This window comes from Strigops habroptila, chromosome Z (assembly GCF_004027225.2).
Source record: "Strigops habroptila isolate Jane chromosome Z, bStrHab1.2.pri, whole genome shotgun sequence".
NCBI classification, from domain to species: domain Eukaryota; kingdom Metazoa; phylum Chordata; class Aves; order Psittaciformes; family Psittacidae; genus Strigops; species Strigops habroptila.
In genome coordinates, this window is record NC_044302.2 from 48291567 (window position 1) to 48352200 (window position 60634).

General features: G+C 43.0%; 3 protein-coding genes across 9 annotated transcripts; 1 reads left to right on the forward strand and 2 right to left on the reverse strand.

The window, feature by feature from the left end:
- Positions 1 to 1235: 1235 nt before the first annotated feature.
- On the reverse strand, positions 1236 to 11000 carry ALDOB (aldolase, fructose-bisphosphate B). Its single transcript, XM_030470443.1, has 9 exons — positions 10839 to 11000; positions 4623 to 4744; positions 4135 to 4346; positions 3589 to 3643; positions 3274 to 3434; positions 2990 to 3073; positions 2322 to 2496; positions 1967 to 2166; positions 1236 to 1743 (listed from the first exon to the last, which is right to left on the reverse strand). Exons 2-9 carry the CDS (start codon positions 4732 to 4734, stop codon positions 1648 to 1650), a joined length of 1095 nt encoding a protein of 364 aa, XP_030326303.1. The 5' UTR covers positions 4735 to 4744; positions 10839 to 11000; the 3' UTR covers positions 1236 to 1647.
- Positions 11001 to 16979: 5979 nt separating this feature from the next.
- Positions 16980 to 31170, reverse strand: PGAP4 (post-GPI attachment to proteins GalNAc transferase 4). 2 transcript variants are annotated; one of them, XM_030470453.1, is made up of 2 exons: positions 30815 to 31170; positions 16980 to 21808 (listed from the first exon to the last, which is right to left on the reverse strand). In XM_030470453.1, exon 2 carries the CDS (start codon positions 21682 to 21684, stop codon positions 20497 to 20499), a length of 1188 nt encoding a protein of 395 aa, XP_030326313.1. In that variant the 5' UTR covers positions 21685 to 21808; positions 30815 to 31170; the 3' UTR covers positions 16980 to 20496. The 2 variants fall into 2 exon arrangements, with proteins under 2 accessions (XP_030326313.1, XP_030326311.1); XM_030470451.1 differs by lacking the exon at positions 30815 to 31170 and adding an exon at positions 30429 to 30634.
- RNF20 (ring finger protein 20) lies at positions 31059 to 59742 on the forward strand. 6 transcript variants are annotated; one of them, XM_030470446.1, is made up of 22 exons: positions 31059 to 31337; positions 40287 to 40368; positions 42743 to 42805; positions 43067 to 43236; positions 43371 to 43538; positions 43651 to 43798; positions 43967 to 44149; positions 46135 to 46253; positions 47135 to 47281; positions 47471 to 47548; positions 47847 to 47966; positions 49237 to 49416; positions 49614 to 49749; positions 50947 to 51068; positions 51394 to 51791; positions 52368 to 52485; positions 54103 to 54252; positions 55204 to 55416; positions 56319 to 56444; positions 57540 to 57680; positions 58020 to 58121; positions 58342 to 59742. In XM_030470446.1, the coding sequence occupies exons 4-22, from the start codon at positions 43108 to 43110 to the stop codon at positions 58516 to 58518; spliced, it is 2955 nt and encodes a 984-aa protein (XP_030326306.1). In that variant the 5' UTR covers positions 31059 to 31337; positions 40287 to 40368; positions 42743 to 42805; positions 43067 to 43107; the 3' UTR covers positions 58519 to 59742. The 6 variants fall into 6 exon arrangements, with proteins under 6 accessions (XP_030326306.1, XP_030326309.1, XP_030326305.1 ...); XM_030470449.1 differs by lacking the exons at positions 31059 to 31337; positions 40287 to 40368 and adding an exon at positions 40548 to 40574; XM_030470445.1 differs by lacking the exons at positions 31059 to 31337; positions 40287 to 40368 and adding an exon at positions 40562 to 40631.
- The last annotated feature ends 892 nt before the right edge of the window (positions 59743 to 60634 follow it).

Below are 60634 nucleotides of genomic sequence, written 5' to 3' on the forward strand. Positions count from 1 at the left end.
TTGCTTTGGTGCATGGTAGTCCATTCAGAAGATGTCCACTAGCTCTGTCACAAACACCTGTGTCAAAGAGGAGCACAAGGAGCCTGAGCACAGCCACCAGCTGCAGCAGGCACAACGGGTGTGACACATGTCCAGCAAGGGAGCAGGAGCTACCTAGCAAAGCTGCAGCGTTAGTTTTATAAAGTGGGAGAGGATTTCTTTGCCAATTTGAGGGAAGGCTTTTTCCCACTCTCGATTTTTAGAGAAGTCATGTACGTAGATCAGAAGATCTGTAGGATCCTCATCAGGAGCAGAGGTTTACTTGAACTCAAGTGCATGGAGACCTACAGGACCACACCTGAACCAGAAAGGAAAGGTGGTGTTCCTTACGTGGATATTGGCCTCTGTATTAGTCAGGACAGATGAAATGCATGCATTAATTGCACAATGAATGGATCCGTGTGAAGGAGTGAAAGACTGGTTACTAACACAACGAACACAGAGAGGTGGTTAAAGGGCAGTGGTTTTGCCTGTTTTCCCTTTCCTTGCTGGGAAGTGCAGTGTGTCCTTGTGGCTGGGAGAGCAGCCTGCAGAGCCAGGTGGCCCTGAAGGGAGAGGCGTGCTGTCTTCTGGGTTGCTTGGTGTTTCCCATGTAACCTCAGGTCTGCTATTTCTGCCATTCGTGCCTTCTTTTTTAACAACAACTGTCTCGTGCTTTAGCTAACAAAGCTTACTTCTCTAATACATAAACAACATACCAAAGGTCATACTGTGGGCCTTCAGCACCAGCCTCATTACTCAAACTATGCCACTGGGGTAGGCCAAGATGCCTTCCCACATGTTTTATGTTAATTATTGTGAAAAATGGCACCATGAAAGCCCTTTTATAAAACAGCCTTTGCAAAGCACTAACCCAGCCTGTGGAACCCTAACTCTGTGTATGGCAGCCTCACCACAGCAACCATAGTTCTCCAGAGCCATAAAAAGCTTCCGAAGGTAGTTATTTATCTATGGCATGAGTCCCATGCACTGCTCGCCATGCACATGTATTCTCATTGTCTGTCGGACTTCAGTCAGCAGGATTAACCTCCCCAACTGTATCACTATTGGATTATTTCCCCTTGATCTTCACAGGGTTTCCCAAGCTCACCAGCAGTAACACTTTGTGACTTTGTTGGTGAATAGGCTACTGAAAACCACAGGCGTTTGGAAAATACTGTAAAGTTTATACAGAATAAAGAATTGTGAAATGGAGATTGGTTTTCAATTACTGTTTTATTCCCATGATTGAAGAGACAATCAGGTTTTGTAATTCAGAATTTTGGCTGCAAATCATGGTAATGGATAAGGGTAGGTGTATTGCCAGGGAACTACTTAATGTGCCTACTAATTCTGGGGACTAAGTTTAAACTAGATGGAGAGCAGGTTTGTGATTCATTGGCAGCTGTTTTTTGTTGTATGGAAAGAATTTCCCTTCCTTGGCATGTGCAGATAAAACAGGAATATCCCCTTGGTAAATTGCAGGAGCAAAGGGTGAAGAGACAGGTAAGCCATTTTATCCCCATATTTTGTTTAGTGTAGAGAAATCAGATTTCTTTGGTTTTCTTTCATTTCCAAACATCTTGCACCTTGTGAAGAGGGACGGAACAAAGGAAGGTTCCTGCACTTTCAGTAAGTGTAGCTGGCAGTGAAAAGTGACTGCGTGGCAGCTGTGTCAGCCTTCCCAGACACGACATACTGTCCTCTGCAAGCCAAACTGTTAATCTGAAAAAGAAAGAAAAGAGCAGGAAACTGGTCAGCTTGGAGTAAGATGGACAGATGTGGAAAGACAGCAGGAGTAACCAAGCAAGGCAAAAATAACAGCATAACATCTCTGATGAACATGAAGCAGCAGGAGAGGCGGGAACAAGAGGAGCCTTAGGAAGGCGACAGCATGTCTCCATTCATGGTGAGCATCTCCTCTCTGTACTGGGGGGAAGCCTCGTACCTGTGCCCGCTTGCGGAAGGCCTCTTGTGCAGCTTTCTTGTTCTCACTTTTGCCCACCCATGCTGCCAGGGCAGAGGCTTGCAGGGCTCTGCCATAGGAAAAGGTCAGTTTCCAAGGCTTAGGCAGAGGGGACTGATTCATGGCATTCAGGTTGAGAGAAGCCTCCTCTTCACTCTGACCTCCAGACAGGAAGCAGATTCCTGCAAGCAAGAGGTTTCAGGGCTTATAAATGGAGTGCTCCAGCCACCGCAATCCCTGACCTTTATGTGCCAGAGAAACAAGTATGTCAGATGTAGGAAGAAGTACAGCAAAAGTGACAGTGTGAATGGATATGTAGGAGTGAATCAGGAATCACCGGGAACAGCAGCAGGAACGGTGCGGAGAAGAGTAGTGACAGTTGCTATGGCTACATCTTGAGGGGTGTACTTCTTGGGGCAGGAATGCCCAGCCGTCACCATGTTGGGTTTCAGCAGTGTCCCTTCCAGGTATACGTGATGATCATTCAAGGCCTTGTAGACAGCAGCCAGAACCTGGAAACAGAAGGATTGAATGCAGACCTCTGCTCAAATCTTCACCTCAACCTGCTGTGAAAGGCAGCTTATTCCTTGGGAATGTGAGAAGATCAAACTGAATTTTGCTTTCACATGAAATTTACCACAGGGGTTGCAGCCCTGGACACTGTCTCAAAAGCCCACTGCCTTTGAGATGACCAGGATGCCCCTCTTCATATTTACTGAATTTGTCCCTGCAAACTGAGGTACTGAAAGAGAGGTAGTGAGTTTGCTCCCAATCCATCTTTTTGAGACTGAGAATGCTTATATTGGCAGTTCAAGTGGAAATCCAAAAGCACATGGATTCTACTCTCACATTTGCTAGTAACTCATTATTTGGCTGTGAGCAACTCATTTTTGTGATGCAGATATGAAGTACCTTTTTGGTCAAACCCCTGAGATCTGTGAGCACAAACTGCATAGTATTAGCTACTTATTTGTGAAGGGGAGGAAAGAGGCAGGAATGTCTTACCTTTTCTGTGACATACTGGCAGCGCTGGAGATCATGATCTCCATCAGGCAAGACTTCTGGCTCCACAATGGGCACCAAGCCATGCTAAGAAAAGAAAGACAGGGGAGGGTATGGGTATGGAAGAAAAACTACTATTATTGTCTACCCTGAATGGTGGTGGTATTCCTTCTCGCTGCACTGCAAGAAGCTCCCTTATTCACCTTTCAAATTACCTATCATGTCATCACAGGGAACAGTAAGAAGGGGCAACAGCATCTCAGGAAAGGTTGCTGGAGGCTAGATACCTGCTGGCAGATGCTGGCATAGCGTGCCAATGCGTTGGCATTCTCTTGGATGGCAAGTTGCGAGGGTGTAGTGCTGGTGATCTTCAGCACTGCACGCCACTTGCCAAAGTCAACACCATCTTTCTTGTACTGGGCACAGCGCTCAGCCAGTCCATCCAGCCCTGTAGACAAACCAACAGTGCTTCACTGAGAGCAGTTTGTCAGGACATAGCTCTGAAAAGTACCAGGGTACAAGCCAAGGCTGCAACTCAGGCAAGCCACCCCATGGCTTTTGCTGCACCAGTCATGGCTTAGGCTCCTTAGTTCTCTCGTTACCTTGGATGGTAGTTTCTCCATTTGTTCCTGCCAGGGGTGCTGTTCCTTTATCCAGCTGTGGAGACCAGAAAAACAGGAAGGGTTACAGAGAGAGGGGAAACAGTGTCATACTTACCTTCTTAACCATGGTCAGTCTGTCTTTGCAGGCTGACTGTGAGAATGTGGGGCTGAACACACTAAGGGTGCAAAGGAGGGAAATGTTTGAGTAGAAGGGAAGAAAATGAGTCAATTGGGTAAGAGGAAGGGGAAATGTGTAGCTGGCTGCAGGGAATGTCTCAAGAACACTGCGAAATGTGGAAAGGGCTAGATTTAGCTTACTGCAGGGAGGGATTTAATTGCAGTGAATGGTGAGTAGATGGGAGTTAGTGGATAACATGTTCCCATATCAAATGCAAATGCAATGAAGGGAATAGTGGCATGATTTTAAAGCAAAGCACAAAAAAATTAAAAAGAAAAAAAAAAAGAGTTTGGCAGGAAAGAGCACAGCCCCATATCTAATTTTCACTGTAAACAGGGTTTGGATTATGCTGCCAGCCAGATATTCACCTTTATTCCCACCACAATGCCTTTTTCTTTGATAAGAGCAGGAAATGGCTTTCCACTGCTGTCTTTCTGATAGAGAGTCTCATGGAAGAGGATCACCCCCCCAATGCTCTGGTTGATGGAAGCATCTGAAGAGAAGAGGATCTCTCTAAAAGCTCGGCGATTCTCCTCTGTGTTCTCCACATTAATCCTCTGCAGCCTGTTCCCCATGGTACCTAGTGAGGTGGACAAAGGCCAGACAGAGAAGTGTTAGGCTTGGCTAGCCTCGTGGTCCCAGTATGTAGTAATGAACTGGGGCTCCAGTTCAGAGCTTCCCCCCTTCTCAACCCATAGTTTGTTAGCTGTTGCTGTAGATGCAGGCCTGCCTGAGTTGTTCCTGCTCAGTCAGCAGTTTTTATGTGCTCTTCATTTACTTCACTGATTTCAAAGATGAAGCAAAGTTAAGAGAAAAAGTCTTGGGTACTTCTAATTGATTGATATCTAGAACTCACCCACTGATTCATCTGCAGCCAAGATCCCCTTTCCTGAAGCCACAATCTGCTGAGCAATGTCTGAAAGAGCTTTCTTCTGCTCTGGAGACAGCGCTGGGAATTGGTGGGTCATGTTGACTCAGCTGTGGAAGAGAATTACAGTTACAAGCTCAATAGACTGTATACACAAACTGTGAACCAGAGACACCACTCAGATATTTCTGCTGGGCTCTCTGTGCTTGTCTGGTCCATGTTATCACAGGCACATGCCCAGAAATCCATTTGAGTTCTTCTTGGCTTGGTGTATCTGGCAAAACTAGAGAAGAAACGCAGGAGCTGCATCTTAACACATCCTTCCAGAACCAAAGTGAGAAAGACTCACTGCATTTTACATGGATTTACTCAGAGACTAAAGGAAGGTCAGTCTGTCATAAAAATATGCACTGAGCTAACAAGTGTGGTAACTGCCTACACTGCAGACATTTTGGTCCAAATCAGAAGAATGCCAATTATCACATTGCTTACCTTTACACATTTCCTAACAATACCTATCTCCCATTCCCTGGCCTGTGTTGGCAGTATTTGCTGCTCTGTCTAGCTGACTTTCCATGCCCACCCTCCTGCCTTGCTTTGTAATTCTCTTCTCCCCATGACTGCTTTCAGAACTATAGCGCATTGCTACTCTATGTAAGACCTGGGAGTTTAGATGGTGTTACCCACCACCTGAAATCCAGATTCTCCCTTGTTATGACAAAATGCTTGATCATATTAAAGTTTTGATTATATAGCATTAAATTACAGTTTCTCAGATTCATTTGAATAGTCCGAGTTATTTTCCTATTTGTATAAACCTGAGAGCCTGAGAGGTAAAGACTCTCTTTCCTCTGTTTATCATAAGCAATAGCTAAAGCAATACCCATGTTTTTATCAGCAGGTGGTAAATCCACAAGATGAATAATTAAAAACAACACAAAAGATCTCCAATAACAACTTTTAGCCCAGAAGGGCAGGCCTCTATGCAGTATCTACATTTTCTATTCCCAAAATCAGCCTCAGGCAGGAGTGAGAATGCCATTTCCCATTTCACTGTGTGCCAGGGACGGACAGCAAATATGTCTCACTATATAAGTGCATACACAGCAAAGTCCTCCATCCTCTTTCCCTGTACACATTGACAGGAAATCCTTGTCATGTTCTCCCAGCTGAAGGGCATAATGGGGAGAAGCGATCAGGGGTCTGGCTGCTACTCATGATAGGGTAACAGAGTTCTGTGCACCATGCAGAACGGTGCCAAAATTTTCTGGCAACAGTACCATCACAGTACTGTGACAGCTGTAAATCTGTCTCTGATTTACAGTTGAACATACTTTAGTATTGGTAATATTATTGTGCGGGATTCAAATGGCATTGTCTGCCAGTACAGGCCAGTCAGATGCAGTGTCCAAATGTCTGCTTTACCTTTTTGTGAGTTGTTTGAGGCTAGAATTCACGCTGCACCATTTATCAACATTGATTCAATCTAGGTTTAGAGAGACTTGATAAAGACTGTCAAACGAGGGAAGGTTCCCTCCTTTTCCAAGCACTGAAATGCCTTGCTGAACTCCTCTCTCTGTATGCCAGGCAGTGGGCAGAGCTCTGGGAAGCATCCTTCTACTCTAGTGACCACAACTCCATCACTCCCAGCTCTTATCCTGTTTGGCTCACCTAAAAGAATTTGAAGAGCCTGGTTTATGCTGAATAGCTAATTAAGTGCACTTGTAACCCTTTTTATCCCTCACCTGCTTTCTGTGTCTGATATGTCTCTTAGAAATAGGAAACTGGCTTTTTATTATGATTACTGCAATGATAGTTTGTGTTGTAAGCACTTCAGTCAAAACCATAGCACTTTTAAATAAGTTGCTACGCAAAATGATGAGGAATCACTCCAGTAGTTCACAGTCTTTGTGGAAAAGACTGGAAAATTGCAATCTGGCAAGAATATGATCTTGTCCAAGGTCAAAGCTAGTGAATTGCTGTATCAGTAATGGGATTTCAGAGTTGCAGTTTGGAGGTATGCTACAGCATGAGTAGGTGTATCCAGATAATATTTAATCCAGCTAGCTGAATTACAAGATCAGTCACTCTAGTTTTGTTATTAAGGGTATACTTTCTCACCAGCAATGCAATAAGCGGTGAGAGTAGTGTCTGTTGTATCTTACTTGTTTCCAGTGTTTGCATGGAGATAACAAAGAAACAGTTATCACTCTAAACCAGCCTGCAAAGCAAAATGCCAAAAAACAGAAATGTGAGTTTTCAATGGATAATGCTGCTGTGTGCTCTGAGAGACTGAAACAATACAGTGTAGTTCCACAATGGTCAATTGAAAGACAGCAGATTAGTTCAGTTTCTATGCAAGTGTTTCATCGAGTGTGAAGGAGTAAATGCAGATTTACCAAAAGGCTCCCCAAAACGATCAGTAAGGCCATGGTGTGTGGTTCCCAGCTATCCTACTGAGCTACAAGGACGAATCAAATGCACAGTGTTTCTAACTGAAATGGTGAAGAAATGAGTGCAAAAGAGCAGTGGTTAAGCTAATGATAGCTCCAAGGTCCAGAATGTTCAAGTACCCTTGATTTAGGACTTTATTTTTCTGCAATTCTTTCATGAGGAACATAATCTCTGAGGATTTTCCACACTGGATTCAGAAAGGGTGTCTCTGCTGTAAGATACTGCTCTGAGCATTTAAAGGGAAGAGGAGAATTCTTATACTTCAGTAACACTTCATACAGCTGCCTTGTAAAGAGTAAGCTCCCAGCTTACATCCACAGAAACATGAACATCCCCCCCTTAAAGAGCTGGATATGTCACCTTAGACATTGTGAGGAAAAATGGTTGTGCCCAGGCTGCCAGAGCTAAGCAGCAATTTTCATTCTTCCAAGAACAATGCCTATTTGCCTTATTATTCTGCTTTATCTGTTTTAATTTGACAAATTTTCCACGCAGACAAAAGCTCAAAGGAATTGTGTTTTCCATAACAATAGCTAGGAGTTGTCCCACCACTGAATTATTTCAATAGATTTTATTTTTATTTACCCATTTTGGGCTGTGGGCTAGTATCATAGTGTCACAAGTTCAAGTGATTTCACATTGATCTGACATTATATGAATACAGTGTGTTCTCTTTGTAGTAACTGCTTACATAACATTTTCTAAAAGTGGAAATAGAAACCCTGAAAGAACAAAACTTCACGGAATGCATAAAAGTGCAGCTTTATGGATACCTTGAGTGTTTGTCAGGCTCCTCAGGCAAAGAAAGATCTTTGCTCAGCCCCCAGCCTGTGACCAGCAGGAGGTGGGGGTGGCCACAGTTGTAAAAGTGAATATAGTACTGCTAAAGTCTCAAGTTTTCCTCAGCCTCCATAAATGAGGACTGCAGGGGAAATAGTTTCATGGGTATCAGCACGAGCACTGCATCCTGTTTAATATTAATAGTGAGAACCAAAGGGCAGAGGCAAGACGAACAGCAGAAGGAACAAACTGTTACATTCCGCTGTAGGCCATCTTAGAAACATTAATACTTCATTGGGTGTCTTTTCTTTCCTACCACCTCAAGCAGCTGGCATCTTCTAATCTTACAGAAAATCTCACCTGAGTCCTAGTTTGCAGACAAGAAAAGATTGGATTAGAACCTGAAAGTTTTTCTCTTCATTCTCTTCATTGACTTCTTTCACTGGTTCCAAAATTGCAGGACCAAACTGTCAAAATACAGTTTGTATCCCATGCATGCAGCTTTTCCTGTTGAATACTAGTAAACATAGCTGCTCAACATAATTTCTGATAGTTAACAATACAAACCATATGTGCATGTTATTGCACTGTGCACATGAGAGGTTCTGCTCCCAAAGAGCAGAGTTTGAAGAAGCAAGAATTGTATATACAAATAGATAAATACAGCTCATAGGGAAAATGAAAAATATTCAGAAATTGAGCCTATCACATGTAGGCAGTTTTGACCTGTCTGAATTCACTCCTCATTTACACTTGTATGCTGAGGAGAGGCAGACATATTATGAGTTATGCACCTTACATTCTCATTACAGTGGATAAATCTAGTTATTGGCCTCATTTCTCTATGGAACTCCATTAAAAAGCTATTTCTAAGAAAGTCTGGTTACTTGGGCACTGGGCAAGCTGATAGGCATGAATGGCTGGGCAAGCCTGGCCCCATCCTGCTGACGGAGCACATTCTTATCTAGGCTGCAGATGACACCACGCTGGCAGGCCTAGTTGATATGTTTGATTGCTGGCCAGCCATTCAGAGGAGCTTGGATGGGGGATGGGAAGAGGCCAACAGGAGCATTATGAGGTTCGGCCAGGACAAATGCCCAGCCACTGCCAGGGGCAGAGCCTTGGCAGCGATCCCACCAGGGCTGGTTGGACTGGGGAAACGCTCTTTGGAGAAGGCCCAGGGCACTTCCAGGCAGCAAGTTAAGAAGGGCCAGCAAGAAGGGCCAGCAGCATCCTGTGTGAATCCTCAGAGAGCCTGGGGAGGACAGGAATCACCCTCCTCTGCTCAGCACTCTTTAGATCACATTAGGGTACTGCATCCAGTATTGGGCCCCTGCAATACAGGAAAGACAATGAAAAACTGGAGTGAGTTCAGCAGATGCCACTGAGAAGGTCAGGGGCTGAAGCATTTGCTTTGCTGGATCTAGTTCAGCCTTGAGCAGAGATGGTTTTGGAGCCACCTCTTGGCAACCCCAGAACCTTCGGAGTGGTGATCGAAGTGGCAGAATCAGGCTGTTCACAGCAGCATATGACAGGAGAGTGAGAGACAACAGGCATAAGCTGAAACAGGGAGATTTGGCCTGAATATGAAATTCTTTTTTTCCACTACTGGGAAAGCCAAGCAGTGGAGCACGTTGGCAGAGAGACTGCGGTGTCTCCATCCGCAGAGGTTGTCAAGACCTACTTGAATAAAACCATGAGCAACCTGGTCTGACCTTGTGCCCAACCCTGCTTTGAGCAGGATGTAGGACTACAGACCTCCTGAAGTCCCTCTCAGCCTGAATTACCTGTGACTCTGTCTGAGTACTTGCTTTAGGGAGTTGAAGTAGGAGCAGTGCCTTCTGTATGTATGAAGGAGCTCTGAGGTAAGAACAGGATGTTTCTCGCTTCATCTTTGCAGTGTGAGTGAAAGATTTCATATAGCAAAATGTTTCATTTTTGCGTTCTAAAAAGTGTCAAGCATATGGGACAGAAAGAGATGTTCAGACTTCTGTTACCTAGAAAAAGCAGCAGATGTTTTTGATTGACATACTGATTTCACCACCTTGATTGATCTTTTGGGGTGTATATGTCAGTTGCCAGGTTGGTTTTTGCTCTCATATGATTGTGAGAATAAGGGGGTTTTTTCTGTCTTCATGCTCTGTCTAGGGACTGTGCTTCAACATCCTATCTCAAGTGGATGGCAGTATGCGAGACCTGCAGATACCTGTCCCTATTCCGACATTAGCCTTAGAGCTATTCTCAAGCCCTGACAAACGTACCCTCATTTCATCTCTGCTGCAAGCGTGAAAGGAGATTATGCACTCAGGAACCTGGCCTCTGCGGTCAGTGCAGAGGAAGCAGGATCACAGACTCAGTGAGGATTTGAATTTGTTGAGCAATTTCCTGAAGCTGGCTGTTCACAACTTGAAAGGTTGCAGCCTAATGCAAGAGCCATTTCTAGTTTCTGTGCTGCAGACTACCTTAGATCCCCCTGACAAAGCATATTATCCACACTACTGCACTAATACTTCAGAAAAAGCTGCACAATAAACACGCATAATTACACTTCTGTCAGCACTGGTGTTTGTCAGGACCAGCTGCATTCTCCAGTCCTTCTCTCTTCTCCATGCAAAATATAAATTTATGTACTCCAGAAGCATAAACAAACATACAAAACAAAGCAGTATAGAAAGCAATGCTGGTATGTTATTGCTCTAGTCCCCTTAGACTAAGGATGCACTTACTCCAGGAGTTCTGAGTGACTAAGCTAAGTTAGAAAGCCAGTGTTAGGAGCAAATGGGTCACACTGGAAGATCACTGCAGAATGGCTGTGTGCTTATTTCTTGCAAGCTGTTCCTGGAACAAAAAAATAAAAACAAAACGAAACAAAAAACTACTCCCCAAACCCACCTTAGGTAAACACATCATGTCTCAGCTGCTGATATACATACCACCTTTACAGTTTAGAAATGAAATTACTATACTTACTTGCTCAGGGACGGTGCCTCTGCTCCCACAAGCTTCTGGTGAGGTGATTGCAGGCAAAGACACCCGGTCCTTCTGATCACTAACTTTTATAAAATTCTTGAGGTTTTTTTTTATCTCTCCACTCCTTTATTCTCCCTCCTCCCCAGGCTGGCTGGGGAGGTGTCATTGCTCAAAGTTGGTCATTGGCTGTCACACCACAACCACACACAACCAACAGGACCCGGGCTTGCTCCTGTTGTCCCTCCCTTTTCTCCTCCCCTGTCTATATAAGCCTATTTGTGATGCAGTGAAACTGAGATGTTATTGCAAATTATTCCTCTTCTTTCTAAAACAGGCTCAAAAGAACTTCAGAAATTTTTTACAGGGATCTTGGAATAACTTTCTGTTTAGGTTTAGATCTTCTGGAGGCTTACTCTTAGGAAACTACACAGTGCAGCAAGAGCGAGCAGAAAGCAAAATGCACAAACAATGCAATAGATCCTCAATTGACATGAGTTACTATCATTTCAGTGGCTTCTAAATGTTACACTGATTTCTCTCACTTGCAAATTTAGCACAGAAACTTGTTTTCATTTTGCAGTTAGTATATGGAAAGGCAAAATGCATTGTTACCATTGTCAGGGTTAATGAAACTGCAAGTCTGACTTCCTTTAATGCAGTGTTTGAGTGAGAATGATGGTTATCAGAGTAAATATGCCCACACTGAGGTGCATAAGTGCAAGCCAAATTTTTCACCAAAATCCCTTTGAAACACTTACCTGTATTGCAATGACATACAAACTTATCAGTTGCTTAGGAAAAATATTCGGGGAAAAAAATGCTAATGCTCTATAAGCAGTGTATCAGCATTCCAGATGATGTGAAATCACACCACAGCTATTCACCAAATCCAGGTAGATGTACTTTTTTCTTTTTTTTTTTTTTTTTGCAGGTCAGTACTCCTGGTGGGAAGTACAGCACAGGGGCTGTTAGGCAAACATCATACCCTCTCCAACAACATGCTCTGCGACCTTGGACATTAGCATATCCTTACCACAAAGACCTAATGTTTGCCTGAAGAATGACGTAGTTTCTCGGTTTGTTTGGCTCATGTAGTGACACCTTTTAGCCTTTACATGGACACAGTGAGAGATCTGATTTCTCCTCTTACTGAGCAACACTGTCTTCATTAGGGCAGTTCCTCCTTGAGCCTGTCTCTTGTAGAGCTGCATGCCAAGTCAGTGCTTGTAGGAAATCTTTAACAGCTTACATGCTGCCAGCAGTAGCACTCCATGACAGTCAGCAGAGAAATCTCTGAAAAAGCTGAGCATACAGTCTAATTGAAGGCCTTGGGCTTGTGTAGTTTTTTTTTCTTTAATGTTCTCCTTCCTGATCCATACCTTCTTGCTGAAGAATGCTATCGCACATAACACAGACATAAACCTTTCCCCGCTTAACAAGTGTTTGATGTATCTTCCATTTCTCCCATCCTAGCAGAAAGATTAACTCCATGGTCTATTAAAGTTTCTCCACCACAGAGGTATCTAGAGTGGATTAAAAATGTTTTTAATGATATACATTATGTAAGACTTTCCTGAGACCAAGAAGATGTTGTACTGCTGGTCTTCAGGGCCACAGAGAAAATCGGAGTTTGAGTCCAACATTCCTGGTTTGTTTAGAAGCTGTCACAAGTAGAAAAGTACTTGGAAGTGCTTCTTTCCCAGTGTCATCTGTGATACTGTCTGTCAGACTATTAGAGAAAATTTGGGGGAAGTCTTCTTGAAAAAAATAGTGTCTGACATTTGGAAACCACTTTAGATAATCTCCCACAGCCCACCTTGCATCTCTTTCAGATGATTATATATGTATATCTAGGTGGGTAATGGCTAGTATGTACCTTTCTAGTCCTTCTGAGCCAATATGCAGCACTTCAGGCACAAAGATTGCAGGTCCTAGCAGACATTCTGAGGACTGAGGAGGAAAAAATGTGAACAGACATGACGGCTAACTTTTTTTACTTAATTTAGGAATGGGAGCCTTTTTTGGCAAGAATATGGAATGAGCGGCCATGCTAGATAATGTCACTGTAAGGTTTTTACTATTAACATGGAGACCTGTGACACTAACCATGCTGTGCAGAAATTACCAGTAGAGTGATATCAAACGACACTGGGAAAGAGTACATACTTCCATTATCACAGTTATGTAATCATAATTTGGGCATACTTATACCTCTAAAAATTAGGTTATAGTGATATTGTGTATCCTTAAAAGACAAAAGGAATAAGCTTGCATTGTGAAGGGAAGGCCATGTACTTGCATTTAACCAAGCAACTTACCTGCCCCATAAGAATATAAAATCATTGCCTGCACTAATTATTCTTTGGCAAAATTGGTGTATTATCCAAGTTGTAATCCTGTCTCATTGAGTTACTTTTGAACTCATAGTGCTGACAACCCTCTCTCAGCTTTCCAGTGACCCAACTAATTTTGGAATGACTTTTTTAGTTTGGATTTTTTTTTTTTTAAGCCTTTTTCAGTGTAATGTTGTGCAGCCATAGGGCTGTAGGGCTGCAGCTAGCAGGAGGCTGTCTTCTGGTGTGAGCACCCTTGATAGAGGTGGCTACATCTAGACATTACTTTCACAGAGGTTGAATTTGTGGCCATGGACAGCATGACTTTGATAATGCAGGTGTCACAATACAGGAGGACTGGGGCAACTTTGGTGGACATGGAGTGGGAGGAACACCGAAGCCCTGGCAGAAGATGTGTTCAGGGGAATAAGAACGCATGTCAGGAATCAGATTTGGGGGATTTAGGTAAAGAGGGGGCAAAGAGAGGCAAAGGTCATGCAGTCAAATGTTAAGGGGCATAGATAGCAACTTTGTGACAAAATGGCTCGGTGATGGCATGAAGCAGATGCCCTTCTGTAGCAACCACTGTTGTTTGTGTTGCCACCATTTTGTCTTCTGCAGATTGTAGGGCTGGCTATGCAGGCAGAGTTTCTTGAGGGAGTTCAGTTCCTGAGGAAGCACCAGCTTTTCTCTGCCTCCCTACGGCTCCTCATCCCCCTCTGCCTCTGACATGTGAAAGGGGACGTACTTCAAAGATCCCAGGCTGAGGTTTAAGGACAGGGAGAATGGAAAAGCAGGGCAGCTGAGCTAAGGAACAAGTACTCTCAGTTACAGATATTCTTAGAAAATGATTTTACAGACTATTGTAGTGATTGCTGATCCACTTTCTAGTGAAGAGAAAAATCTTTTAATAGAGAAAAGATTACTAACTGGGGTTTTTTGAGAGTTTTGGATGTGTGAGAATTGATTACTTAAATACATATCTAACTAAATACAGTGATTGAAGATTTTCTGCATGGATTATAGCTTTTTTATCTGTTAATGAGAAAGCCAATATAAACAGTCTCACCATATAAAAATCTTTATAGCCCACTCAGATGTATGTTTGAAACATTACTGCAAACAAGATGTGTAACTAGTAAGAGACCTTAAATGCTCATTGTTGTGCCTTTTATAGCACGGAAATAGAAAATGGTCAGCTGTCAAAGAGATGGATCCTACTAAAACACAAGTGTCTATCATCTCTCACAAATGTAGTATAGCATAAGTGAATTTTGTATTTGAATGGCTTGGAGATTTTGCTGATGTTGACTTTTCCATCTGAAATTACCATATGAAAGCTGATAGAAGTATACATTAAAAAAATTTAAAGACCACTAAAAACTGTCTTTACAGGTGGTTTGGGTTATTATTTCAGTCTTAATTTGTGGGTTTGCTTTCTTGAGTTTGACAGTGCAAGTACTCGATTTTCATAGTAGAAGTTAAATTAATTGCCATCCTTGTTATATCCAATTTTGCTGTCAATGGATCTGTCAGTTCTGCACTGAAGTTCTGAGTGAAGACCTGCTGGATGAAGTACATGAAAATCAATGGAAAGCCTGGTTTAAAGGCAATGGGTAAAAATCTCAGAATTTCTTGTGTTTCTTCAGGTTTATGATTGTGGTTTTTTCTGTGTGTTTCTAATAGTATCATTCAAATACTGATTTTGACTTTAATTACTCATATTAACTAGCATTTAAAAAGAAAATAATAAGTAAATGTGAAAAGAGACAAACTGTAGTATATCTGAGAAAGAAGGACGACAAAGAAATAAATGGACGAAGCAATTTCAGAGATTACATGGTCACCAAGATAAAAATGAAAAAAGTTAAAGCTTCCCTCTGTACTTAACAGATGAAGTACTTTTATCAACACTTTTGTATGTGGTCAGGCCTGTGAAAGGGCTTTAGATGGAATGAGAAAAAGAAGACTGGAAGTTGGAAGAATGTCTGAGTATGATATGCATCCACATGAAAAACACCTGGCTCTGTTGCCTCAAGAGACTGCTGCCTGCGTGATGGGGTTAAAGTCTAATCAGAGCAGATTTGAGCTGAGTGGAGTCTGCCTCCTCCTCACCCCTCCATACCGTGCTGGATGTTTCCTGTTTTCTCTACTCTGCAGCCTTGCTTAACTGTCTCAAAGTCCAGCTTGTTCATCCCTATCTAATCAGAAGTATTGTTTATTAAGTGGTTTGTTTTCCCCATTCACCTACAGCCCTCACCCCCAATGCAGAGGGTCTGGCCTTTAACCCCAGTGAAAGAAATCACCTGTATTTCTGGCTCCGCAGCAGTTTCTGCAGACATGTACACCAGGGAGGGTATGGAGGGTAACAGGTAGAACAGACTCAGGCCCACACAGTGTACTGAGGGGATTGTACAGGGAGGGTTTGCTGCCTCTTCATTCTTCACATCTTAAAGCTGGGCTGCACCAGACACCATGACTTGGGATGAAAACCAGGCAAACACATAACATTACTGTTATCAAACCCCAAATCTCTGTAATAATTTCAATAATGGGGGTAGCAAACAAAGACACAACTTTAAATAAGGCTGCTGGGGGGCAAACTTTCTTACAGCTATTACAAAATAGCTGTAAGAGGACATGAAGATAAATGCAGTAGTCATGACACTGCCTTCCTGCTGACATTTTGTTTTTTAAAAAGCAAGCAGGCAAACAAGTGGCTGCTGTAATGGAAGGCACTTAACTGTTTATTCTCTGTTTATCTAAGCAGCACGGTGTCCCCCAAAAAAGCATACTTAGGTGCTGCATGTTGACACTGCAAAATACAAACTGCAACTTACGTCTGAAGTGGACCACTCTGCTGAAACTCCCATTATAGATGCGGTTTTCTGCACATGCTGGAGGAACACTGAACACCATGGCAGAAAGCCAAAGAGAAAGTAGGCACCGAAGAACATACAGTTAGCCAGAGGCTTACTAACAGGGCAGGAAAATACAACACTCATTTTTATTTGTCAACATTTAAGAAATCACCAATGGTTACACAGCTGGGAATGTGGCATTCATAGCTTGCCATACAGAGCGAAGTCTTGGAAATGAACATTGATAGTCCTGACTCTTAGCCTGCAGGTCCATGAATAAACTGGCTGATGGGGCAGATTCTCCCAGAACATGAGCTGTCAGGACAGTTTGTGGAAATGAAGTTACTCTAGCAACAGAGACACTTGCACTGAAGAAGCACAGACCATGAAGTACCTAATTCTGTATGCATTTTTGGCAGATCTATGCTTTAGTAAAGATTATTCAGAACCACATGTTGGGCCCTGCCATCTGCTGTATTTGGATATGTCACTTATACAGCTGGTGTGGAAATACACAAAAAGAAAGTCTTAACTTGGGAGAGAAACTGCCAGTGCCTTTGGAACTACAACTGTCTCCCATGGAAAACTACCTTTCTTATTTTATGAAATGCATAGCCTTTCTATACAAAAGTATACTAAGGTTAAATTCCAGCACTTAAGAGCTTGATTATATCTTGGGTACCTGTTAAAATGCCTCAATACTTGACTGGAGAAGGCCCTGAGCAACTTGGTCTACAAAGACCTGCTTAGAGTGGGGAATTGGACCAGGGACTTTCAGAGGTCCTTTTCAACCTGAATTGTTGTAGAATCCAAATTATTACATCCGTGCAGATACACAGAGATTCATGAACACAGAAGTATCTTTCTTAGTCAAATATAGTAAGGAAAGATATGGATCTGCTGTCATGAAAACAAACAGTGGCATACAGAAGAAAGAGACAACAAAGTTTTAATGGAAAGGTTGTTTATTTGGTAGAGTTTGCTTGTAAATATCTTTAGAAAAAAAGTAGTTCACCCTGCATCCAGCCAAACTGCTGTTGAAATACCCAGTGTGGCGAGTCACAGCCCCTCACAACTGAGAGGAAGGCTTTGTCCTCTCTTCAACTTCAGTGCTTTCTCACTAAGACGTTGACCCTACTGTAGTTACAAAATTCACTTAGGCCTCCAGTCTAACAGAGATCTATCAATTTATGCTTCATCTTCTGCCAGAATCATGCTTATGTTGGACCTGGCTTGGAAACAAAGGTAGTTTAATTGAATAATTTCCCCTGAGTTGTCTTGGAAAACAATGCCTTGAGTCCTGCTGTCTGGCCTATCAGGAAAGAATCTTCTTGTGCAAGCAGTAGTTGCTGCATTGAAAAATAGTCTCTGAACTATTTGGAATGAACAAATACGAATAAAATCCATATTGTTTGTTTCTTTCAAAAATAATTGCTAAGTTTGTTTTAATGTGAGTAAAACCAAACTCTTGAGGCTGTATTTCAAGGAGTTAAGTTAATGCTGGGCCTTGAACTTATGTAACATGAAATATGCCAACTCAGCTCCAGTCCCATGGTAAAAAAGAGAGAGAAAAGGCATGTGTGTTTGAAACTGCCCAAACTGTGGAATAAAATCCATCACGAATTAGGAACCCACAGTAACCTCCCATTTTCTGTTCTGAGGGTGAAGTACAGTTCTCTGACTTGTCATTTCTAATAAAACATGGCACAGGAAAATAAAGAAAAATCAATCTGTGTGTGAAAATTGAGAAGCAGCAGCGGAAGGAACACTTGCCTGACACACCACTTGGGCATGGTTGGCACTGAGCAAGTAACTGAGTATTTCCTGAGTTACTCGGAAATAGTACCTAGCAGGCTCAGTAAAAGCAGCACCTCTGTTGTAAAGGTGAATTGGGCACTCCAGGAAATTATTCCAGAAGGATCTGAAGAATTTATTAACCTGCTCCTTCCACAACGGAGTTCATTCTCAACGGGTTTATCTGAAACTCTCTCACTAGCAGGTTCAAGTTGCATATTGCTTGGTCTCCTAGTCAACTTCTCTTGTCTCTTATGCCCTGAAAATTGTCTTCTAGCTTAGAAGGGATGCCTCAAATTCATGTTCTTAACTTTGCACTATGAAGCTCAGGGAAATTATTGACCTCCCCTGGACTTCTGGGATGACAAAGTACTACAGGGCAAACAAGCAAAATAACTTTGAGACAAACAGTTAAATCATTTCCCACATCAAAACATTTATTAACTGCATATAGTTAGTTGGTTTCTTTTCTAAAGTTTCCTTCTTTCTTTTCCTTCCTCTTTCCTTTCCATGTCCCATTTATTGTACCTTGTTGTAAGATTTTCTTTGCAAGGAGTATGAATGGACTCCCGTGAAAAGAACAGGGCACTTCCTGGATTTGTATAGTACAAAGACAGAAAAAGAGTGAAGAAAAAGCACACATCACTGGAACATTCACAACTGAAGGTGCATAAACAAGTTGTATTTCCTAACATGTGCAGGTGCTTAATGAAATAAATAATATACTCAAATCCTGCCATCTTCCCATAGTACAGGAAAGCCTGAGAATAGGTTTGCCCACCTGACACTGTGAGCACTCTGGTATCTTTGAGGTTTTCAGCAGCTGAGAATAAATGGTGGTTCTGCCTGTGCAATTTTTCCTGTGTCCTCTGACAGGAGAGGTACTTTGCCTTTGGAATGACATGGAATCCACAAGCAGTTTTTACTCACATTTGATTTCCAAAGGTGTTATAAAAGTGTCCCAGTTAATTACTAAGAGAGCAGAGGACTGCTCTGTGTTCTGAAGCCATTTCTCGGCTAACTGACATTACGCGTTTGTGTTGGGATACCCATCTCATGCTAACAGCTGGAGGTTTGCAAATTTCTTTGGTTTCATCTCTTATGAGTTTTTATGAGCCCTTCACATCTATAACCAGACTTGTTGACAGCTTAAGGCATAAATCACCCGAGAGACAGGGAAAGAAAATTCAAAGTAGAACTTTTCCTTCACCAAAAAAAAAAAGGTGAAACACCCCCCACTGACCAAAACTCGACAAGAATATTTACTTGGTTCATTCCAAAGCTAGGAATATAGTTTCAAAAATAGTTCAACCACACTCCACACATAAGTGAATTTGATTCAAAGCCTGCTAAAGTCAAGGTTGGCTTTTCACTAGACATAAACATTTTGGTGCCAGTTTTGATCCTGTTTGAGATCTCTTGCCATCTGCATGGCTTTATATTTAACTGTGCCCAGCACTGTGGTGCAAAGTACCCATCCCAAATGCTTAACAACCAGAGCACATTAAGTTAATGGGTCAGTATCAGAGTGGCCCCTTGCTTTGTTGTGCTATTATTGCTTGCTTTTATGAACAGCTAACTCTGTTTCCTTTGGGTATAATAAAAAGCTTGCCTGGCAGCAAGCAAAAGCTTGCTGCCAAGAGCAGTGAATGAACCACTTCGGCTGAGCTGCAAATTCGAGATCCAAAATGAAACAAGAATCCTGCACAATAGCCACACCTCATCTGTTCTTCCCTTTAGCTCTGTGCTGTTCAGAAGTCAAGGTAAATTCATGTTGCATGTCTAAGTACAGTCAGCAAGTAATAAGACCTCTTTGAACGATCTGGATACACTACAACTAGTGATGATACTAACCAACACAGTAGTCATCCTATGTTGTTTATAATGTCTGTAATGTATCAATGAAAATGTGCATTTGTGATCTGGCTGTGTAACATTAACGGCTGTATTCTGTTTTCTTATTCCTGCCTTCAGAGGTGACCTTTAATGAAGCAGCAGAAGTTTTGCTTTTAGGAACCTCTGTTCCAGTAAAAGAAGAGTGGGAAGGGTGGAGGTGGAGATAAGATCTGTAGGGGGATACAGTAACAAACAGAGGCTCTGTAAAATTTGACAAATATCGGTGAAATTTTCAAGAAGGTTCACATAAACCACTGCTGCTTTTGAAGGGTCTGCTCAAAACCAGTTTTGAAAGAGAAACAAACAGAAGGCAGAGATCAGACCTTAGTAAGGATTGGAAAATAAGGGCTTTTCCTCCTCTTTAGTTTAAATTTGAAACATTCAGTTTGTCCAACATTTCTGTTACCCTAAGGTGAGGACTTCTGTAACCAGTGTAAAGGAGAGAAGGCAGTATAGCTGTTTATATTGCTGTGAGAGCTTTTCCCTAATACTGATTAAAGAGAGTTGACAATCCACACCCCCAGCTGGAATCCTCCACTCCCCTCCTGCATGGTGCATGGTGCATAGTGTTTAGGTCCAAGTACATATTAAATAGGGTCTGTACATATGTAAGTTTATTTTTTAAGAAACTTTTTTCTTTTAAACAGACTTATTCTTCATTCACCTCGAGGCACAGGATGCCCAATGCTAGCAGCACAATATCTGAGTTTGCACACTGTCTCTCTGCTCAGTGGCAGGCTCTCTGGGCTGCGTGCCTGGAAAGGCATGAACAGGTCACAGCAGTTTAGGGTTATCATTTAGGCGAAGGCTGGAATACATTCCCACGTGTCGGACCAGGTTGGGCTCCACCACGTAGGCGTTCTCCCCTTTAGTATGCAGCAGCGAGTAGAGGGCAATATCCTTAGCAAAACCCTGGCGGCAGTGCAGCCCCTTCAGGTAGCCTAAGGCACGGCGGGCAGATGGAGCAGAGAAGAGCATGGCAGGCGTGCAGCATTCGGTGACTGGCACGATATTATAGAGCGTGGGGGCCAGCCGGCGCAGCTCCAGCATGTAATGCCGTCCCACCAGCTCTGACATAGCCATGCTATACAAAGCAAAGAACAAGATAATGGGCCAACTGAGGCTGGGGCGCCCGGTTGCACAGGAGTACACCCAGTTCAGCACGGGCCCCAGAAACATGCCCAGACCTACCCACTCGAGGATTCTCATGGGTTCAGGGTTAAAGTAGCGCTGAAGCCTCTCAGGATGGTAAAGCTTGAAATAGAGTGCATCTCTGAGGTATGGTTTGGAGAACCGGACCAGCAAAAGGTGCTGCAAGACAGCAAATATCTCCTCCTCTGGCACAGCATCATCTTCTACTACAAGGATGTATTCTGGGTTGTACGCCAACAGTGACTGCTCAAGGCAGAAGACATAGTCCTGCTTCTCCTTCTCAAACTGGTTCATTCTGGGGTCAGGGTTCTCGTCAGTTCTGTCATGACTGACCATAGGAAAGAAGCTGCTCAGCAGCCTGACATCCTGATGGCTACTGGGGTCTGACTCCACATTACAAAGGAGGATGCGGTGGTTTCGACAACGTGCACCACATTTCTGGAGGAGATGGTGGAAGCGGGAGGCCACTTGCAAGACATAGTGGAAGTCATTCCGCCTCTGCACAGTGATAATGGTGACAAGCAGCAAGGGCTGAAACACATCACTGCCAGAGGCCTCGGAGGCATTTGGTATCTGAAGCTTCTCAAAGTAATGGAGTGCAGCCTGGCCCTCCTGCCGGTTCTGCTCCAGGAACTCCTGACTCATGGGGTTCAGGTGCCACCGCCGCAAATAGAAGTAAGAGTGGAGGAGCCGGTGGCAAATCAAAGGTGCGAGCACACCAAATGTCACCACAGTCAGCATGAGGAGATGGATAAAAGCACTGGACCAACGGCACCACCTCCCATACAGCTGCCAGGCTTGGTGTAACATGGCTGCTGTAGGAGGGCACCCCTGCTCTACTCATGCCCTCATTCCTTCACTTCCCATGCATCTTCCCTGGATTGTGAAGTATCACTGGGGCAGTGGCTGTCAAACCTGCGCAAGCTGTCCAAGCCTAGAGAGGAAGAAAAAAGTTGGTTAATGAAATAGAAACTGTCTGAGTGGGAAAACATGATTTGACAAAATGGAGAGCTGAGGGCTAGGCACTATGTAAGCCAAAATAAAAGGCCCCTGAGGAGTCCCTTGTGGTGGGGGCATCACAGAATTGTCATGAGAGGTTGAAGAAAGATGAGACAAACTCAATTTCTAGCAAAGTGTCCCTAACACCTTTTCAGCATGCAGGAGCTCTGATCTGACCTAGCTAGACAGGACTTTGTTGTGTTTATGATGCTTCAAATGCGTAACGATCAGGTAATGTGTATGCAGGATGTGCGGAAATCCCTTTGTTTTAAAGTAGAGAATATAGGTACAACTACCTGGTCACTGTGATATAGTTAAGAGTTGGGTCATAGCCGTGAACCAAAGCCAGATCTCTTGTATCTTTAGTCTAGCACGTATCTGAAAGACAAACTTTTATCTCTGTGGAAGGACATGTGTTTCCCTTCTGTTGCCCACACAGTTCCAAACGCATGCTTTTTCACTTTACTCCTCGCAGTGTGAAGCAAGATAATAAAGATCCCAATTTACTTCACTAAGGGCATGTGTATGCTAAGTGTAATGTGTGTGTGTCTCTCGGATGTCTCCTCCTCTCTAGACCCTGTGAAATACATAGTCACAGCAAGATTAGCAAGTTGCAATTGAGCCATTGACTCATATTTGATATTTAAAAGTTTTTATTTTAAAATTATATGCCTTTAATTTAAAATCAAAACATTTATATACATATAGTGTACACAGATACTATAAGCAAACATCCACCTTCACAGAAATTAATTTTGCCATATTTGCTTTTATGTTCTTCTCTGGGCTGTCATGAACACCTAGCAGCCTGCCTGTCAGAAGCTTACATGAAATCAGGGCAATTAGGCTGTTAGATGAATTCTCTTGTGCCAGTGATTTCCCTTTTTAATCTGCTGTTTGACTCTCCCTTTTACTTCCCATTCGCCCTCCTTACGAACTGAGTAACTCATGCCCCCCAGCTGACTGACTGTGTACCCCTCAGTGCAGAGTAGTTCCCATTTTTAACCTTCTGCCTTCACCAAGTTCTGATCATCAAATGGTGCTCCCAGGCCTTTTTTCTTCTCTGCACTGTCATCTGAAGCAGCCTAAGCAAAGAGGTGTGGATGGAAAGAAATCAGGGCCGTGAGTTTGCTTCTCTGTTTCAGAAGAACAGACCATGTAGAAGAAATTACTCAGATGACACTAAGAAGGGTCTAGCTCTGGGACTACTTCAAAACTGCCTTCATTACTGTAGTCACAGATTTGCTGTATTTACCATTAAGAGAAATGCTTCCTATTGCCATATGGGAATCTGACAATCTGATATGAAAGGCCTTTTACTAAGATTAATGGAAAATACAGAAGAGTTGTTCCAAATATTTGCTAGAGACCAGGCACTTCACGCAGTGAGATCTCAAACCATCCTTGGATAGACTGTGGGATCAGTGTTCTGCTATCTTACGATTCATGAAAACACAAGACTTCAAAGATTTAGTGTAATTAAACAGATATAACAAATTTACACACCAATGCATGAGAATCTGCAGTGTCTCCCCATATAGCTATTTTTAAATTTTCTTATTACACAATCCTGTTTCACAGATACTGCAATGCATTGCCTCAGTGGACTTTGTAACAGCCTTAAAGATGGTGGCAGCATTTCAGCTGTCCGATTCAGGAGATAAAGACCTGAAATCCATCAGATGAAAAGACCTGGCATTTAAATGCATTTATTCATCCAAAATCCAGGGCTTTCCTTTTTCTCATTTTCCACTAATGAGTCACAAACCTTAAGGGAATACATAAAACGCAGAATCATACTCTACAACTCACACTCGCATAAAAAAACCCTCACACTTTTGAGCCTTTTTTTGATGCGAGAAGCATTGCTGGCACTGTCACTGAGCCAACCTCCAAACTTGGAAGTGAGGACCATAGTGGGAATAGGAGATGAAGAAAAGCTAGAAGGCAGTTTAGTTCTCAGGGAGGAAAGAAACTTACTTTTCACCTGCTTCATAGGCTGAAGATCCGAGCCTGCAGTCAGCTCTGTAGCTCTTGGGATATACATGAAGCATTAATAATTCCCACCCAAGCAAGAGGCCTCCTCCCTCATACCCTCTTCTACTGACATGGGAGAAGTGAGTGATGTCTCCCCTGCAGCAGCAGCCGCGGGGGCTGCAGCCTCAGGAGGTGAATCAAAGGGAAGCCTGCCTGCGGTCCTCCCGTTCCGCAGTCCGCGCTGCTCCAGCGCCAAGCTCTCCAGCACCAGCACAAGGGCGGGTGGCCGCGCCGTGGCCTGCAGCCTGCCGGCCCGTGCTGCCCCGGCCCTGCCTGCTGAGATTGTTGTGCTGGGACTCCACCTGCTGCTGTCCCGGCCCCGGCCACACCGGGTGGCGCAGGTAGGCGCCACCAGCACAGGAGGCGTCTATCTCCTTGCCTCTTACAAGGAAGCAGCCACCTCTGGAAAAGCACACAGGGCTGGAAGCCAGCCATGCAGCTCACAGGGGCATACTCACAAGCATTTGTGACTTACCCTGCCTTCACCTCATCAGTAACACAACTCAGGATCTTGGAGCTCTTACTCTGCCTTTGCAAGTCCCAGCACCTCAAGGAAAACAACAATTTCACTTCTCTCAAATCTTCCTCTGCTGCCTGCACTGTTAGCTTGCACTCATGTTGACTGCCAGTCCATTTTAAAACAAACTTTTTCAGTTTATTTGCAGAGGAAAAGGCTGTTTTCACTGGGTACTGGAATAACCACAGAGGCTAAAAATAGTCCAGAGCATTTTAAAGTGAGTTAAATACTGCAGTTCATACCAAAACCAAGCTGAAGGATCTAGAAAAGAGGGGAGACATTGACATCCCCACTTTCTGGCTGTAACACTGGGAAGCCAAGAGTTCCAAATCCATGATAGAAATTTCTTGCTTCTACAGAGGCAAAGTTCGATCTTATCTCAGGATTTGAATCCTGAGTTTCTGGTCAGACTCTTTTCTACCCATTAGGATAGTTCCGACTTTACAGAAGCTATTCTGTTTTCAGAAGCTGTTGGTACTGTCACTTTAACTTTTCCCCCTTTTTTGGGGGGGGGGGGAAATCTTGTTTGTTCTTCAAGTATTTAAGTGGAATTTCTGACAGCAAAATGGAGTTTGAGGAGAAAAGCAAGCATCAGAATTGGATTTTATAGTGCTTTAAAAAACCCTGTCTGAAACCTGAATAGTAACTACTTTGCAACCATGTAAATACTTTCAGTGGAGGCCACTTTTATATATGTTCTGTGTAAAACTGGGCCATTGCTTAAACACCTTTAGAAGCTGTGGCAATACAAAGCTATATATTCACCTTGGTTTCTTTCTTAGCTCATGATGAAGACTCCTTCCAGAAACACCTAGATCACCTGCTTCCAAATCTACACTCCTGTCATCATTAATCCCCTAATGAAGATGGGTGAATTACCTGTCCACACACTTAGGCAGAGTAGAAAAATGAGTAATGACCTCTTTGGACAGGATACTGTCTGCTGTGCTAGTGCTTTAAAAGAGAAAGCTGGTTTTGTCTTTTTTTTGTCTGTTCCCAACTCCTTTCCACAGAGGTATTCCTGCAGGCACGCATGCATTCCTGGAACAAAGCTTCCTAGGTGTTTCAAAGCTGCAAAATTTTAGGAGGCTCCTGGATAGGTAATGTAGGAGAGGGCATCTGTCTTCTACTACCTGCTCTTTGAGACAAGGCTGTAACTGCTCCTTTATGATTAAAATAGTAAATGGTTCCTTTTTGCCTAACTACACTTCTTTTCAGTGTCAATAGGAAAAGCCATTCCTTTCCTAAAATAAAAACAGCTGGATGAAGTCATGTGGTCAGAAGCCACAGAGTCAGCTCTGTAGGAAACAAAGGTAGGCTCTTGCAAAATGTCATGGAAAGGCCAGCTACTACAGTCCCCACCTCAGCCACTACAGTAGTAGTAACGGTGTTCATACAAGCTGTAGTTTTGACTTGTGTGTTAATCCTGTAGTGGCACCCCAAGCTGAAACCTTGTGCAAAAACCACTTCTCCACCCTAACCTATTATCTTGTGGACATGCTGCAACCATAGAACCAAGCTCCTCTGCTAATTAACCCTCTCTAGAAGAAACAACAGCTTTGTCCTTGCTGTGATATTGTTAGTGCACCAGCAAGCAGTCCTGCTTGAGTCTGAGGAAACTGGTGCAAGCTTCACAAAGTCATAAAGAGCCATATAGATCTTCTTCTGTTTTATATATGAAAAATATATATAGTCATGCTGACAGCTGACTGTTGTGCACAGGTATCCTCAGCTTCTGAAAACTGAGGTCCCTAACATAAGCTGATCCCTGTTACTGGACCAGATGGACAGCTTTTCTCATCTGCAACTCCTCTTGTTTTCTGACAGCTTTTAGCAGGTCAGGTGCCAGATAATAGCAATGTGTTCAGGCTTGCCGTGAAAACAGCAGTGTCCAGTAAAAGCCAAGGATTCACAGATCTGACCATTACACTTGAAATGAAACAAAATACAAACCATCCTGGCAAAAGCTGTGCTTCTAAAAACATTCAGCAGACTCTTAATAGTAAGAGCTCAGCAGTTATGTTAGTAAAATAAGTGCATTTTACTAGCAGGTACCAAATTTAGCTCTTACCTCTTCTACTTTAAGCACTGCTTAAAGCAGTTGTCATTATGTTGCTTCTAGAGAATAAATGTCAAATAAACCAGCTGTTTCATTTCGCTTCCACCTGAAGTGCTTCCTGCTATGGCACAGACCAGGGCTGCTGGTGATGCACTTGATCTCCCATTTCTCTTAGAACTTTACCTTTTCTTTCTTACGGTCTATGTATTAAAGGCATGACACTGCTACAGTCTAACAGGTTAATAATAGCATGAAGCGTAAGAGAAGTGGCTAGGGAAATGGAGAGGATTTGAACTTAGCCCTTTACAGGACTTACATGATATAAGAGGTAGAAACCAATGGCACAGCCATCCTTTTTTATCTGCCATTCCTCAGAACCTGTCCACGAACATAAAAACTTTTTCTGTCCAAGGAGATGGAATTAAGCACTATTAGAAAACTGAAAATACACAGATATACAGAGAGTAACGCCATACAGTTAGGAAACCCCAGAAACTGCAAAATTGCATCCTGAATGTAAATTTACTGATAGGCTGGCCTGCTTTTCTCATTTAACTGGAGTTAACTTTTACAGGCTGTTCATAAATCCCTAGAAATCCAGGGAGCAAGGTTCGAAATCTGAACTAAGAGGCAAGGTACATGAATGTAGCAGCTGGAAGGTACTGTGTCCATTTCCCTTAAACTAAGAAGTTAAAAGCCACCAGTGAAACAGGCTGTTAACTGAATATATTAATTACAGTTATTTCCCCAACTTCTGTCTCACTTCTCCTGTGTATTAATTTTCCTCTGCCACGTAAATCCAAAGGGAGCCCATTCTCAACACCTGCTGACTTTCACCAGGCTGCTCCCTCCTATGCAACATCATGGGAAAACAGTGCTCTTCCGTGTTGCTATCAAGCGGTAAGGTCAGTATTCAGATCAAATGGGAGTGGAAAGCAGCCTGGAGAAGAGTTCTGCAAGGTAGCAGCTTAACACAATGACTTAAGGCAAGGAGTTTTGTGAGGAGATGTCTTTTAGAAGTTGATACCAAAGGTTTATGGTTTACGTGACTTTAAAATTATTCAATCTGTATTTGTCTGAATTTACATTTTCTTTTGTGCCACAGATTAAAAAAAAAAAAAAAAAAAAAAAAAAACCCAAAAAAACCCCAAGAATATGTTTTTAGAGAATTTGATAATGATCTGTATAAAAAGTGCTGCATGTTTTCACAGAGGTGAAGCCCTTCAAAATCTTAAATATGGCTTTTGGTTTGAGTCCACTTGTGCTTTAGTATAAAATGTACATCCCCATTTATTAAAAAAAAAAAAGAAAAATTACATTAGACAAAGCTGCTGCTAATAATGGCACCAACTATTTTGCTGTCTGCTCTTGGAATCTCAGAGCTAAATGTGCATTGACTCATTAGAGGTGCTACAGATAATTTTTATTCTAACTCCTTGTGTCACAGTCTTTTGTTAAAATAAGACCAGGGCTCCTGCATGCAAGACACTGTACACAAATACAGCAAGAGGCAATTTCTACCTCAATCTATCTTCAGCTTAAGAAAATATCAAACAAGAGAAACTGTTTTTCTGAGATATGTAACATATCAGTCTGGTTTTATTGTCATGTACAACTGGCATTTTATAGTTTAACCATACTGGTAATCCACGCAGGTAAATAGAATAACTTTGGAAAAACCAGCTACTGAATGTGGTATGCTGAAGTAACAGCAACTGTTTGCAAATTGAAGCAATCTGAACAGATAAGGAAGAAGAATTCTTGCTCTTGTAGAAGTCTGTCCAGAAGGAGTTATTCCAGAGCAGCAGGAATGAGGTATCCCAGTGCAGCTATTGCAGAATAGCTGCTTCTGCCTTAGCTCTTCTATTTGTTTTCTATATGCAATTGTGCCCTTGAGGTTTGCTAGGAAACCAAGCGTTTCACAATCACTGGAAGAGCAATGTGCAAATTAGCTCCTCGAGTATCTGTGATTTGGGTGGGTGTGCTGGGTGCACCCACTCTGACTGGGTGAGCAGCCCTTTGGTTCAGGTATCACAGACAAACCAGCCCTGCCATGTGAACAGTGAGAACTGTGCTAGGCTGTATCTTCTCAGGAACTAAGGAGTCTAGGCTGCGTCTTATCAGGAGCTAACAGTGTCAGCCCAAGCAGGGACTAGGCAAAACTACAACTGCTACAGCTACACACACTCCAAAGGGGGTTGGCTATGAGTTAACCACGTCAACATATGGATATATCTATAGCCCCCCTGAGCCAGTTCCCCTTGAGCAGGGACACTGCTCAAGGCCACTCTTCAAGATTGAGAGACACCTTACCCAGTACCTGGTATCTATAATGATGTAGCACATTTTACATTAGGTCTAAAAGTGTACTTTATGCTAGCACATTTATATGTCCAGGTATAGTGTAAGTATTAGAAGTGTAGTAAGTGGCAGAGTGTTTAACCGCCATCTAATCATTGTTTAAATCATTGTTAAAATCACCAATTAGATCATCATCCAATTACCATTTCATTACAGCTTAATTATGAATGAATTATTGTTAAATCATTGTTAAATCACTGTTTACTTATCATTCAGTTATTGCTTAATCATCATTTGAATGTAATTTAATTATCAATCATGGATTAATTACAATTTGATAATCATTTAATTGTTAATAAAACCTTTTAGTTAACCCACAGTGATGACTTCTCTTAAAGACAGTAGAGCTGGAGGTGTGGGTATATGAAGAGGGGGAGGGGGAAAGAAAAGGCAACAGATGTAGTGATGGCTGCTAACACAGAAAATGTTGCAGCTTTACTCTTGTTTAAGACTGTAAAGAATAAAGCAGGGTGATAAGGAAATAGGATATTATTTTTGCAAGCAAAGGTCCTTCATGAGAAGGCTGCGATTTTCCAGTTGGCATAGGTCTATACAACAATCAAAATGCAACACTGTACAAAGCAACAACCAGAATATTGTGATTCTAACCTCTGTTTGAAAAAAAAAATTGTTTAGTCATATTGATAAACAGCACTCCTCTGTCAAAAGCCTCTGACTATTACTGTTAAACAACACTACAAATTTTTTTTTCTTTGTATTCACCACGTGTGTCTGAGGAATATAGAGTCTTCCTCCCCTCCCACAACAATGTACGAAACAGACTATTTATCCTGCACAGAAAGGCATGGTAAGTACGATGCCCTGGTTCTGGGGGATACTGGCAATCTGTTTGAGCCCCAAGGGAAGGAAATGGGATAAATAAAGCAGCTGAAAAATATACAGTCTGTTATACAATATTATACCAGACAGTTCGTATAACAGACAAAAATATATTTTCTGTTATACAATTACCTTTGCCCTTGTTGGACAGACAAGAAAGCAACAGACTTCACATGTACAGGAGGATATTTCTTCTGGTCTCTGTGCTTGCAAAGTGCTTGCTGAACCTAGTAAGCCTTTATGGCAGCCCACTGGTTTTACCTAAAATGATTTTCTCAGTGACCGTGTAAGGGCAATCCCGCCTACAAACCTGTAACACACACTGGTATAGTTTCATGTTTTGCTGAACCACCAGCACAGCTGCAAACTTCATCCACAGTCTATGATTTTAAATGTTATTGACTTCAGCGCTTAGGTTTCTCAGGTGCTCCTCTTCCCTCTGGGAGAGCTGCCGGGTACCACAAGGTGACCCTTAAAGCACTACGATTAATAGCAGTTACCTTAGTGATGATGGTCAAAGAGGAGAGGGCGTTAGATAAGAAAAGCTGACCCCACCTCCACCCTCTGCCCTCCTAGCAAATGAGCAGTCAGGGATGGTATTTGCATGTGCCCAGCCCTCTACCCCCTTGCCCGGCCTCTTGACCAGAGCAATTCTCGCCATGCTTTTTACATGGGTGGCACCAAGCACAGGGTAGAGAATGGCCGGATTTTGTTGCCGTTTCCTTGAAAAGTTTCATTCACCTTCCTTAATAACGGAAAGGCCATTTCCTTAGACCCAGACAGGCTCTGGCCACTCTCTCTTCTGCTTGTCATCACACACTGCCACATCCTCAGAGCAAGCACAAAACATTCCCTCCTTCCGTGGCGGCTTCCCGCTTCCCACTTCCCCCCTCGCCCGGGTGCCTCAGCTACAGCAGCCAAGCCCATCCGTTTCCATGAAAACATGCCCCTGTTCCCTGATAACGAGCCCGTAACTACTCACCTCCCCTCGCCCCGCTCCCCCAAGGCTGGGGGCAGCGGCGGGACGGACGCGCCCCCGGCTCCCCCACTCCGCGGCCGCCCCCAGCCCTGCGGAAGAGGCGAGAGCCAGACCCCCGGGACAGCCCCAGGCACACCGAGAGATTTACCCTTTTCTGGCCGGTGCCTGGCCCCGCGCCCCGGAGGCTTCCCGTCGCCCGCGGGAGAGCCGGGCCCCCGCCGGTCCGGCGCCCTGCTCCCGCCGACGGCACCGCGGGCTGTCCGCCGCGCCGCGCACCTCTGCCCTCTGTATCGCCACTCTGCTGGCTGCTCACTTCTCTCCCGCAAATTTTCCTCCTCCTTCTCGGGCGGTGAGGGTGGGATTACAGGCATCGAAACCTAAACATGTGACTACGCCAGCACAGGAATGCTCGGAAGGAGGGGAAGGGGCGCTGACAACAGTGAGAAACCGAAACCTGAGAGAGGCAAGGTCTGTGAAAGCAGGCTGAGAAGCAAAAGGCGAACCGCTTGAGCTCCAGCGGACTCCCGGGGCAGAGACGGCAGCGCAGGCAGAGTCCCTAATTCCTGTTCTGTGGCCCCCGAATCCCGCACCAGGAGCCCGGGCAGTGCTGCGGGCAACTTCCCAAGCCCCTCCCGAGCCAGGATTTCAAATGCACTCCACGCATCTGCCAGGTGCGTTTATCGGCGCCCGCGGCCCCGCCTTTGCGGCATTGCCCCGCCTGCCTCCCACCCGCCCCGGTCGGTAGCGGGTTTATTGTCCGGGCTCTAACCTTGCGCCCACCGTCCAAATCACGCTGCCTTTGCGTAGCGGGAAGAACGATCGGGCCTCCCTCCCCCGACCTCCCTCAAGTGGAAAGTCGGTGCTTCAGGGTTACCAGCGGGTTGTTTGATGTGCACGTCAACCATGATGTGTAGAAATGCTAAGCTTTCACTGTATTAATCTGTTATGAATTCATTACATATGCATTCACTGAAATGGGGAGGCTCAACAGCTATGCAAAAATTAGTATCAGGCTGTTCAGGATCCAAAAATCTGACCCAAGAACACTTCTGACCTGTTCATTTCCTCTCCTCCTTTTCTCTGTGTTCCATCTCCCTGTTCTTCCACACATCTATCTTTCAATCCTGTGACTGTAACACTTAATGATAAAAATTGGTTCTAACCACGGTTACATGAAATATGCCTCAGAGAAAGTTTTCAGAACTCCTTAGTTTTGTGCCTGCAGCTCCAGAAAAAGTGAATACATGTATTTAGGCTAAGTTATTTACAGGCTCTAATATCTCTTACTTCTAGGAAAAATCTGGGGGAAAAAAGCTAAACAGAAACCCCCCCTTTACGCTGTTTCAGTAAAATGCTATGTTCTGCTAAGCACAGCTAGAATTTTGCCCAGTCCTGTGATCAGAAGCCTCTAGCATGATGCACGTTTTTAATGTTAACAGATGGATTTATATTATTCCCTCTAATAAGCATTATGAACTGAGGAACTCAGTTATGCATGCCTGCAATCCTTACTTCTTACAACTGGCAAGAGCTATCCCTCAGCTAAGGCTTCTTATTATAGAAACAATGTGGATGAAGGGGGAAAAAGCCTGAGGAACAGTAATGCTCCTATAATAACACAATCAAGCATTGCATTTGTGTTCCTATAGTGACTTGCTCTCCTAAGACAAGGTGAGAAATCCTGGAAGATCCACAGGTTTACCTAGATGCATGTTACCCTCTGAAAATAATAAGGCAGTAGAAGAAAGCATAGTTACTCAGGTGGTTTGCTTTCCAAAATCCTTCTTTGCTGCTCACATCTGCCTCTTTTTCCACTAGTTTTTAATGACAGTGATTCATACTGTACCTTACACTTCAATGCTTTCAAGCCTGCAAATACTGATGCACTGGAAACAATAGATCTTGGACCATAACAGAGGCAAAAGGATATATGAGAATACTGGCGCAGGGAAAGAGATTGTACATTCCTGGGAGGTCCATTACCATGTTCTTTCCAACATTCTGCATTAGAGTTGCAGAAATAGTGAGAAGGAATATTTTATTTTTTTCCACTTCTGTGTCAGTATGTGTGTGGGAGAGTGACTACTGAGTGGCATCAGCAGAAGCACCTGTCACATTGCATATTGCACCCTGTACTACATTTCAGGTGGGCTTTCAGCCAGCAGAACAATTTGGCGGTGATAAATTAAAAGGAATGGGTCAGAAGGCCTTTTCTTTGGGAGTAAATATTCAGGTAATTGAAATATGTGAGGAGCCTTTCTGTATAATCTTCTCTGCTGCTGCTTCTTTCACTTGCCTGCTTTTCAAGGGAGTCTTGACTTTCATCATGAAAAACATGCCCCTTTAAACCAGCTTCTGTTAGACCCAAAAGATTGAGGAAGAAAAGTCACAAGTGATTTTGTGTGGCAGAGTTTAAACATAAGGCACAGTTTAAACATAAGGGAGACTGATCCAGCTGAAAAAACCCACACTTTTTCTTAGGATGGATTATTTCTTAGCTGGATCACCTCATACCTTGAGTTCTCCACACCAAATTACTATGTCAGCACAGCAGGGAGGGGTTTGGAAGGCAGACACAAGCATTTGGGGATAGGACTGCTCATTCAGTAATGTAACTGCAACCTGAAATGCTCAGGAGATAATTACTTCTGAAATTAGTCAGTCTCTACAATAACAGGTAAGTACTTTACAATTAGAAAAAAAATCCTGCCATAAGAACTGCATCCGAGTTCAGCCCAGCTGTACAGATCCAAATACTTTCTGTTGCTAAAGCAGCCTCTTTGCTGTCCACTGTACCAGCTCTCATAGCACTGAGCATCTGTGGAAGGGAATTGAGCCAATGCATCCTTGTCAAAATATCCTTAGCTCCTGCCATTGTCCTTCCCCCTCACAATTCCTCAGCTTCCTCTCCCCAGTTGGTCCTACTGCTTCGTGGTTTTACCAGAACGCAACGTTGTGAGAGTGTGCACACATGCTGATTTTGAGCTACATGTGGTGATTATACAGCCAACAAATCAAACAGGCTCTTGTTCAGTGTATGTTGAAGGTATTCTCTCAGTGGGATGGAGATGTGGGTCTCTGTTTTACAGGAGACTTCCATGAAGTATATACCAGCAAACGTATTAGAGACTTACTCCCTTCAGACAGTTGCAATGAAATCTGACAGGTGTGTTCAAAACTTGAGGGACAGAGAGGAAGCTGTGAAAAGCCAGGGGAAAAAGAAAAGAAGAGACTAAAGAAGTAAGGAAAAACAAAATTTGCAAGCCCAGTGTCCTTAGGAAAACAAATCCAAAGTGATACCATACTATCAGGAGGAATAAATAGTGTGTTTAGCACAATACCTGTTGTACTAGTATGTGTATAACCTGGTCAGCTGTAAAGGCTGTGCCTCTTCCACAAACACCCTGGAACATTCTCCACTGCAGTAACATATTCCTTTAAGTTCAGCTACCAGATGATAACAATTATCTGGTTATTCCTGTATCATCAGATACAGAAGATGCTGTACAATAAGCATCTTCTAATAGGTATCTGCTGTTCACTTCAAATTGTACCTTTTTAAATTTTTTTCTTGCCTTGTTACGTATTTATAGGAGAAAATCTGCAGAGTAAATAAATATGTCCTGCTTACACTCTGCTTTTCAAGAAGTAGGAGGCATTTCTGATGGGTGTTTTGAATATGAATGCAGTATTGATGGTAAACAAACTACATACAGCACTTTCTTTTTTTTTCTTTTAGACTCAGTATTGATCACTGGGGACAAAAACTGTTGAAAGTCCTTCGTTGTTTACTGGAAATACAGTGAACTCATATGTCAGGACTATTGTGTTCAACTTCAGACAACAGTAGTGAGATGAAATACAGCTCCAAAGGGGATGAATTCATGCTGGCTTAGCTGTCTAGGCTATGTTAATGTTCTCTGAAAAGGCTGAAATATTTTGATCTTCTTTTCATCCTGGTCTGTGCATTTGCTTATCTATTCATGACTAAGCACTCTTTATGTATTTCCCAGGCCTTTCCTCTATACAACCTCCTATATACAACTCCGTTCCAGACTTTTCAGGCTTACACCAATAACTAATTCACCTTGAAGATACATTATCAAATACTGTTCCTGTAATCTCTTCTACCTGAGCTGCACACTTGAAGATGACAGAAAAACACTTACTGTAGTCCAGTTCATTTTAGAGAGTATTGCACACAGACACACATGCAAAGCTTTTCTATCATAGAATGGTTAGGACTGGAAGGGACCTTAAAGCTCATCTAGTACCATCCACCCTGCCATTGGCAGCAACACCTTCCACTACACCACACTGCTCTAAGTCCCATCCAGCCTGGCCTTGAACACTGTCAGGGATGGGACATCCACAGCTTCTCTGGGCAACCTGTTGCAGGGTCTCACCAACCTCAAAGTAAAGAATTTGTTTCTAATGTCCAAATCTAAATCTCCCCTCTGTCAGCTTAAAGCCATCCTCCCCTTGTCTTGTCACTACCTGCCCTTGTAAGAAGTCCATCTCCAGATTTCCTGTAGGCCCCCCTTTAGGTATTTGAAAGATGCTCTAAGGTCTTCCCAGAGCCTTCTCTTCTGCAGGCTGAACAAGCCCAACTCTCTTAGCCTGTCTCCATACAAAAGGTGCTCCAGCCCTCTGATCATCTTTGTGGCCTCCTCTAGACTGGCTTGAGCAGATCCACATCCTTCTGGTGTTGGGATCCCCAGAGCTGGATGCAGTACTTCAGGTGAGGTATCATGAGAGCAGAGTAGAGGTGGAGAAAAAACTCCCTTAGCCTGCTCGTCATGCTCCTTTTGATGCAGCCCAGTATACAGTTGGCTGTCTGGGCTGCAAGCACACACTGCCGGCTTACATTGAGCTTCTTGTCAACCAACACCACCAAGTCCTTCTCCTCAGGGCTGCTCTCAATCCAGTCTCTGCCCAGCTTGTATTTGTGCTTGGGATTGCCCCGACCCAGGTGCAGGACCTTGCACTTGGCCTTGTTGAACTTCATGGTGATGTGTTAATTGATGGCAGAATTTCAAAACATCTGCAAGTATGATCACAGAGAAATGGATGTATCTTAATCAGTTTAGTTGTATATGCTGTGGTGATGCAACTTTCTACCTGTTCTGCTCCAACATTCTGATTTTTGTAGACTATAAACCAGGTATTTCAAAGGTAGTGACAAGTATTTTAATTTAGAAATAGTGTCAAGTGGCTCCCCAAATGATCTGTTGAAATATATTGACTGTCAGTTACTTGTTCTGTGTTGCAACATAGAAGAACAGTCTGTAACGTTGTGCTTTCTGCAGATGCTAAGAAAGAGGATGGGGTAAAGAGGCAAAACACAAGATTTCCAAACTGAGGGTGTGACAGGAATTCTCCCTCAAGGACTGCTGCAATGCTTTTTTTTTTTTTTTCCCCTTGCAGAATGGAATAAAGTTTTGTATGGTCACTGGGCACATTTCACTAACAAATTAAGAGCCTGTGTGAGAAGCACGGAGCATTAGTAATTTCTGTGCTCTCTTTTGCTGCAAATTTTAATATGCACTTCTGGAACTAAAGGTCTGCTACTGGCATGAGAGAAACGGCTTGTCTAACTGGAAGGTTTGGGTACCACTCATACAAGGTTTTAACTACACGAAGACTCTCAGGAAAATTGTATCAAATGATAACTATTTTAAAACCGCTTCAAATCTCTAAGGAAGAGCACTATTTGAAATTTAAGAGATTTTAATTTGGTTTATCTGAATGGTCTTTGGAAGTGAAAGGGACAAAATAAATGTTAACCTTTATTCATTCTACATAATAGTGTCTGTACAGGATGAAACATAGTGATTAAAATAGTTGACTTTTAGCTCCTATTTTTAATTAATTATGGTTATTTTTTTAAAATATTTAAGTTTAGACAAGTTGTGGGATGCCAGCTGAGGGCACTGACCTTATTTGAGGAAGGACATAAAAATCCCTGACTAATCCATGATCTAAGATAGATAACCTGCTATTATTACTAGTGCAAGTGATACTGGAAGGCTGCTATGAGGTCTCCATGCAGCTTTCTCTTCTCCAGGCTGAACAGCCTCAACTTCCTCAGCCTGTCTTCATACAGGAGGTGCTCCAGCCCCCTTGTCATCCTAGTGGCCCTCCTCTGGACTTGCTCCAACAGCTCCATGTCCTTCTTATGTTGAGGACACCAGAACTGTACGCAGTACTCCAAGTGAGGTCTCACAAGAGCAGAGCAGAGGAGCAGGATCACCTCCTTCGACCTGCTGGTCACGCTTCTTTTCATGCAGCCCAGGATACGGTTGGCTTTCTGGGCTGCAAGCGCACACTGAAGCCGGCTCATGTTCAGTTTCTCATCAACCAACACCTCCAAGTCCTTCTCCGTAGGGCTGCTCTGAATCTCAACTCCACCCAATGTGTAGCAGTGCCTGGGATTGCCCTGACCCAGGTGTAGGACCTTGCACTTGGCTTGGTTGAATTTCATGAGGTTGGCATCAGCCCACCTCTCATATAATTTGTATCTCCTTTCCCAGATGTGTATTGAAAGTATTCTAGTATGCTGTAAGATTAACTTAGGTGAGCAATAATTAACTAATTTTAGTTTTTAACTAATTTTAGTTTTTTTCTAATTTTAGCTTTAATTTTAGGTTTTTTTAGTTTTAAATTTCCTTTTGCAGTAAAGCAAGAACCCACTTAGTCCAAGGGCACTGGCTACAGTTCTATATGTGTTCATTTTCTTTAATCAGCCTCTCTCCCAAGAAAATTATGCCATCTTAAATAATACAACGATTACTGGATAGATCAGGGATGCTGTAGAATGATGTATTTCTGTGTGATCTGATGTACGCACTGCATTGCATACATCACTGCGTATTATTAGTCTCAGAACACCAATGTTATTAAACATAGTTCTACTGGTGCCCCTAATAAGTGTGTACCTAGCACAGCACACTGCAGTATCGCCTTTTCATTTCATTTCATGCTCACAGCAGCAACATCAGCTGCATCTTTGAGAAAAAAACAGAAATTATTCTATTCTTACAGCACATCCTTAGCCACAATGAGTGGCTTTAAAGGTTCTTAAAGAACCTTTAAGAACCAAACCTTTAAGAACCAAATTTTGAGCAAGGATTGAAGCTTTGTGCTTCAAAAGTCAGATTCAAAAATTATTTTTCTGATTGCTTCAGTACTTCAGTAACTGAAAGAGTGCCTTGAAACAATCAGCAAATAAGAAAGGGATATCTTTTAATACACTAGTGTTTCTGGTTTTGCTTCAAAGCACCAATGATCAAAATAGCCGAATAAGATGTAATCAACTTGGAGCCTGTATCCAGCATGTGAGGAAATTAAAGCGGTTAGGAAGTTCAGTCTAAGCCCTTCATCCTATTTACTTATTTATTGTAGTTGTTTTTCCGAGGAAAGAGCTACATTCACTTTGAAGCCAAAGACTCACATAAACATATGAAAGGATCTGGCCCTTTTATTTGGAAGTATGTTCCACTAAAATGCATATTCCTTTTTTTTTTTTTTCTGTTCAAGACTTTTTCTACCTTTCCTGTCTACTACATGATCTGATCTCCTAGGCTCTGAGCTTTTGTGCAAGCTACCACAGGACACACTAAGGGTTGTGTTTCATACCTGCCCTTCTATGGTAGCTGGCACCAGGTTATCATGGAGTAACTGCTGTGGTTCCACTTTACAACCTAGCAAATCAGAGGCTGACTTGTGTGCCAAAACAAAAATATACTTTTTCCACAGAATTTGTTATGGCAAGGGCTTTCCTCCATTTAATTTCGGGTCTTGTTAGCTATTTTAGTTAGTCTGCTGTGGGTGTTGTGGGTAGTATTTTGCTTTGCCCATTCGCAGTGCTTGCCTGAAGGTGGCGTTTTTCTGGTTTATTATCTTAGGCTAGCTGCCTCTTGTGAGGCGCAAGTCTGCAGATCCATTTGTCCGATCTCTTTCCTTGTGTATGTAACTTGCAGTCCCCTTCTCCATCTGCAGTATCAGGAGCTGAGTGGTCAAAGCTCTTCCGCTGCTGTCTTTGGGATAAATCTGTGTTCTGATATTTCATCAGTGGACTCCAGCGCACATAACCTTTCTGGCAAAAGAGGATTTCTCTCTGTCTTGGAGGCCAGAGCCTTCTGTTAGCTATGATCTCAGAGCAAGTTTCACTAACAGGTTTTAACACACCATCTCCTGTATGTCTCTCTTGAAAGCAGCTATGTGGAAAGCTACATAGGTATTTGGAAGCACATCTATTTCTTTTTCAGCACTACAATCTAGCTGACTGCAAGAACCTTCCCTTTTAAAACAAGTATAAAGCAAAAGGCAGGGAAAACACAAGGACTGAAAGCTATGCTGACTTGAAGACCTGGTTTCTAGTACACCCAATTCAACAAAAAGGGTCCTTTTGGTTTCAAACATTTTGGTCAAGGACTTTCTGAACTAAGAATCAATGACTTATCAATTGTTTCTTTATTAGTTAAGGGGTCTTCAGCTTCAAGGAAATGCTGTGGGCAGAATATACATTAGCTTTCTTTTTAATTTTTATTATTTTTTTATTAACTAGGAGAGGTTTGAAGGCAACTTTAAAAAAAGTCTCCTGAAGTCCTCACCTTTCCAGTTCTGTTACGTGATGTTTATTTTATGCCACAGTGCTGTGTAGATAGAGACTTCAACCAAGCTGGTCAACTTCCCCATCCCAGCTGCTCTCACACTTGCTCACAGAGCTGCAGCAGCTCACTGTCTTGCCACGCTTGTTCTGGCAGCTGCAGGGGAAAAAAGTATGATAATAAAAGAATCATAGGGGAAGCTTTGTTTTCACTTCAGGAACTCAGATGTCCATTCGGCCTGAGTCTTCTAGTGTATTACTAGGCTAGTCTATTACTCTGGGGCATAGTGGCTCATTACGTTGGGATTGCAGTGTGAGGACTGTACCTTTTTTTGGCATTTCCCAGGGGAGACAGCTGCTGTGGAGCTGCGGGAAGGACACCAGTACCTGCACAAAAAAGCTTGCAGCTACAAGAAATACTTTATATACTTTATACACTTTATACATTTTCATATGTAAATTTTCATGTATTTATATACTCTATATCTTCAAGTCAGCATCGCTTTCAGTCCTTTTTTTCCCTGCCTTTGCTTTATGCTTGTTTTTTCTCCCCTGTACATGTGTTTTCTGAGGTGTTGATCCCATGCAAACTAGCTTTACATCATCACAGCAAAACTGTAACTGAAATGGGGACAGTCAACCTTTTATTTAATTTTGTGTCTCTGTCTTTTGTTTCTATGCACCTTGGCATTTCCTCCACAGGGAATGAAAAATCCATTTCCTGCAAAGAACCCTCCTACTCTTGTACATTCTCTTCCATACCTGTCTTAACCACCATGCTTTAAAAAAAAATTCAAACTAGTCTTTGAACTGCTCTTTTATACATTGCATATCACATAGTGTTTGGGCCTGCCCTAAAATGAGGTATACATACTTTTAATTGTTAAATAAAGCAGGACCCCTGTCAGCCTGATGATGTTTGTAGGTGTTTTCAATTTTTTTGCTACAAAGAGGGCCAGAGATGAAGACACTAAACCTAAACAAGTAAAACTTTGCCTTAAACTTGCAGTATGTGAAATACTACTCCGGGGCCCGGAGAAGCGTGTGACTAACCAGCAGAGCTGCAGCCCAGACCGCCATCTTCAGTTCGGGTAAGGGCGCTGGCGTCAGGCGGCTCCGCGGCACCATGGCAACGGCGGCCATGTCGAGCGCGGGCAACCGGCAGGCCGGCAGCATCCATGGCGAGTGAGGGCGAAATGGCCGCCGGAAGAGGCGGCCGCCGGCGGAGGGGCGGTGCTGCGTGACGCCCGCTCAGCCACACACGCGATTGGACGGCCGGCTGCATCAGGGACTTCCGGTGGGCCGGCGGGAGGCGGTGGCCGCGGCCGCAGCTGTTTTGGGGGCGCTTATAGGGGTCCGTGGGGCGGCTGGGGCTGGGCGGTGTCTGCGGAGGGGCGGGCAGGCCGGCCGGCCGGTGAGGATGCGGGGACGAGGTGGGGGTGGGGGGAGGGCTCGGCGGCGGATGCGCTGTACACCCGCGGAGGAAGGAATGGGCCTAAGGGACAGTACGTGCGGGGCTGTCGTGGGGCGCAGCGGTCGGTGTAGGGCTGCCCAGAGGCAGCGGCGGGTGCGGGTTGTCGGCGCTGGGGAGCAGTGCCGGAGCGCCCCGAAGGGCTGGGGGGATGTGCAGCGGTGGGTGCGGACCGTGGGGGAGGGCCCCGGGTGTGCCTGGGGTCAGTGGCAGGAACATGTAGGGCAGAAACAGTGTTGGGGCACGTCCCTGGGGGTTAGTGGGCATAAGCAGAGTGAAATCCTCAACGTGCTTGGGGAGCCCGTGGGCCTTGAGAAGTTTGCTCTCTGCAGGTGATTGATGGTCGTCAGAGTGGATGACTTTTTGCCAGTGGTAGGTGTGGGAAGTGCCAGGTGGAGATGTATTTTGATTTCCATGTAAGAGGGTCTTAACCCCAAGAGGGAGATTAAGATGAAGCTGAGACTCTGCTATGGGAGGACAGTCAATCTTTGATGAGCGAGTGTATCAGTTTGGGAAGAGCGTGAATAGCCTGGGACTGAGGGTAAGGTTGGGTTCCTAGAGGAAAGAGAGGGTCTCTGGTCATGAAAACTTGGTCAGGTCCTGGTGTACAGTATGTGAGGATGTGAGTAGTGGAGAGAAGGGGAAATCTAGCGGTGAAGAATGTTGGTGTCAGGAGGCAATGGAAGAAATACTTTGTCCATGGACAAAATAATCTGAAAGACAATAGTCACTAGTGGCTCCTTGGACTGATAGGCAGCAGATGTTTATAGTAACAGCTGTTCCCTCCACTCCTTCCAATGGCCTAGTCATTCTAGGCCAAAACAGTGCCCACTGAATTTTGTTGCTAAAAGGTGAAAAATGGTTAAGTGGAAGTTTTCTTTATTTATTTTTTGATTTTGAGATGTGTTAAATACTTACATTAAAACACAGGTTACAGGAACGCTATATGTGGTGCTTCAGTAACTTGTTTAGAAATAATCTTTATATTATTATGCATATGCGAAGCGCAATGCAAAGCTAAAATGTTTGTTAAGCTATAAGATATGGCAAAGCAGCATAGCACCTTAATCCTAAAAATACAGCAGCTTTATTACTTTCAGTAGAATTGCTCAAGTAAAGCTGATACATAAGAATTGGCAAGTTCAGTTTGTAATCCTTAGTTTAACTGTAAATGCTGTTATAGATTTAAGTGGAGCAATACAGATCTTATTTGTATGGTCTGCATTTCACTTACTTCTGGGTACCATGTAGTTTAGAGGGAGAGAGAGATCTGTGGATTGAGTTGGCACAGCATCGGTGAATATGGGAGAAGAATGCTGCTTACATCTAATGGAGATCTGCTTGGTTTTGTATTCTATCGCTAGCTGATATACTTGTTTTAAAAACTCTATAAGGAGGTATTTGTTACTTTGCTAAGAAATATTTTAGGGAACCACAAGAAATACTGTTCAAACATAAGAAAAACCTGTTTTAATGCTGAGGATCGTCAAGTACTGGGATGGGTTGCCCAGAGACATTGCTGAGTTTCTTTCTTTGGAGATAACTCAAGAGCTGACCAGACAAGGCCCTTGGCAGCCTGCACTGGTTGGCCCTGCTTTATTCAGGAGCACTGAGGAAGTGGTCTCCAGATATCCCTTCCAGCCTGAGCTGTTCTGTGATTCTGTAACTAGTAGTCCAGAGCTTTTCAGATTGCAGTAGCTTGGGGATAGATACTCTTCAAACATGGCTGTGTCTCTCTTCATACAAAGGAAAACTCTTCAAATGGATCTTTACAAACATTGGCTTGGAATTGGTATTCAGTTCCATAGGATTTGTAAGTTTTCTATGTAAGCTCTTCCAGGGCTCATCTTCAAGGTGTTGCTACCCTCGGCTTTAACTGACTTTGAATGTTGATATAATAAGAACAATTTTTTGGTATGAAGTGAACTTGTGCCGTATAGACAGAGGCTCAGTTGCTTGTTAAAGTTTAACCCAGACAATTTTTGTTAATACAGAGAGAGATCAAAAAACAGAGACTGAACCCGCATGAAGATTTTTTTCCCAAAGAACGTGATAAGGTACAGTGTTTCCATTTTGACATTATAGATAGTGGATTTTTTTTTTTTCCCATCAACTTGCTGTTTGCAGTGCTAATCCTAGTGGTGTCTTGTAAGACTTAATGTTTGACCAGTATTTTCCAAAACCTTTTAAGTTCTGTGGCCTGCACTATGTTGGCAGCTTGTTACCGTTATGGATGACTCTGTTAAAAACCCTAAACTAGATGGATTGTGTGGGTGTGTGTTTGCTGGATATTTTTAATAGTGTTCTTTAATATTCAGAGGAACTTGGAGAAAGCAGGAGTCTATATGCTTTGGCCACCATGTCTGGAGTTGGTAGTAAACGGGCAGCTGGAGAGCCTGGTCCTTCTGCGCCTCCAGAGAAGAAGGCGGGAGTTGAGGATTCGGGGACCACTGTGGAGACCATAAAGCTTGGTGGTGTTTCTTCAACGGTATGTCTTTCTCACACACCCCAACTCAACCTCTTGCATTTTTTCAGCTGGAAACAAAAATAGCTCTCTGCCTTCTGAATGAGTCCAGAGATGTGGCTTGTGTGCAGTGTGCTCTGACATGTGCCTCTGTACAGGAGGAGATGGACATCCGGACCCTACAGACCAAGAACCGGAAACTAGCAGAGATGCTGGACCAGAGGCAGGCCATTGAAGATGAGCTGCGGGAGCACATTGAGAAGCTGGAGCGTCGGCAGGCCACTGATGATGCCTCTCTGCTGATTATCAATCGATACTGGAATCAGGTTAGTAACATGCTTTGTTATTTTATATACACTGTTCTCTTGCCTCTTCTTCTGTTCCACTGCACTCCTTTCATTCCCATCCATTGTTTGTCTTGTCTGTCCCATCATTCAGTTTGATGAAAATATCCGCATCATCCTTAAACGCTTCGACCTGGACCAAGGTCTTGGAGACCTTTTGTCTGAACGAAAAGCACTGGTGGTACCAGAACCTGAACCAGACTCGGACAGTAATCAGGAGCGCAAAGATGAGAGGGAACGAGGTGAGGCACCTGGCTGGGGATAGTGAAAAAGATGGATTTCAGTGGTGGACAGTGTTTATGTCCCTTTCTCAAGGGTGACAGAGGCTCTCTGATTGTGAAGACTAGAAGCATAGTGATGTGCTGCCTGCCAGAGCACATTTACTTTTTTGCATCTTGTTCTGTTCCCAGGTGAAGGACTAGAGCCGGCATTTTCCTTCCTAGCTACTCTAGCCAGCAGCACCAGTGAGGAGATTGAATCTCAGCTTCAGGAGCGTGTAGAGTCCTCCCGCCGTGCTGTTGCCCAGATTGTGACTATGTATGACAAACTGCAGGAGAAAGTGGATTCGCTATCCCAAAAGGTGAACAGTGGAGGTATGTCCAAGGTGGCAGATCCCCCTTCAAGAATCCTCAGCTACCCCCAGCTTAGACATGATTCTGCATTTTATGCATTAAGGCCTTGTCTCCTCAGCTGGGGTAGAGTTAATTTTCTTCCTAGTAGCTGGTGTTTCGGCTTTCATCTGAGGACAGTGCTTTTAACACCCCAGTGTTTTAATTGTTGCTCAGTAGTTCTTACCCTGATCAAGGACTTTTCAGTCTCTCATGCTCTGCCAGTGAGGAGGGGCACAGGAAGCCAGGAGGGAGCAGAGACAGGACACCTGACCTAAACTAGCCAAAGGGGTATTCCATACCATAGCATGTCATGCCCAGTGTATAAACTGAGGGGAGTCACCCAGAAGGGAAGGTCGCTGCTCGGGTCAGGCTGGGTATCGGTGAGTGGTGAGCGATTGTATTGTGCACCACTTGGGTTTATTTTTTTTCCTTTCCTGTTTTAGTTTTATATTCTCTCCCCTTGTTATTTCCCTTATCATCGTTAATTATAATTAGCAGTATTTTACTTTATTTCAATAATTAAAGTTTTCTTATCTGCACCCATGGGTTTTACTGTTTTTCCAGTTCTCCTCCCCATCCCATTGGTTGTCGGGAGCAGTAAACGAGCAGCAGTGTGGTACTTATTTACCAGCTGGTGTTAAACCATGACAGACATAGTCCTTCTCCTGCTTATTTATGTTCCAAAATAAATTGGCATAGCTTTCCAAACTCTCCATAACCAAAACCTCTAACAAAGACTAGTACTACGTGCTAGAAATGTATTATACCTGCCTGTAAATGTGAATGGTGAGAACTCTGTTGGGCTAAGGAAGGGCTTGTTCTTGCCAGTAGTGTGTTCATGCACCTGAGAAGTTACAGATTACAGTTGAACCTTACCAGCTAGCCGTCCTGAGCCACTGCATAAAAGAAGTAATGAAATCAGTATTGCAAACTGATGTTGGACTCCCTTTCCCTTGCAGTTTAGTAAAAGATGTAGGGTTAACCAACTCCTCAGTTACAACTGAGTTTTGAGCAAAATAGTAGCCATCTGATGTCTTGGTATGCCCAGTATAGTTGTCAGTTTTGAACACAAAGCAGAGCTCTGCAGAAGAAAGCCAAATGACTAGCTTCTGAAAATTAATGTAGCAGATTTGATTTACACTTAGATGACTCTCTGAAAAACTTAAGGTTAGAATTTTAATCTGTTGAATGAAAATTTAGGTGGGATATCAGGTTATCCTCCTTGGTTTGTCTTCCATCCAGAGTGTTCTATATGCTTTGGTCAAGGAGCTCTGGAAAGTCTAGCATTGGTGTAGTGAAGCATTACTGTCCTTAGCTGGCAGTCTTGAACTCTGTAGTAGCATTGGTGTTAGTGCAGTATGCACCTGTACTCGGTTACTGTAATTCCTTACTGTGAGGGTGGTGAGACACTGGCACAGGTTGCCCAGAGAAGCTGTGGCTGACCCATCCCTGGTAGTGTTCAAGGCCAGATTAGACAGGGCTTTGAGCAACCTCGTCCGGTGGAAGGTGTCCCTGCCTGTGGCAGAGGGTAGGAACTACATGATCTTTAAAGTCTCTTTCAATTCAAACCATTCTGTGAATTGCCACCCGGTATGTTAGCTCAGGCCACCTGTTGTAGCAGGTTTACACGTGAATGTGATCTGCATTAGGGTATCACTGGGTTACAAGGGCATGTTCTGTGTGGCTGATACTGACAGAATTAGAATGGCCTCTGATATTAGGGGATGGTAACTGACAAACAGAAATCTGTAGTATGTTGAACTGCAGAGCCTTTTGCTTAGTGAATGTAAGTCAAAGCTCTGGAGATCAGGTAAGATCCACCTGCTGGAGAGATGCAGTAAGCAGAAGTTAACCTCAGAAATTTCCTTTTCTGTTTGTTTGGCTTTTTCTTCTTTCTTTGCTGCTTAAGAATTAAAAACAATTTTCCTTGGTTTCTGTTAATTTCCTTTTCTTTATGCATCTGTCAGATATTACATTGATGGAAGAAGCAGTCCTGGAGCTTAATACCTACCTATCACATGAAAATGGACGGCTGCAGGAGCTAGCTGATGTTCTTCAGGAGAAGCACCGAATAATGTCTCAGGAGGTATAAAAAGGAGAGAGAAAGAAATTTGCTTTGGGGTCCTGCTTAGAATAATCTGTGGTTACTATAGTTTGGAAAGCAGGTATTGCCTTGGAGAGGGACAGGAGCAACACAGTTTGAAAGTTACCTTCTGAACAAAGCTTATGGAAAGGGTGGGTGTTGTGGAGAACTGTACATAGATTTTTCTGTGCAATTTAGATTGATTTGCTTGTTACATCACTGAATGAAAGAGTATAATCAGACTGGTGAGTTGAATGAATTTGATTTCAAAAGAAAACAGCAGAGGAAGTGGTAAGGTGATGCTAAGGTGGTTGTGTAACATATGAGACATTTGACGTGACATCCCTGTCATTTCAAATTCCTTGATTTCTCTACATCATGTGAAGGCATAATGACATTAATTACAAGATGATCCCAGTCATTAAGGGCTTCACGTTATTGGCAGTATTTGTTTCGGAGGTTGCATTTCCTTTAAAAATTGTGTTAATGCTGGCCTTCCTTAGTGTTAGAGCACCATGTACTTCAGTAGTGTGTAGAGTAGATGAACATATGGATTGAAAAGATTTAAAATAAAAAAAAAAAAAAAAGCCTTTGAATAAGCTTTGAGGTGGTTCCCTCTCTAGTCTGTCACATATTAGCAGCTTGTTGCTCTTTCTCCATTTTCAGTTTTATTTTCAGTTCTATTTTCATTACTATATTGCAATTCAGCTGGTGTAAAATTCAGGACAGTTCATCGAGTAGTCTGCTGCCAGAGCAAAAGGTGGGTGGGAAGCATATGAATCCAGGGTTTTCGGGAACAAAAATAATACTGAGCAGTCTCAGAAAATGCGTCTAATAGAATGATTCTATTCAGTTTGCTGGCTGAAACACTCTTTTGATTGCAGTTCTCCAAGCTGCAAGAGAGAGTGGAGACAGCAGAATCTCGGGTGTCTGTTCTGGAGACTATGATTGATGACCTTCAGTGGGATATTGACAAGATACGCAAGAGGGAGCAGAGGCTCAACCGGCACTTAGCAGATGTTCTGGAACGAGTAAGCACCATCCTCTTTGTCAGGAAACCAAAGAAATGGGGGTCGTTTTGAGATGTGTGACATCACCTTGTGGTACTTCGCTGTGAGAACTGAGAACCTCTAGTGTACTGTCTTTAGTCTTGAACATGCTATATCAGCAATCTTGGCATTTAATTGGACAATGATAAAATCTGTTATTTTTTTTTGCAGGTAAATTCCAAAGGCTACAAGGTGTATGGAGCTGGGAGCAGCCTCTATGGGGGCACAATCACCATTAATGCCCGCAAGGTAACGTCATGGGCTTGGTTGTGAGGAAGGGGAAGAATTAAAGTCAAGGAGAGTTTGCGTGTAGGGCCATAAATTGGAAGAAAATTTAGATACCTCCTTTGTCATAAGTCTAGGTGACTCTGGGCAAGCCATTTTGCCTGCGCACAAATTTCCTGCTTACAAACAGACCTGATGGATGTAGACTGTCTCACTCAGTAGTGTTACCTGACTCAGTCTGTAATTACTGTACACAGAGTTACCTAATTAGTACCCTCAATAGATATAACAGTAGTATTTACAAGCAGTTTATCCCCAACAGTTTGAGGAGATGAATGCAGAGCTGGAAGAAAATAAAGAACTTGCTGGGAATCGCCTCAATGAATTAGAGGAACTACGCCAGGATCTTGAGGAAGTAACAACACAGAATGAAAAACTCAAGGTGAGACATCAATACCTATTCTGAGGATAAAGGTGTTCTATGTGGTTAGTTGCTGTCTGTCTTGTGAACGGTGTCTTTGGAAGACCTCATTAATAGTATTCTACTCTGTGCTTGCTTTTTAGCTAGATTGTATTTTGTATGAGCTCATAGGTTTGTGAAACACTTGCAGTTCAGTGCATTGGTGACACCATGCGGTCATCGTTGGAAATGGGTTTCTTATTTCCTGTTTTCCATTCTGATCTATTAACTAGGCATCATTAAAATATGCTGAAAACTAGCTTCAGCTTTTCAGAAGTATTAACCCCTCTTCCACCTCCGCCCTGCCCTGTGCAAGTGGAATCAATGAACCAGAAAAAAAAAATAATCCATGAACTTGTTAGGAGAGCTTGGCTCTTGGAAGAGTCAGTGAACTTAAATCTTTCCCTGTATGGTAGAAAGAATAGATAGGAAGCAGTGTATGAGTTTCGTATGTCTAAAAGGTAGTAACACAAAAAGCTGTGACTGTGTAGTAGATAAGTATATAATATAGGTAATAACCCAGATTTTGTCTTAGTGATCAATACATCTGTTAGTCTGTTATAAGAAACATCAGAGCTTATAACCTAAGTTTCAGAGATGAGATTCCAGAAACTGTCTTGAGGCACTTCTGAATTCTGTTTATCCACATGAGTTTGTTTTGAGAGAGACACCATTTGCCTTACAGCTTCTGTTTTCTCTTAATTAATGTTAAGATGTATGTGTGAATGTATATGTCTATTTCACTCTTGTAGTCACAATGATTTGCTAACGTTTTTTGGTAAGGAGAATTCAGATTCCGTACTTCTGTGTCTCTCATTTATCTTCCTTTCAGTCATTATGTTTTTCACTGGTAGAAAGCTAACATAACGTCTACATGTATTTTCTCTACTTTCTATCATAATTTTCTAGGTGTCCATCTTCATTGATTTAGGTGATTATAGTTTTACAGGAAGTCCACTGTAAAGATGTATCATGTTTTCCAAGCTCATGTCTTTGAGAGAAACTGTTGCAGAACCTGAGAATCAAATACTTTAGTCATGTGACTGTGCCAGAGAAACTGCTTGCTGCAATACAGAGAAATCATAGACCTCAAACTAGTATTGAAGCATCTACTTTATAGCAATGCTGTTAAAGTTCTGCTTTTATCTTTGCTTGTGGCAGCTTGATTCACTCTTCTCCTACCTTGCAAAATAGGTATCAAAGACAAGGAAATGAATTTTCTTTCTGTGGCCTTTTCTTGTGTCCTGACTAGGTTGAGTTGCGACGAGCAGTGGAAGAGGCTGTGAAGGAGACCCCAGAATATCGCTGCATGCAGTCGCAATTTTCTGTTTTGTATAATGAGAGTCTCCAGCTGAAGGCACACCTTGATGAGGCCCGCACCCTGCTTCATGGCACCCGCACCACACATCAGCGCCAGGTGGAACTGATTGAGGTAGCCCCTCTCTTCTGTCAGATTAGGGAACATTTTCATCTTTCTGACCATCACTGCTGGATTTGGGTGGCTCTAGGAATGGTCAGGAAATTTACCTTTCTGGCAATAATTCATTTGTTCTCTGGTACCTCATGTTGATGAATGAGACATAACTCCAGGGTCACAGCACCAAGTTCTGTCCCCTTCTTACTTGTCAGAGGGATGAGGTCAGCCTTCACAAGAAACTGCGCACAGAGGTGATTCAGCTAGAGGACACCCTGGCACAAGTCCGCAAAGAATATGAGATGCTGAGGATAGAGTTTGAACAGACGCTTGCTGCTAATGAACAAGCAGGTATGGAGTTTTTCTGCTGTACTTAAAATCAAACGAACACCACCACCACCACCACCCCTGCCCATTAGGAGCTGTATTGCAGTTAAACACCTGGTTTGATTCTTGTCTGTTATTATTAAATACTTATTCTGGCAAGTTTTTGAGATATCAAAAACTCCAAAGTTCTTCATGTGTTTTATGGTGGGCCAGTTCCATGTTATCCGACTTCTTTTTAGATACTTCAAAATACATATATTTTGCTAACAATTTGATTTATGACAGAGTATTTTGCATTATTAAAATACTTTGGGGAAGATTCATTCACCTCTGGGACCCCCAGCACAAGAGGGACATGGACCTGCTTGAACAAGTCCAGAGGAGGACTGTGAAGATGATCAGAGGGCTGAAGCACCTCTTCCATGAAGATATGCTGAGAGAGTTGGACTTCTTCAAACTGGAGAAGAGGAGGCTCTGGGGAGACCTTAGAGCAGCCTTCTAATACTTAAAGGGGGGCCAACAGGAAATCTGGAGAGGGACTTTTTACAAGGACAGGTAGTGACAGGACGAGGTGGGGATAGCTTTAAGCTGACAGAGGGAAGATTTACATGAGACATTAAGAACAAATTGTTCACTATGAGGGGGGAGAAGCACTGGAACGGGTTGCCCTGAGAAGCTGTGGGTGCCTCATCCGTGAAAGTTTTCAAGTTCAGGCTGGATGGAGCTTTGAGCAGCATCATCTAGTGGAAGGTGTCCCTGCCCATGCCAGGGAATTGGAACTAGATGATCTTTAAGGTCCCTTGCATCCGCAAACCATTCTATGATTCGGTGATCTAGAAGACATCTAAATGACAACCTGGATAGGAAGCCAGTAACTTTCAAATTTCATCAAGGGAAATAACTTCATTATTTCTAAAGTAGCATTGAAATCATAGAGATTTTTGTAGCATGACACTTTGCACTTAGGAACATGGGGAAAAAAAGTAGAGTTAATGGGGAAATTGGGACTGTAAATGTGCAAGGACTTATGATTGCATGTAAAACTGGCATGGCTCTCTTCTACACTTGCTCTTTTCTACACTTGCTCTGTTGTGTGGCAGAATGATAATAGTTTTATTTTGGTTCTTTATGGTTGACACTTAGCTTGTTCTCCATCTCCATGGGGGTCTCTCGGACACTTGGCAAAAGTGTGTTGTTACAATTGTGTTTCTGTTTCTGTAGGCCCAATTAATCGGGAGATGCGTCATCTCATCAGCAGCCTCCAAAACCACAACCACCAGCTGAAGGGAGAGGTGTTAAGATACAAGCGCAAACTGAGAGAGGCCCAGTCTGACTTGAGCAAGGTATCAGAGCAGGAAATGCTGGGAAAGAGCAGAAGGTGCTTTGGAGAAGGGGGAATGGTGTCAGTCTTGCCTGCAATATCAATTTTTCTGATACAGCATGCAGTGTAACTTTTGATGGAGCTCTACACTCTGCTTTAAGCTTCCACTTACCAAATGAGTCGTCTTCCTTTGTAGCACTAGAGTGCTCCATGAAAAGTAGTAGAAATTGTAGAGGGAGCATGCAAGCATGGATCTAGGTAGACAAAGAAGGGAGATAAGGTAGACTTCTGGTGAAGAACTTAATGTTTTGTTTTCTTCTGTCTTCTTTCTTGCTATGCTGCAACAGATCCGCTCTCGCAGTGGTAGTGCTCTCTTGCAGTCCCAGTCCAGCACTGAAGAAACAAAAGAGGAACCTCCAGAGATCAAGCAGGAACCTGATGATCCTTCTACCCAAGTGTCTGTCCCCAAGGCCACCTCTGAAGATGTTAATGAAATGAAAGCCAGGCGAGATGAAGAGGAACGTGAACGAGAGAGACGGGAGAGGGAGAGGGAACGAGAGAAGGAAAAAGAGAAAGAGAGAGAGCGAGAGAAGGAGAAAGAAAAGGAAAAGGAACGAGAGCGGGAAAAGCAGAAGCAGAAGGATTCTGAGAAGGAGAGAGAGTCCAAAGAGAAGGAGAAAGGGAAGCATGAAGATGGAAGAAAGAAGGAGGCTGAAGTGATCAAGCAACTGAAAGCTGAACTAAAGTAAGAACTGTTGTCCCTCCCTTTCCTGCTTGAGTAGTGCTCCAACTGGAGGGTTTGTGCAAGATGACCTCTAGCTCACAAGGTCAGCTTCACTGAAGCAGAGAGGTTCCTGGTACCCTCTGTGTCTGATAGTGATTTGGACAATGTAGTAACACTTCTCCTACAACAACCTAAAACATGAATTACCAAACCATTTACTTCATGGTGTGGGCCAAGTAATCCTGGTTTTCTGCTGTCATAACAATTGTGTAAAGCTTTACAGCAGCAGGTTATTAATAAAGGTTACAGTAGTCTTCATTTGTCTTGGATCAGCACCAAAGCAAAGATGGAGAGTTTGTTGCTTACTGTTATGGTACGTTTCTTCCCCACCCCACTTCTCTTGGCTTTTCAGTCTGTGGGCCTGAACATGCTTCTTTTCAGTTTTCAGCCTGTACTCCTTGGCTAAAAGAAGCCAAGGATGACTCCATATACATACCATGTGGGAGATGGAGAGAATATTGCTCTGAGTTTCATGCTGGATACGTAGCAGCATAGCTTTTCTGCTTGTTCTCACGGTTGCCTATCTTTCTGTCTCAGGAAAGCCCAAGAGAGTCAGAAGGAGATGAAGCTGTTGTTGGATATGTACCGTTCTGCCCCCAAAGAACAGAGAGACAAAGTACAGCTGATGGCAGCTGAGAAGAAGGCAAAAGCTGAGGTAAATCTCATTTCTCTTTGTTGTTTTTTCTTTAGTGCGTTACTTAAAACATCTTTTTGGATACTCTGCACCTGAACTGTGTTGGTTTTGTCTTTGTCAAAACTGAAGATTGTTTCTCTTCTCATCTTTGTCACTTAGGAGAGAGGTTGGAATGGTCTGGAGGTGAAGAGGGAAATTTTGGGATGGCCTCCTCTGGGAAGGGATAATCCCTTTGCCCATGCTGAGGGATGGACATGGCTTCTTCTTTCTCAGTTGCAGATTCAACCAGTAGCGAAGCCAAGCACTTGTCCCAGAGACATACACACACAGAGGTCACTGACACAGCCAGTCACACCGCTACCTTCAACAGCATGTTGAAGGTGCTACCGTCAACAGCATGTACATACAGGACTCACAAAACATAACCATAGACAGACAAGTTCCCTTCCTCCTCTTCAGCCAGTCGACGTAGAACGTCACTAGTGCAGGCACACACTAAACGATCTGTAGGTTCGCAAGCACACATACATTTGCAGATCCCTCAAGTACCATCATGGTCCCTTGTGTTTGATACCCCCTTTGATCCCAGGCCCTTTTACCTTCTTCATATACAGGTCTCAGCAGTAGCTAGCACTTAATTCCATTGCAGCACACATACGTATGGGATAGAGAGTTAGATTACACAGAGATGGTTAAGAAAATATTTAATAAGATACAAGAAGATAGGACAGGCTGCAGTGATCATGCACAGGGCTGAGCCAGACAAGTGTGTGCTGACTGGCCATATTTTACATGTGACTAGCTCCTTTTATGTCCTTCTCTGTCTAACCTAAATTTTTTCATTCTTGCTCTCCCTTCCCCTGTGCTTCCCTCCTGGGTTTGTACAACTCTTATCGATTCCCACAGTTATCCCAGTCCAGGATCCACCCCTGGTTTACAACCATATCAATTGCAAAGTCCAGGTTTATCTTCCTGGAAGTTGTGCCTGTAGTTTTGTGGTAACTTATCAGTTGGTGTGGCTGGGGAGATTTGTTTTTTGTCTTTGTCTCCATGTTTGTTTTGTCAGGTCTGTGTCTCTGTGTATTTTCTTTCTAGTTTCCTCCTCCCTCCCTCGTGTTTCCCAATTGACAGGATCCAGTCAGATAACCTTGCTGTAATAAACATTCTCACACTCTCGCATGCTCTTATCAATTAATGTGACTGACCAGGTTTGATTCTCATCATTGCCTTTCTATCATTTATCTGTCAGGTTGGTCTCTGTATGTTTTGTTTGTGGCTTCTTCCTTTTCTTATTATCCCTTTTTGTATTGAAAAAGGTTCTTGACCAGGTGCCCTTAAAGGATCAGATGCTCTCCATCCACATACCCTCACATGCAGAACTCCAGGAGACTGATGTTCCTGTTCTGATGCTGTGGAATATTGAAAGGTTTTGAAATAAAGATCTTGGGGTTACAGCCCATCTTAATGGTCCCTCTACCACTAATACACTTTCCTGTCAAGATGAGATGGGTTTTCTTTTTCCATCCTTTGAAAACAGTTTTTCCAATGTTTCAAAGAATTGTGGGGAAAACAGGTTCTTAACAACATTCAGGCCACATTCTTGTATTTAGTGTCATTTGTGTTTTGTCCTTTCTGTAGCTGGAAGACCTGAGGCAGAGGGTGAAAGAGTTGGAAGACAAGGAGAAAAAGGAGAGTAAAAAGATGGCTGATGAGGATGCCCTCCGCAAGATCCGAGCAGTGGAGGAACAAATTGAGTATTTACAGAAGAAACTAGCCATGGCTAAGCAGGTGAGAAGTTTCTGAAGGGTTCTGCTGGAGCACCTGGGAAGGAACTACCTTCAGGTTACAGCTGGGAAGATTTCCTGAGAGAAGGAATTTCTGTCTCTATATGTGCCAGAGATGTGAGTTTTTTCCCTATTTGTCAAAGGGGAAAAACCAAAAGAAAAAACCCAATGATCAAAAACCCCCACAACACTAGGGTGTTGCAGACTTCATGGCGGGGGTGGTGGGGAATGTGGCGTACATGAAGAGCACAGAGGAGAGATGTCTGCATCGGCCTTTATGGGAGGAGGTTACAATTTCTTTTTAAAAGTATTATCTACACAGTTCATATAATTAATACATGTGCATGGTACCATGACATACCTTTTTCCACAAGATAGGGCTTAATCTACTGATAAGAGAGCAGGAGCACCTCAGTAGGGGAGATGCAAGCCAAGTGTACTTGACATGTACTTTTTTAGAATTCAGATTGTTTTCCTTATAGTACAAGACTGTTCTGTCTTGTCGCTTACTTGACACTTACTCCTTTAATGTTGAAGTGGCTTAACTGAGTTTAAGGGGCTTAGCAGCCTGTTAGTTGGAATCTGTCAAGCTGTCCACTGTAGAATCTTTGGCCTCGTGGATATGACAGCTGTTCAGCTAGCGGCCTGAAGTTGAGAGTTGTTTTCTGCCTAGCTCTGGCAACGAATGTGTCGCAGCTGAATTTGCCAGCAGACAAGACACAGTCTGTGAATACTTGTGGAGATAACCATCTCTTTTCTGCATCTTCTAATTCAGGGTATGTCTGCTGTGGTGTAGGCTTCTAAGGAACACTTCTGATTGCTGGCAGATACTGTTCTCTGATACTGAGACATGTTCCTTCATCTGTGCTAGGTTTGGTGTCTCTGAGTAAAATGTCCAGGGTCTTTGTAGGGAGTACAGGAGACAGTTTTGCTAGAGCCTGGGATTCTTTTGCAGGAAGAGGAGGCCCTGCTGTCGGAAATGGATGTCACAGGCCAGGCATTTGAAGATATGCAGGAGCAGAACATCCGCCTGATGCAGCAGCTGCGGGAGAAGGATGATGCCAACTTCAAGCTGATGTCGGAACGCATCAAGTCCAACCAGATCCACAAGCTGCTGAAAGAGGAGAAGGAGGAGCTGGCAGACCAAGTTTTGACACTGAAGACTCAGGTAACCTGGGAGAACGAGAGAGGACAACAGAACTGATAGGGAAAGGTGGAGGTGGTGTGGATTAACTCTAGTAGGCAGCTAAGCTCTACACAGCTGCTTGCTTACTCCCTCACAGTGGGATCGGGAAGAGAATCAGAAGGGCAAAAGTGAGAAAACTGGTAGATTAGACAAAGACAGTTTAATAGATACAACAAAAGCTGTGAGCACAAGCAAAGCAAAACAGGTATTCATTCACTGCTTCCAGTGGCAGGCAGGTATGCAGCCATCTCCAGGAAAGCAGGGCCTTATGTGTAATTCTTACTTGGGAAGACAAACGCCATCACTCTGAACATCCCCCCCTTCCTCCCTTCCACCAGCTTTTCTAGCTGAGCACAGCTTCATGTGGTATAGAATATTCCTTTGGTCAGTTTGAGTCAGCTGTTCCAGCTCTGTCTGATCCCAGCTTGTGCACCCTCTGCCTTCTTGATGGCAGGCAGCATGAGACACAGAAGGTCTTGATACTGTGCAAGTACTGTTCAGCAGCAGCAAACCCAGTAGTGTGTTACTGATGCTGTTTTGGTCCCATATCCAAAATATAGCACCAAGGATGTTGGTTCCAGCAGTGAACCAAGATGTTGGATCACTGTTCACTGCCTCGCAATGATTCTCTAAGCCACCTTCCAAAAAGTAAGACATCTTTGTTGAGAGTATTTGACTGCTGAGTTTTAAAGTGTTTGCCAGAGAGGTCTGGGTACAGCTCTTAGACTGCTAATGTGTCTGTTTAGGGAGAAAAAGGTGAGCTGAAGAGGTACTCCTAGGTAATGGGGAGGCAGGGATAGTTTTAACATGCAGCTTTAATGACAACTCTGAAGACCTAGAGCATGCATTTCAGTCCTCCTGTACTTCCACTCTCCCTTTCCAAGGTGGATGCCCAACTGCAGGTTGTACGTAAGCTAGAGGAGAAGGAACACTTACTGCAAAGCAGTATTGGAACAGGCGAGAAAGAACTGGGTCTCCGAACACAGGCCCTGGAAATGAACAAACGCAAGGTGAGTTATTGCTTGATTTCCTCTTGGATTGTAAGATGGAGTTGTTGTCTTGTGGGACACATAGAAGGCTCCTAGCTTTCACTCATACTATGGAACATGATATTCCCTGGTTTTGGACTAGTATACTAGAATGCTGAGGAATCCTGAAGAGAGTTCTGATTAAAGTATTGTAGACTCATGTTTCCTTTGATAAGGGGGAGCAGATCATAGGTGTTTCTGTGAAAGTCCTATGAGGGAGCTGAAGTAAGGTGCCTTTAAAAGTAAACCTATTGTGAAAGAAGCAGCAGCCAGATGAAATCAACCAGAGTCAAAGCTTTTATAGGAAAGATGGGGTAAGTAAAAGGAAAATATGGCTGGGGAATGTTAAGACCTTTAGCAAATGTCTAAGATCAATAAAGTAGCTCTGTTATGAGTAAAATAAGACTAAGTCTCATGGTTGATGCTGCCTTTGCTTTTAAATCTTCAGTAGAAATGCAGCAGTGACATTAAAACAGATAGAAAGGAAAGCAGAAGTATCACTGTGAAATGGAGATGGGGGGACTTAAGCACAATCACTTTGCTTAATATCTGCTTAGTACAATTGTGGTATTGAGGGAACTTGGCTAATAGATTCATTGGCTAGGGACAGTTAAAAAGTAATAGGAGAACTGGTGAAGAGGGAAAATGATTAAAAACAAACACTTCTCTTGCAGTTCTGTCTAGTTCAGCTGTAGAACTGCCTCTAAATAATTTAGTAGAGAAAATGTAGAAGGTGGAAACCTAAAGATACTTGAACAAGAAGAGAATTGTGTGGTCATCAGTATTTTTTCAAGTGACATGCATTGCGGTGTGACAAGGGTTGGCTCTACTGAAGAGGAGCGTTTAAGCTCAGTGATTAGAACTTGTAAATAGTAAGATATTTTGCTGTTAAAGTAACGTTTAGGGCATAATTCCAGTTATTCCATTTGGAAATACCAAAATTAAATTGAAAAAATGTGTCTATAGCTGCCTGATGAATATTCTGTGAGCAGTCTCAGATTGCCAGGCAGAGGGACTAGAAATCACTGGAGCTATTTTTCCATTTTTGGTACTTCCAATACTGGTTTTCTTCTTCAGGCCATGGATGCAGCCCAGCTTGCAGATGATCTGAAAGCCCAACTAGAGCTGGCTCAGAAGAAGTTACATGACTTCCAGGATGAAATTGTGGAAAACAGAGTAACTAGAGAGAAAGAGATGTTTAACTTCAAAAGGGCTGAGGTATATACCTGATGCACAATCCTTGAATATCTGCCTGCTTTGGTGTCTGTCTCCTGGTAACTGAGCTTGGAGTGGGTTTCAACTACACTACTTTCTTGGGGGTCCAATTTCACTTTGATTTCAGCTTTATCAGGTCTTGGCTCTTTCAGGTGTTGTCCACTGATAATTGACAATACATGTTGGACCAGATGATAATGTAATCTTTCATAAATCTGTTGGACTATAGGGGATGAAAGTATGGGTGGAATGACCTGGCCAGGTGCTAGTTCTCTTTCGTCCTTGAAGAAGCTGTGACGGAGCATATATTGCTCATTTATTTGGTCTTTTGTTTCTATGCAGGAAGATATTTCTAGGTTACGCAGGAAGCTGGAGACCACTAAGAAGCCTGACATGGTTCCTAACTGTGATGAAATACTGATGGAAGAAATCAAGGATTACAAGGTGAGTAGCTGTCTCTGTAAAATTCCCTCTTTAATCAAAAGGCTGTGTAGTCAGCTTTTCAGTATTTGACGTCGTGTGTCTGTACTCTGGCATTTTAGCCTTATCTTGCATTGAAGAAACCACCTTCTTATGAGGAATGGAAAGACCTTCATCTTCAGTCATCATCTAACATACATAGTGCAATGCAATGGGCCCTCACTATAATGCTTCTGTCTTGCAGGCCCGCCTGACCTGCCCGTGTTGTAACATGCGCAAAAAGGATGCTGTGCTCACAAAGTGCTTTCATGTCTTCTGTTTTGAGTGTGTGAAAACACGCTATGACACCCGGCAGCGTAAGTGCCCCAAGTGCAATGCTGCCTTTGGTGCCAACGACTTCCATAGAATCTATATCGGTTGATTCTATCCACTGGAATGATGAAAAGTTACCGCTTATACTGACCACTCAGTCTCCCTCATTTTCTGTGATTTTCACCTTTGGGGCAGTCTGTGCTTCTGTCAGCTGATCTGCAGTCTCTTCTGGAAAGTATGGTTAGGGTATTGGAAGAAACATATTCTGGATCTTGGTTCCTTTCGTGTCCCATTTCTTTTACTGTTGCCCTCAGTTTTTGTGGATTCCTTGTGCTTGAGAGGACATTTGCCATCCATCGCTTTGACACTGCCAATTTGGGAACATCTAACTGAAGTCCTGCCTTGATGGAATGGAAGCTGTGATGCAGCAGAGATAAATGAGGCCTTTATTTGAGGAATTTGCTTTGGATGTTCTTTATTAAATCCCATCAAGGTATGGTAATGTTTCTGGGAGTGAATAGTTTCCCAAGTAATGGGCCAAATAATGACTGTACAGGTACATCTGTAGGCTTCAGTGGAGTGACTCCTTACGTATTTATCTCCCTCAGTGAGTTGAGGTATTGCTGTTATTGTCCTTAGTTTCCAGAAATGAATTTTCAGGGGTTACTTTGTTGCAAATTTGCCACAGAGATTAATCTTATAATGCACAAAATCTAATAAAAGCTGTTTCCTGGGTGCTTTTTCTGTTTTTTTTACCTCCAGTAGTATCTTGTCTGTGCTCCTGTCCTTTGTCCAGTTACTGGAAACATTTATCACAGGCTTTAAGCTTCTGTAGTAGAGAAATTTATTTATTCCTTCCTTTGCTTTCAAAAAATGCATAAGTAAAAGAACCTTTGTCTTTTTGGCTGTATCTTCACTAGCTGATGCCTGACAAAACAGAAGGACCAAGATGCTGGATTATTTATACAGTCATTTTGTCATGGCCACGAGGAATTTTGTGAAAGGACATAACATAGGGTATTGTCTCTATGCTCCCTGCAGTGCAAGGCTGCACTTGAAGTCTTGATCAACAATCACTCTAAAAATGTGAAGTCATTTATTTACAACATTCCTTCATCGAGTTTTTCCTGTAAATTTAATTTTCTTGAAGGTGCAGCTGTCACGTTTGTCTTATCTGTGTCCCTTCCCTGAATCATAAAATCTGTATTACCTTCCTATAGTCACTGTAGGAAATTATAAAAACAATAGTAAAGTGAAATGCAGACTGTCTTATAATATTGTGAAAACATTCAGAAAATATGAATAAAACCTTGTAAATTATTGTGGATCCTGAGGAGGAACACGTGACCCTGTCTTTACAAGGTGGAGCTGGGATGCTGGAGTTTGTGGTATGGCTTAAGATCTACTACAGCATGTGTAGAAGAAATGAAAGTAGAATCCTCTCACTCAGCTTTCACTGGAAGTTTCTCCCTGGATTACAGTTTGTAAAGGCAAGAGAAAGAATAGTGCATTAAGAGTACTAATGCTGGTGGTAGGGTTTTTTTTGTTTTTTTTTTTTTTGTACAAGTGGTTGTTCATCAAAGCCAGGTCCTGGGTCACCAACATACATTGTCTGGATCTTCAAACAGCTTTGCTGTAACAGCAGACTTCCTTTTACAGCTGTGAACAACAATGAATTAAACGAAGCCCCTTTACTCTTTCTCAGTCATTAAGTCACATCACCTTTCTACTGCAAATCAAGCTTGAAACTTTTGTTGTATGTTGTTAGTGTTGGGTTCACTCTGGTCACACTAGGAAAAAACCACTTGGAACAGATTTGTTTCACAGATGAGGCTTGGGAACTCCTATTTTTTCTTTCCTCACCAAGAAAAATATTTTCTTATTTTAAAATATTGAATTTTAAGCTCAGGAAGTCTTTGAAGCTCATTTTGGAAGTGACTAAATTTTTCGCCTTATCAATTTAAACATTGAGAAACACTGAAAATTTTAGCTGGTCTGTTTTGACTTGCCAGAATGAATGGAAATAATTAAAAGTTTATCAAGACTAGAAATATTTTGGGGTAAAAGAAAGGAAAGGGTAACAAGTTTATAAAAAAAAAAAAAAGGTCTAAAGTCAGTGTCTAGGACAGACTAACTGTAAACAAAGAAAAAACTTCATCTACAGGCTCCAGTGTATATTGTTGTCATAGCCAATTTTCCCCCAGCTTATGCAGTTGCAGACATTG

Coding starts and splice junctions, on each gene's coding strand:
- ALDOB (XM_030470443.1), bottom strand. CDS start 4,734: ATGACCCACCAATTCCCAGCGCTGTCTCCAGAGCAGAAGAAAGCTCTT. Junction 3,435..3,588: donor TGGAGAAACTACCATCCAAG/GTAACGAGAGAA, acceptor GTTTGTCTACAG/GGCTGGATGGACTGGCTGAG. Junction 1,744..1,966: donor CCTTCCGCAAGCGGGCACAG/GTACGAGGCTTC, acceptor TTTCTTTTTCAG/ATTAACAGTTTGGCTTGCAG.
- PGAP4 (XM_030470453.1), bottom strand. CDS start 21,684: ATGTTACACCAAGCCTGGCAGCTGTATGGGAGGTGGTGCCGTTGGTCC.
- RNF20 (XM_030470446.1), top strand. CDS start 43,108: ATGTCTGGAGTTGGTAGTAAACGGGCAGCTGGAGAGCCTGGTCCTTCT. Junction 54,253..55,203: donor AACTAGCCATGGCTAAGCAG/GTGAGAAGTTTC, acceptor ATTCTTTTGCAG/GAAGAGGAGGCCCTGCTGTC. Junction 58,122..58,341: donor AAGAAATCAAGGATTACAAG/GTGAGTAGCTGT, acceptor TCTGTCTTGCAG/GCCCGCCTGACCTGCCCGTG.